The 65,914-nt window shown below is 52.3% G+C and overlaps 15 protein-coding genes across 15 annotated transcripts in view; 4 read left to right on the top strand and 11 right to left on the bottom strand.

The window, feature by feature from the left end:
• BDV17DRAFT_166021 (uncharacterized protein) overlaps window positions 1-2,090 on the bottom strand; it is a 2,388-nt gene extending 298 nt beyond the window's left edge. Inside the window, exons 1-3 of the mRNA XM_073754737.1 lie at window positions 1,823-2,090; window positions 196-1,757; window positions 1-147 (exon numbers count right to left, since the gene is read on the bottom strand). The exon at window positions 1-147 is cut by the window's left edge and continues 298 nt beyond it. Coding sequence (XP_073612750.1) covers window positions 1-147; window positions 196-1,757; window positions 1,823-1,997 — 1,884 coding nt within the window. The 5' untranslated portion in view covers window positions 1,998-2,090. The remainder of the gene's footprint in view (window positions 148-195; window positions 1,758-1,822) is intronic.
• Window positions 2,091-3,012: 922 nt separating this feature from the next.
• On the top strand, window positions 3,013-5,136 carry BDV17DRAFT_165990 (uncharacterized protein). The gene is made up of 4 exons (XM_073754736.1): window positions 3,013-3,043; window positions 3,099-3,584; window positions 3,659-4,164; window positions 4,225-5,136. The coding sequence occupies exons 2-4, from the start codon at window positions 3,189-3,191 to the stop codon at window positions 5,066-5,068; spliced, it is 1,746 nt and encodes a 581-aa protein (XP_073612749.1). The 5' UTR covers window positions 3,013-3,043; window positions 3,099-3,188; the 3' UTR covers window positions 5,069-5,136.
• Window positions 5,137-8,537: 3,401 nt separating this feature from the next.
• Window positions 8,538-9,312, bottom strand: BDV17DRAFT_165977 (uncharacterized protein). Its single transcript, XM_073754735.1, has one exon. It carries the CDS (start codon window positions 9,252-9,254, stop codon window positions 8,634-8,636), a length of 621 nt encoding a protein of 206 aa, XP_073612748.1. The 5' UTR covers window positions 9,255-9,312; the 3' UTR covers window positions 8,538-8,633.
• A 6,557-nt stretch (window positions 9,313-15,869) lies between these two features.
• Window positions 15,870-16,358, top strand: BDV17DRAFT_270869 (uncharacterized protein; the record flags this gene model as incomplete). The annotated part of the gene is made up of 1 exon (XM_073758723.1): window positions 15,870-16,358. A coding segment is annotated over one exon (436 nt), but the record flags the coding sequence as incomplete, so codon positions are not given.
• A 4,757-nt stretch (window positions 16,359-21,115) lies between these two features.
• Window positions 21,116-22,878, bottom strand: BDV17DRAFT_270867 (60S ribosomal protein eL19). The gene is made up of 3 exons (XM_073758722.1): window positions 22,653-22,878; window positions 22,034-22,454; window positions 21,116-21,931 (listed from the first exon to the last, which is right to left on the bottom strand). Coding segments are annotated over exons 1-3 (573 nt in total). The 5' UTR covers window positions 22,655-22,878; the 3' UTR covers window positions 21,116-21,781.
• Window positions 22,879-23,087: 209 nt separating this feature from the next.
• BDV17DRAFT_270864 (putative translational activator) lies at window positions 23,088-31,505 on the bottom strand. Its single transcript, XM_073758721.1, has 7 exons — window positions 31,380-31,505; window positions 28,560-31,310; window positions 28,317-28,511; window positions 24,441-28,265; window positions 23,961-24,390; window positions 23,766-23,907; window positions 23,088-23,711 (listed from the first exon to the last, which is right to left on the bottom strand). The coding sequence occupies exons 1-7, from the start codon at window positions 31,486-31,488 to the stop codon at window positions 23,157-23,159; spliced, it is 8,007 nt and encodes a 2,668-aa protein (XP_073612745.1). The 5' UTR covers window positions 31,489-31,505; the 3' UTR covers window positions 23,088-23,156.
• A 204-nt stretch (window positions 31,506-31,709) lies between these two features.
• BDV17DRAFT_294033 (putative ATP dependent RNA helicase) lies at window positions 31,710-36,360 on the top strand (the record flags this gene model as incomplete). Its single annotated transcript, XM_073762748.1, has 7 exons — window positions 31,710-32,451; window positions 32,502-33,120; window positions 33,170-34,828; window positions 34,877-35,018; window positions 35,068-35,452; window positions 35,511-35,724; window positions 35,820-36,360. 7 exons carry the CDS (start codon window positions 31,710-31,712, stop codon window positions 36,358-36,360), a joined length of 4,302 nt encoding a protein of 1,433 aa, XP_073612744.1.
• A 311-nt stretch (window positions 36,361-36,671) lies between these two features.
• On the bottom strand, window positions 36,672-38,890 carry BDV17DRAFT_299945 (NADPH cytochrome P450 oxidoreductase family protein). The gene has a single exon (XM_073763978.1). It carries the CDS (start codon window positions 38,842-38,844, stop codon window positions 36,700-36,702), a length of 2,145 nt encoding a protein of 714 aa, XP_073612743.1. The 5' UTR covers window positions 38,845-38,890; the 3' UTR covers window positions 36,672-36,699.
• A 680-nt stretch (window positions 38,891-39,570) lies between these two features.
• BDV17DRAFT_165763 (cytochrome P450) lies at window positions 39,571-41,793 on the bottom strand. The gene is made up of 2 exons (XM_073754734.1): window positions 41,613-41,793; window positions 39,571-41,553 (listed from the first exon to the last, which is right to left on the bottom strand). Exon 2 carries the CDS (start codon window positions 41,287-41,289, stop codon window positions 39,676-39,678), a length of 1,614 nt encoding a protein of 537 aa, XP_073612742.1. The 5' UTR covers window positions 41,290-41,553; window positions 41,613-41,793; the 3' UTR covers window positions 39,571-39,675.
• Window positions 41,794-42,239: 446 nt separating this feature from the next.
• BDV17DRAFT_283642 (KilA-N domain-containing protein) lies at window positions 42,240-44,292 on the bottom strand (the record flags this gene model as incomplete). The annotated part of the gene is made up of 4 exons (XM_073760394.1): window positions 42,240-43,545; window positions 43,591-43,723; window positions 43,773-43,967; window positions 44,019-44,292. The coding sequence occupies 4 exons, from the start codon at window positions 44,290-44,292 to the stop codon at window positions 42,240-42,242; spliced, it is 1,908 nt and encodes a 635-aa protein (XP_073612741.1).
• Window positions 44,293-49,796: 5,504 nt separating this feature from the next.
• Window positions 49,797-50,894, bottom strand: BDV17DRAFT_165593 (uncharacterized protein). Its single transcript, XM_073754733.1, has one exon. It carries the CDS (start codon window positions 50,561-50,563, stop codon window positions 49,859-49,861), a length of 705 nt encoding a protein of 234 aa, XP_073612740.1. The 5' UTR covers window positions 50,564-50,894; the 3' UTR covers window positions 49,797-49,858.
• A 1,938-nt stretch (window positions 50,895-52,832) lies between these two features.
• BDV17DRAFT_283641 (serine hydroxymethyltransferase-domain-containing protein) lies at window positions 52,833-58,588 on the bottom strand (the record flags this gene model as incomplete). Its single annotated transcript, XM_073760393.1, has 9 exons — window positions 52,833-54,619; window positions 54,953-54,996; window positions 55,104-56,353; window positions 56,532-56,601; window positions 56,853-57,990; window positions 58,036-58,173; window positions 58,220-58,313; window positions 58,362-58,418; window positions 58,469-58,588. 9 exons carry the CDS (start codon window positions 58,586-58,588, stop codon window positions 52,833-52,835), a joined length of 4,698 nt encoding a protein of 1,565 aa, XP_073612739.1.
• A 1,607-nt stretch (window positions 58,589-60,195) lies between these two features.
• Window positions 60,196-60,810, top strand: BDV17DRAFT_294027 (putative GPI anchored protein; the record flags this gene model as incomplete). Its single annotated transcript, XM_073762747.1, has 3 exons — window positions 60,196-60,375; window positions 60,448-60,530; window positions 60,594-60,810. The coding sequence occupies 3 exons, from the start codon at window positions 60,196-60,198 to the stop codon at window positions 60,808-60,810; spliced, it is 480 nt and encodes a 159-aa protein (XP_073612738.1).
• A 299-nt stretch (window positions 60,811-61,109) lies between these two features.
• On the bottom strand, window positions 61,110-63,833 carry BDV17DRAFT_165379 (putative acyl-CoA synthetase). The gene is made up of 3 exons (XM_073754731.1): window positions 63,054-63,833; window positions 62,609-63,004; window positions 61,110-62,556 (listed from the first exon to the last, which is right to left on the bottom strand). The coding sequence occupies exons 1-3, from the start codon at window positions 63,427-63,429 to the stop codon at window positions 61,211-61,213; spliced, it is 2,118 nt and encodes a 705-aa protein (XP_073612737.1). The 5' UTR covers window positions 63,430-63,833; the 3' UTR covers window positions 61,110-61,210.
• A 1,020-nt stretch (window positions 63,834-64,853) lies between these two features.
• rasB (Ras small monomeric GTPase RasB) lies at window positions 64,854-65,639 on the bottom strand (the record flags this gene model as incomplete). The annotated part of the gene is made up of 2 exons (XM_073762746.1): window positions 64,854-65,498; window positions 65,562-65,639. 2 exons carry the CDS (start codon window positions 65,637-65,639, stop codon window positions 64,854-64,856), a joined length of 723 nt encoding a protein of 240 aa, XP_073612736.1.
• Window positions 65,640-65,914: the final 275 nt, after the last annotated feature.

Below are 65,914 nucleotides of genomic sequence, written 5' to 3'. Positions count from 1 at the left end.
CTCCCAATGTAGACGGACAAGCCGGGAAATCAACAGCTCTGACCTCCCTCCGCCGGAGCGTGACTCGTGGAGAGCTTGATGAAGAAGCAACGCGTCGCGCATGGGGCGATTTATGGCACCGTTGAGGATATGTGCGAGCGTTTCGCCCTAGGAATATATATTAGTCAAGCATAGAAGGGCTGGTGGGGGACGTACGACAAGATTTTGAGATTTCTGGATCATCTCACGGGCAAAATTCCGGTTGTAGTTCTTCTCGTAAGCGCGCAATACCTCACGCAAGTGCGAGTCGCTTCGGCGAACAATAATATACATCATCCCTGTCTCGCCACCATTTCGTGATATAAGAGCGGCGTGTAGAGCTTGCACGTCACGGTGTACAAGCTCGGTATCGACAGTATCGCACTCACTCTGCCGGCCCTCCTCAAGAGCAAGCAAAACAGCCGTGCGGAACTTATCCGCCTTCAGCTCGGCCATCATACATTTCTCTAGGCTATCAGCGTACTGCGAGTCCTTGAAAGAATTTTTGATTTCGCGCATTTCGCCGTTGGAACGGCCAAATAGAGACTCTATGAGGAGCTCACGCCTAGAGGACCCTAATTGGTAGTAGCAGTTTGCCCAGAAGGCTTCGGACTCCCAACGGCCCAGGGCGGTTGCGTAGCAAACTTTCCCAATGGCACTGTTGCCGAGCTTGACACGGATGTGTTTAGCCAAGTTGACTCCTTTTCCGGAGATCTTGACATGTTTCTTGTATTCTTTGCGGAGGTCGAGCATTTCGTGGTTCGTCAAATGGGGAAGGATCTGGATCAAGGTCTTGGTGTCGATGTTGCGCGAGCGAGAGAGAGCGTCACGTAGCGCTAGGGCGTCTTCCGTTGGATTATAAGTTTCGTGGGGAGCAGGCACGTCCCTTTGATCAGTGTCAGCATTATTATTGCTCTGAGACAATGTATCTTCTTGTAGCGGCTCGTTTGTTTCGGTGTCCTTGCGCTCAAATTCGACTGGACTGCTAGGACGATCAGCAAGTCGACCATCAGGCTCAAGTCTGGCGTACGGCAGCTCCTGGTCCTGCTGGTGTGCAGGCGGGGCTATGTTCTGGGAGTGGGGGGTCCCGTCCGCTTGGCTGCCGCTGCTAGAAGGCATAGAGTTGTACCCATAGTCGCCTCCAGCATAGGCGTCGTAATCCAGCTCCATGTCAGAGTCATAGAAACTCTTATGATTGTTGTCCACAGTACTTGATTCGTCTTTTCCAGACAAGGGCTGTGATCCCTTGTCTAAGGTGCCTAGAAAGTTGTGCACATTCATCAGATTAGTTTCATTGCGAGGTATGAGCTGCTCGATATCCTTTAGCGATGACGAGGCAATATACTTGGGTTCACTCGCTAGTTGGTCATTTCCAGGTCCCTTCCCACTGTCATTGCTGAACGTGGCTCCTGGAAGCTTAGACTGCCGAGACCTCAACTCAGCTTCATCCGAGAGCCCACTCTCATCCCCGGTGTTATCATCGCCGGTATATCGCGGCAGTGCAAACGAGGCGATTCTGCGAAGGTGGGACGCGATGTGGAACGGGCTGACAGCGGACATCAGACAAAAAGGGCAAGCTCGTTGTGTCTGTGATTCGGAAGGCGTGACCTGCAGTCCTTCTTTGTTTGACGCTTGCACGCCGTGATTGAGAACCTCGTGATTAATCCAGTCTCCGATGCTATCGTACGGCTGATCGGGCGCTTTGCAGCGGCTGTATGTGCAGATGTACGGCCGAAGATCTCGCAGGATATGCGTCCTTCAGATGAGTTATTTCTAGAAGCCCCCAAGCAGGAACAACACTCACTCCCAGTGCTTCTTATTAAGCATTTTTCGTGGGCAAATGGTGAAACAATACGGGCATTCGAACTCTTTAGCGTCAGGACCAGGGTTGGGCGGAGCTGGCAACAAAATGGAATCCCCGTTCTCGTCATCATCAGTGGGTAGGAATGACACAGTCGAAATGACAGACATATCCTCATCCAGTTTTACTTTTCCCGTATCCAACCACGTTGCGGTCGATGGTTGGGAAGGTGCGACCACGATCGGCTCCAAACCAGGCACGAACAGATTCTGTGGTTCTTCTGGGATCTGCATCTCGCCTTTATCAGCACACTCGCCCACGAGATCAGCCATTGACAGACGCTCAACTGCCTCCCTTCGCTTCTTCCAGTATCGGAACTGCTGTCTTCGACGGGTATTTGCCTTCGCAAGCCGCGCTATCAGATAGTGATCTCCCTCCTGCAAAGGGCTATAACTGCGGAAAAGATCCTGGATGTAACGTTCGTCCTGAACAGCGAATTGCTGTATAAGATCAACTCCCGTCTGTTGGTCAACTTCACGATATCCGAGTGCCCTTGAACTTCCAAGTCGCATGGCAGGGTTCCGTATCTTGAAGGCGAGACGGTAAAGCTTATCAATTGTGGCCGCAGTACTATCGGTGAGAACCCCAAATAGCGGCCTTTCTTGATATGAAGATACGTCCTCTTCTTCAGAATCTTCAGAGACATCCCCCTCGTCCGGACTCACATCTCTCGTGGCGACCTTTAGCACTAATAACACGCCGATTACCACGCCTACTCTCCGCTGAGCTCGCACCAAGGGATGTACTCACACTGAGACAGTACCCTTGACAAGTCTCTTAGGAGACTGAGGGTGTGATCAAACAGTAGCTGCGCATCACGGAAGCGGTAATCGAGCGAGCTGTGTCCTCCCGTATACAGTCCAAGATTGCGAGCCCATAAGTCAAACCGCGCCATTTCGTTGTCCAACCTTGCCCATGCGGAGTTCCCAGTGGCATCTGAACCTTCAAGCTCTCTAGTAAGCTCCCTGATTTCGCGCCCGACAGCGGCAAGCGTCGCGTTTGTTGTGTCCATCTCTCAACAACGATGACTTAGCTTACTGCATTGCCTTTGTTAGACAAGACTGTTGTTTTTTTCGGAGCTGGAGGAGACAACAATGCTAAGACACCCTTGCCTTTGAGACACTGATGTGATTGACCTTTACGGCTCAAAGTCGAACATGCGCTGTAAGCATGCCACGTCAGCGACCAGGGTCCAGCCGCTGTCAGCTAACCCTGCTAGAATCTGACTGAGCCCCTCTCTTGAGATCTCGCACTGCTCGGGGCCTCACTTCCTTAGTTTATTCGACCCCAATGCTGCCAACTGTCACAGATGTCTGGCGTTGAGGTTGTCGGTATCCTGCTCGGAGCAATACCACTGGTAGTCTCCGCCCTCAAGGCATACAAGGAGAGTAAACAGCGGTACATCTGGTTCATGAGCAAGGAGCCTCATATCGACAGATTGATCCAGTCGCTGAACGAACAGATCTATTTCATCAGATCGGACGTTGACGTTGCATTACGATCGACAGATCTCGAGCAAGACAAGATCAAGACCTTCCTGTCCGACCCGGACCTCGATCTCTTGCGCGATCGGGAGGTGGCGGACGCAATCCAGGACTATCTAGGAGAAGGCTTCCAGCTCTACCTGAGTGCTCTTGCGCGTTGTCAGGGTACGATATGTCATATCGTACAGAACCTCAACGGCCTCGTGTCCAGCGGGAGAAGAGTATGTGAGCCAGGACTTCCACTTTCACACCCTGTGCGTTTTGCAACAGAGACACTAATCGAACCTGCTGCTAGATTGAATCTACTGACCTCACTGCCATTGTTCGAAGCACTCCAAAGACAAACGGCGACTTTGATTTCCACAAAAAGATCAAGTTCAGTCTGCAGAAGGAAGACATTGATGCCCAGATAGCAAGCCTCGAAGCGTCTGCGAAAATATTAGGCCGGATCAACAAACAGAGCACACGAAGAGAAGCCGTCACCGTACAATCAACGTCGCGAACAATCACGAAGTTTACCTCTGCCCTTGCTTCGGTACGTGGCTCGGCGCATCGTCTATATTCTGCTATCTCTCAGGGCTATCTACATACCTGTCACGACCAACATGAGGTGCAACTATTCCTACAGACGAGGTCCGCCCTATTAGAGGGAAAGAAACCAAGAATGCTTCGAAAACCGCCAGTTGTGTTTGAAGTGGCGCTCTGTGCGGGAAAAGACACGCTCTGGAACCAAGATGCGTGGAGTTATAAGACCGAGATTCAGGTCATTGAAGAAGACGACAATGACGACGAAGACGATGGGTAAGTCCTGCAGTTTGTACCTGGAGACATTGGAAGCTCACGTTTACCACTTACCTCTAGGCCGAACCCTGCTCTACCCAGTCCCCGACCTGTCGTGACGTTCAATCTCCCGAACCCAGTGACTACGACCGCCCCTGGCCTCGTCCACATTCATAACCTGTGTTCCCTAGTGTCCTCGAGGCATGGAAGGGGAGCCAGCGTGGATATATGTCTTTTAGGAAGTGGAAAACTTTGCTCCATTGCACGTCCACCAAGGACGAGGCCAACGTCTCTCCAGACTACAGATATCTCGGGCTCTTCCCCGTTAACCCTAACAGCTCTACTCACCGGCTCGCATGCAAATATACCACCAATACCCCTTAACCACCGCATAGCTCTATCGTACAACATTGCTTTAGCCGTCCTACAACTTCACTCAACTCCCTGGCTGCCCCTTCCGCTTACAAGTTCATCCATCTTCTTTATCCCCGAGACCTACACTAAAGAGAACAAGAGACCCACCCAAAGTCCTAAGTACCTCCCCTTCATCAAAGCCACCTTCCACAACTGCCGGCCAACATGCGCCATGCCCCACCACAACACTCGCGAGTCGATGCTCGAACTCGGTATCCTCCTCCTCGAACTCTGGCACGCCCAACCCATCGAGGAATTCGCAGAGAACCACGGCCTCAAGTTATTTCCATCCTTCGGATCCAGATACGAGGTCGCCCAGGAATGGGTTACGTATAGTGAAGATGAAGGTGACATGATGCCATTCTACCTCGAGGCAGCGACTAGGTGCATTGAATGCACTTTTACCACCTCGGCCGCGCGTCCTGATTGGAATGATTTCACCTTCCAGAAGTCCGTCTGCCAGTACTTGCTTAAGCCGTTATTGGATAATTGTCCAGCCCGATATAGGTGAGGAGAACGTAATGCATTGCGTTGGGGTGAACTGTATTAGAATGTGGCGCATTGCACTAGAGTAATAATAAACGCAGAACTGCACGAGGGTTCTAGTAGGCGATGCCATATATGGAGGACGAAATGGTGTATGGCATTCATACTGGCCTTGAAAGGTATAGATCGACTTGATACGCAAACCAAAATGACCCAGTGCCCAGTAGTCCAGCGTACAGTAAATTATTATTATTATTATTATTATTATTATTTAATCAAATTTAATGTCCATACCGAGCCTTGCGGCTATGATAGACCACATGATGTAAGATAGAGAAACAACCTTCTGGCTGAAGCCGGCTAGCTGTCTCGGTCTCCAAACAGTTCCTAGGCGTTGTGCCCACATCCATAGTTCTTCTAAGTCCTTTTCCTCACCCTAGACTGCTTGCTTGCGCAGGGCTTTCGACAATTTGAAGCTCTCCTCGTATTCTATCTATTCCAGGGTGCTCCCTAGGCCCATAAGCCCAGGCTACCCTGTTTGTCATCCTTCTCCTGATCGTTCTGCCTCCTCCAGGATCTCTAGTCCCCATTCGCCATCTCTCATAACCTGCTTCAGCGCTCTCCGGGCGTATTCTAGGTGCTGGGCCGCCTCTGTGGATACTAGAAACTGTAAGACAGCTTCCGTGGCTTTAAGCTCCCCAAGGATCAGATGGCGGACTGTCTCCCTTGGCTCTCCATATCCTTGACAGGCCAGACTTTGCCGGGCCTGAATCTTATGTAGATGAGCGCCGATCATCGCGTGTCTAGTTTTGAGCTGGTGGTACCGGCTGGCTAGCTCTTTCGAGGCTCGTGCTGCACGGGGATCCAACTCCCAACCCTTAGATGGCTTGTAAACCTGTCGGCTCTGACAGGGACACTTTGCTAGAGTCCGTGCAATCCATTCTTGCTTGGATGCTTTAGTTGCTTATGTGCAGACTCTTCTGGTGAATGCCAGAGAGAGTCCTTCAAGTGCGGACCCAGGTTTACCTGCTACTTATTTGGCTGCTTGATCTGCCATCTCATTTCCTTCTATTCCAGAATAACCTGGCACCCATGGGATGATGGGCTCCAGACCCCGAGTTTGGAGTTCTCGGGCGGCCACATGAACCTAAACAGCAAGAGCTTGACCTGGTCCAGCTGATGTATGTTATAATCTGGCGATCGCTGCTTGGGAGTCAAGCAGAATAACCACAGGGCCTCTTCCCATGATTTGCTTAGCCTTTTTCAGTGCCTGAAGGGATCCTAGAAGCTCGGCATCAAAGACTTCTTGGAATTTTTCCCCATCGGGAAGCCTTGCGTTTTGCATGCACCTTCCGGATTTCGCCATGCAATCCCTGCGCCTGCTCTGCCCTTTTTTATATTCTGGAGTCATCGGACCGCAGAGACCGTCTTGGGCAGACGTCTCGAGCAGCTATAATGGCCTCATCCATGCTTAGAACCTTAATTTATTCGGCGAATTGATTTTTCTCCGCTCTCTGCATGGTTTCAACACCTCCAGAAGGATCTGCTGGTAAAATCGCAGCCATTTGACGCGCTAGAAGGAATAGTGGCTTTAGCTCACCAACTTCAGCCCACCATCTGTTCCCAGGTGCCTGCTCCCCGGGTTGGATATGCTGGTCCCCTCCTCTGAAACTCACTGGGAGAATGTTCTTAGCTGGTTGGTCACCCGGTAGGCTAAGCAGGGGACATGTGTATCCTAGTTGTCGTTTCTCTAGGAGAGCCTCTGCCGGCGTAAGTCCTGCTTCTTTGACTAGTGGTCCGATTGTGGCGGACTCTAGCATGCCCGTAATCGCCCGTGCTTGACGGTTACTCATGTGTTGTATTCCAGCTTGCCCGTCTTTCTGGCCACGCCACCAGAGCTCAGCGCCATAGTATCCGCCGGACTAGCCCTGGAGCCAATCCATGGACCCTGCATAGGGATCGTACGCGCGCCTCCGCATTTCGTGCTTTCCGGGAGACACGTTCGATAGGTGCGTCTTCAATGTCAGGCCGGCTTCTAGCCAGATGCCCAACCATCGAGTGGCGTCTTGGTTAAATGAGACCCGATGGCCCCCACCTTGATACGGGCTCGCCGGATTTGGTTCCCAAGTTGTCGGCCGCGTTTTCGGGTGAACAGGATGGCCTCTGTTTTCTCCGAGTCAAACTGGACCATGTTTTCACGGCCCCATTGTACAGCAACCTCTGTCGCTCCCTGCAAGTTGCCGCATACTTCTTGTACTGAGCATCCCGGCGCTAGAAGACCAACATCATCTGCAACGGACAGAGGTTGCACTCCAGGGACAGCCTTCTCCACTGCGTCGAACAGTCCACAGATATAAAAAAGGAACAGGATAGGGGATACCGGGGATCCTTGAGGCACCCCTGAATCAATCTTCTAGGTGGGGCATTGTATGTTGTCAATAAACCAACCGGACTTGCCGGTCTGTCAGAAATGACCTCACCCACCGGATCAAATCCCCATCGAATCCTCTTTTTCGAGCATCACGATTATCAGCTTTGCCGAGTTGACATGGTCGAACGCCCCTTTTATATCCATGAATAGGGTTCGCATGAGCTATTGTTGCCTCTAGGCCTCATGAGTAGACTGGATAAGACATGTAACTGCATCGATTGAGCTTCGTTGTTTGCGGCCGCCCATTGTTCCTGGGTGTAGACTATTCCTAGCCTCACAGTGATCAGCAATAGCATCAGCCGCCATCTTCTCCGCCACCTTTCCCAGGCAGTTTAGAAGACCGATCACCCGGTACGCTTTGACCAGGCTGTAGTCAGGTTTATTCGACTTCCTAAGCAGGATTCCTCTGGTCACTTTCCATTTTCGAACTAAGGCCTCCTTATCCTCAATAGATGTGACTAGCTCACCCTGTGATCCTTTAAGGGTCAGTGTAGTGGCTGTGCTCCTGGACATGGTGAATTTAAGAGCAAGCCAGCACCGATCCTTGTCATCAAGACCAGATTCCGGTGATCCTTGTAGGAACGTCTCCCAGCGCTCTCTCTTTGGGCGCCGGACTATCCGATAGTAGTTGTTTCGGATTTCCTTATCCTCGTCGGCCGAGATAGATTGTGATTACCATCCTCGCCTAGCACGGCTGTAGGCTGCCAGAGCCGCTTTGACCCAGTCATACAGGACATTCCTCAGTTCTTCCAGGTCGTCAAGCCTTGCATTAGCCAGCCCAATGAAATGCAGATGGGCGCTCCATCTGGAGATACTGGTATATACCCAAGTACACATTGTCAATGTATAAATCCGAGGTGAACCATAGTAGTCCCAGGGTCAGTAGTGTCGGCGACCACCGGCCGCTCGGGTCCAGGCTCGATCTGATTGCTAGTAGTGCTGGGAACAGAAGGAACTGGCGAGTCATAGTTGCGAAAGATCATGTCAAGCGCCGTGCTCAGTATTTCAGCTGGTGAATAATCTCCTGCGTCTGCAGTAATAAGCATGAAATTGGGGGTTCAACTGGAATAGTTACAGGACCCAGGCCGTGAGAAATACTAACTATAGGCTCACTGTCATGAATTAGAGTTATCCCAGGGGCCAGTTTCTGGGTCAACTTCTAACTCGTCTGGTTGGTAGAGTTGAGCAGCAACAACCTCAGTGTCCGTGTCTCGCCCTCCATCAGAACCCTACTTGCATTCGTAGATATATGAATTTTCCTAAAAATAGCGGGCAGATCCCCGACAACGGCTTGTCGATCTGGGTCAATGCTAGTCACGCGAACAATGGTGTACAGTATCTCCTGACTAACGTGGACGGGTCTAATAAGTACCCTCATTGACTGGGGGCTTTGTGTAATGGAAACGGGTTCAAATCTGTCAGGAGACTCGACGCTTACGCGGATTTCAGGAGATTCAATAGTCATGGATCTCCCATCTTCGTGACAGTCTTTTTTCTTTTGGTTTCCGGTTGGTCGGGCGGGCACTTTCATCGTGGCCCCCCTGCCGTACTCTACCTCTGTTACCCCATTGACGGGGATCCCGTGGGGTTTGGTAGTCTTCTTTCGAGCTTTTCTTTCTGTCGATTCTGAAAATTTGACCACCTGAAAAGGGCCACCTGGGTATGCTGTCTCGTTGTTCGCCCCAGCCGTAGAGGCTGGCTTGCTATCGCCACCAGGATTTGTAAGGTTTACAGTGTTTTTAGGGTTGACTAACGCGGTGCCCTTGGTATAAGTGCCCATATTGCCACTTGCCCCTACTGTAGAGTCTGGGCTGCCACCAGGGCCAGGGTTGGTGAGGCTCTTGCTTTTGTCGGGGTTAACCGAAGCAGTTTCCCTGGTATGAGCGTCTATATCGTCTTGGTAGTGGCCATGCGGCCAGATTCTTAAAAGCAAAGGCCTCATTCGTGTAGCCAAGCGAATAGCTAATGAAGCTCAGTGTGGGCAGACCGCGGTACTTGATTTTGCCGCCCTTCGCGATCTACCGGCATCGCAGAAACGAGGAGAGCTTCGTGGTGGGCTTTCTGCAAGAAGGATAGACTAGGTTGTTTCGTGAGTCTGTGCTGCAACGCTGAGTCGAAATGCTAATCCGCCCACTCCCCCGGTATGAGGCGAAGGCAGCTAGGGCAATCAAGTTATCAGGCGGACCATATTTCACCTCAGCCTAGATATCCGAGTGCACCGATTCGACAATTTCGGTGTGACACGCCGGGATATCGTATGCAGCGACAGCGTTCTGCATGATATCAGGAAAATCCTGCAGCCACTTACTGTAACGTCCACATCAACATAGGGCTTGCTGAAGAAACCATCAGGCAGGTCGGAGGGGGTGCGCTTAAACACCTCCAGGAGCAAGCCACACACCTGCCTTCCAAACTGTCTCAATCTGCAGCAGCTGGATGTCTTTCTTTTTTTCCACGAAACCAAAGGCGTGCAAGCTAGTTGGCCTCGAAATCTCGGTCGCTCTTGGACATCCCCAAGCTTGGCCGTTCGAGAATGTAAAATCCGGGGCACCCGTTTTGGTCTAGGAAGACTCTTTAGGGTTAATTGCCAGGGTTAGCCAGCCACGATTCAACTTCGCGCATCTAATCAGTGCTCGTCGCAAAGCGTTATGGGGCGAGGGGTAAATTGAGCTAACTGCTAAGCTGAATAGCTCAGTAAAGAGACAAAGCCACACAGGATGTTGGGTATCTGCTCAATATTCGAATCTCCCGCCAACACAAACATACCCAATGTAACCCGATACCCTCGCCAGCCCCCAAGCGGTTCGCCAGCCCCAATTCCAGGCGCTGTCCAGGTTCTGGTCTCTCTATAATTTTCCCAATCACGTCACCGCCCATGCCGAAGCCATGCCCCCAGTCCGGCCATTGCTCGCCCCCGGCGTCCTTTATGGTTTCAGTACTGCTTGCTCAAAGTGCCATCTTTGAGCTCTGTCGCTCACGCGTCGCCAATTGGGCCCCTCGTTCCGAGCGAACTTCTGCGAGAGGCAAGGTAGAATGACCCAGCACAGCGCGGGGATTATCAACGTATCAGGATCCCCGTTGTAACCTATCTAACCAAACGCTCCTCGTCGCCTCCCTCTGACAGAAGAACACGCCTGGAACACGAGCGCCAACCAGGTCATAGCTATGACTATATCAAGGCACCTGGTAGTAGCAGCCGCGACATTCACTGGAATTCCTGGTTCAGACAAGGGTATATTCAGCCCTCCACTTCGATCATAGACTGGTTGGTGCTGGATGGATACATTCACTGCCAGTTCTGGGGCCACGGTCTGGCGCTGAGGGGGGCCGCTCGCCTGGCCTTGCGTCGTCGACGCTTAGCAATGCGTACACTGCGGCTGAGAGGTGAGGCCAAGGCATTTGCCTCTACCCATTTGGTGAGGAAGGCACCAATACCAGAGCTGCGGCGAAGTTGCTAGAAAGTGCCATATTTGAGGATTTGATACAGGTTTGGAAGACTTTGTAGACTGGAATCCCATATACTGCGTCGTTGAAATCGCTAGCTGCAAAGAGGGGCAGTCTAAGACCCTCTTGTACTTGTGCACGGGACTTGTTGGATCCCTTGTGGGCCGACAACCGGCCAACCGATGTAGTTGTGTCCTTGAGGGACACCCCAAAGGGCCAAGGCTATCTTCGTCGTGCGCGTGATGCAAATCAGCGGTTTTAGGAAAAAAACTCTTTCCTTGAACAGATGTCTCTTTGCCTGCAGTATTTCCATGGCATCTTTCTGATTTGAGTGTTCGTGATATTCTAAAGCAAGCTAAACTATTAAATGACCTGTTACTAAGGATTGCAGCCATCATTTATAGTAGGAGCCATTTTGGTTAGACTTAGAAGAAAGTCAAGTTATTCGTGTACTTGGTGTAGTTAGGGCATCATAGCTGCACATGATGGCAACTAAAGGCTGGCTGCGAGATTCCGATTCAGTAAATGCATCACGGATCGTGAGAGTGAGATGGAAAGGCTGCCACGACCTGATTAGACTGCTCCCGATGACATCGCCTGCAGACTTGAACTGGTCCTCAAGGTTTGCTACCCTCTTCGCGAGGTCTACGGGTCTGGACGCGGATTGCTTAGCGACGTCAAGTTCGGCTTGAAGTTCACCGGCTTTCTTTCTTGAGTTCAGTTCGCTCTTGTCTAGAACATCCCGTTTCTATCCACTTCAAGAAACACGACGTCCGCCAACAAGAGCTTCAATGAAGGCGTGTCTGCAGCCCAATAAAAAAACTTTTTCAGCACCATGAATGGCAACCAGCAACCAAGGTGAGAGACTTCCCAGTTCCTGGGAGGCCCTGAATCATGAGTAACCTGTAGGCAATCGGCGAACATCGTGGCAGACATGGTACACTTTATCTGGGATTTAGGCCATCCGAACGCCGCCAAAGCATCAGAACGGGCCTTTTGATCGCAGTTGGATCATGTGCTTCAAGAGAAGGTCAGCTTTGAAGTCACGGTAGTCTTCGGGTTCCAGGGAAACAGTCTTATACCAGGTCATTTGGTCAAGGTCAACGAACGAATTATCAAGCATCCCAACTTCAGTTGTGGCATCAATGAACTGCAGTGTGGTGTTGATTATAGCAGAGGTTATTGGACTTGTTGAGAGCATCGGAAACATTCCGCCTGGGAGGGCCAACCCGAGCATTTGAGATGTGGCCCAAGCCCTGCATTGATGCTTTAGTGGTAGCGTTGACCCTACTTTTATAGTCGGCCATCACCAGGGGGTAACCTGATTGATCATCGAGCGAAACAGTAAGCCAGGATGACTGCATGTTAAAGCGAAAGATATATGAAAGGCTTCAAGAAGCAAGACAGTCAAAGACAACCACCAATCGAGAAAAGAAAACAGTGCCGTATTCACGTTCAACTGGCAATTGAGAGAGGCAAATTCGAAGTTTGTCCCGGCGCCAGACATCAAGGGCGCAGCTGCTGCGAGTCGAAAAACTTGATTATCCTGCTTTCGCTTCCGGGGTACCTCCCAAAGAGTATATCATAATGCCTCTCCCTAAAATATCCCTTTTGTGTGAAGGGCAGGGTGTCCCATTTCCAGAACGTCGGCGGCTGATACAGGGCCTGGGTAATTTGACCCTTGATAGTTTGTATATCTTTTAACCATCTCCTTTAGGCCCGCGGCTCTGTGAGGCTTCGAAGACACCTGGCTTGAACTCTGGCCTGGGCGAAGTATCGTTGTGGGTACCATTCGGCAGACGAAGTCATCCCGGGCAGACGCAATTGAGATGAGCATTGCCCGTTTGAAGCTTCAGATACATGGGCAGAACCAAACTCCGGGGTTTATTGAGCCGCAGCTCCCAAGGTAGTCTGGTGAAGATCGACAAGCAACATATACATTGCAACCAGCACACGCACGATGCCCAATTCGTGAATAATCACAGAGCAGAAACGATTTTCCTCTAGGTGAGCTCGACTGTGATGTCCCCGGCTGCAATCCCGTTCTCAACAAGTTGATCCACGATGAGAAAGACATCCGCGCGGTTGGCAGCATTGGAGGCTGATTTACCGCGAGCATCCTTGGTACCCGCCGAGTTGTCAGAATTGATAAAACTCAGCGGATGGGCCATATTGAACGTATTCTTTTGTCAGGTGAGAGCTTGCACGCGCCCTACCAGATTGACCACTGCCTAGTCGAGCGCGCCGTTGTAGAGTATTTGGCTCACCGAAGAACACTGTAGTCCTCGTAACTCGAGTCTGCGGTCATATATTCCAAATCCGTAGGGACGCTGCCCTTGGCAAAGGCTCCATAGTCAGGGTAAGTTGTGATACACCTATCCTTGGAGTCTTACTTCAAGGTTTTCTATCAGGGACAGCGCTGCTTATTATAAGAAGCTAATTTATAGGATAGTACGTAATAGGGGGTAGTAATAAAAAAATTTAGTTCAAGAGCTTTATAATAGAGGGAAAAGAGAAAAAAAAAAGGAAAGGAAAGGAATTAAAAAAGGTAGTATCTCAATTACATCAAGAATAGTTCTAGTTGAGTTTACAGCTGCTAGTAGCTCTATTATATCTTTAGATCAAGTTCTTAAAAATTTAAATCAGTAATGAAATGCTTGTTATAAAGGATTTGAAAGGAAACAAGGGGTTTGCGGTAGTAAGTGTTGAGAAAGGTAGGTTGGTGGAGGGGGAAAGTTTGAAGAAGTTGAGGATCGCGAAGATGTGTGATTGGCATGCGGGGCAGGTATGAATTTGATAACGAAATCTTTTGGCCAGCAATAGGTGCCTGGAGTACCAGTCAGTCCCTGACCCATCTAACAGTAAGCAAACTGTCCGAAGACTGTAGAGAATGCTGCCTTTAAAGTATCTTCCCGCTACAGTATAGCCTAGTATGTATTAGCTGCATCTGCTAAGTAAACCTTGAGCTGAGGATGGCTCAGTCGATTCATAACTGGCTCCGTCTGCCGCATTGGATAACTTTCCTTTACACAGCCCAGGAAGTATTCTCCGCTGCTCATCAAACATGGTCGATGGGTGTCCGTGGAGAATTCAAGTTCCCTATGCCTGTTCTGGTGCTTGTTTTGCGACTGTCTCTCCAGGATAGACCAAGAGCTCCAGGGATGTCGAGGTCAAGCTCGTCTGACATGTTTCGCGGGAGACAGACCCTAGCCCAGACCGCGCTGCTTTCATATAACCACAAGTATCAGACCAGGCATCTATAATTGCGATGTCGAAGAGACATCACGTCCCTGATGAGGTCCATGTCAATGGATTTGCTATAGCTTGCTATGTAGCAGCTTCAACTAGGCCAGTCACTTCCTTGTTGCAGTCGAACAGCTGAATGGACTTGATGTTTGCTGGGGGATCGACGGCTCAAATACCCTCGAGTCAGGCTCGGCTGCACGCAAAGGGAAAATAGCCTCTAAGATGCTAGGCTCAATGCCGTCGGGGGTTTGAAGATAGGGTCCAGCCGTCAGGGATCCGGTTATGGCCTCGCGTGCTGTATCCGCGTTGGATTTCGCCCTGTTCCTTCTTTAGTGCTCCAACGCATCTGGATTCGTTGACATAAAACGCGGCACTTTCGTCGTCCTTGTTAAACAAGCAACGCCTCTACTCGTTCAAATCTTGATTAGCCCATGATATCGGGTACCGTTGGCTTTGCAGTCATGGTAGGCAAAGAGACTTCGTAGCGTTTCGCAAGAGGAAATGTATAATGGACTGATTTCAAGGTCTTCTCTTGTTCAGACAGCAGTCCTAATAATTCATTGTCTTTGAATTGCACGAGTGGGCGCTGCTCATCGCCTACACATGTAATACAACAACAAGAACAAAAGAAACATGAAAAAAAAAGCCAACTAAGTCCAAGACCTTTCGGTTCCTCATATTGCTTTCAACAGAAGCAAAGAGAAAAGAAAGAATCAAGATCCTCAAAGCACAATTTATCCATCCACACCGTTTGGAACCCAGAGGGCAAAACGTGAGCCTGAGGTCTCGGTGTCCGAGTTCTAAGCAGAGATGTATTCCTCTATACCCCCGTCGTAGTATGCACCCCGTCATAATAAATGCTAGATACATTCCTGTCGTAATTGATGCCGGGATCCTGGCAAACTATCTGCTGAGCAACACTGTTATACGCATCCTCCAAATCTACTCGGCCAGATTGATTGACGTAGGTGTGGGAGACGGCTGGGGGTGCTGGGGACGAGGGGTGGGTTCTCGCACAACTTGGTGAGCTGATGGTAGAGCGGAATCTGTTCTTCACGTTTCCGATCCAACGTGGTATTCTCGTCATACTTGGCTCATCGAGCGTTGAACCGCAGACGTAAACTCTTCCTTCTCCTTCTCGAGTTCTCGCCGGAGAGGTTGCAAGACATTTAACACCCCAGGTTTGGGAGATTAGAAGGCGGGCGAATTGCTGGTTCGGAGCGTCCTTGAGGGTGCTAGGAGTGGTAGCAGGAGTTTCTCTCTGGGAGTGTATCCAGGCTGCCATTTGTTCCATCTCCTGCATTCGCTCGGGGGTGTTTGGTGCGGGAGACGGGCTGCACTGCGGTCCAGCGAGGTGGGGGGCCCTTGCCATACGACATACTCTCCTTGGCCTGGGTCCGGATCGAGCAATAAATATCGCCATCGGGTGAGTGCGGCGATGTTGTAGACTGGACGCCGGGCTGCGGTCTAGCATATTCTACTCTACAATCCGCAGGCCTAGGGAAAACAGCAGGAGCGCGTGAAGGAGGTTTTGGAGTGAGAAGATGCGAGTCGGAGTAGCGCTTGTCAACTCTTGCCCCGACTCGGACATCAGCTGGACTGAGTGGGAAAGCTCTCTGGCGGGGCTGGGCAGTATTGCACTAGCTCAGGCGTCACCTGGGCAAAAGGGGGGCGTCTCCTTGTTGGGTGCTCGGTGGAAAGCCTCCATGAGGTACCGGCTGGCGTGGTCCTGCCAGTGTCGACCTTCAAATATCCCCCGTCCTATCCTAGGAAACACTAACTACAAGACCGAAAACTTCTCCGCTTGTGCTCTAACCGTGTCTTTCAAAGAACTGTCTCGCGAAGGTATCGGGTCTAACATGATTTGTGGAAGGCTTGTGCTTCGTGGCATACTCGTACAGCTTGTGTACCATCTCCTCGTCCTTTTTCGGGTGCTCCATAGAGCAAGGCCGGCACTGCAAATGCTGCGACCAAACACCGATAGGGTTCTAGGAAGACGTGGTAGAAGCAACAGTAATCAGAATGTAGGGATGTCTACCAATTACCCATCGCTTCAAGGACAGAATACCCGGTCAGCTGAGCTTTGTCGGTGTCAAGAGCCATGTTCCAGTGGTGCTGGAGCTCAGAATGGTCGTTCTTGAGTAAAGAGGTTGTGATTGTGGCGAGTCAATCTGCTTGCCGGACGGCACAAACGACGAGATCTATCGCGCCACCGGCCAGCAGTAGGGCATCGAATACCTAAATCAGTCTATTAGACCCCTGTGATTAGTGACCTCATAGCCCGGCTCTTGGTCAACGCAAGCATAGTCGCTGGTGTCGGCTGTCAATTCAATAGAGTCGGCAAAGGCAATGGCGACAGTGGACTCGGTGGTAGGCTTGGTAGCAGGCTGAGTGGTATGAGGATAGCAAGCAGGAACTTGACGATAGATATCTCAAGCGCCGAGATTGGGACATTATAATTATCGCGCTCTTCAGCCCAAACACCGCGCATGTGTTCCATATCTTCGTACATGGTCTCGAGAATGGTGTCTGTCATCTCCTTGGGCTCGCCGTTTTAGGGAAGAATGTGTCTGAGGATGCCAAGAAGCATTTCTTGGGGGGGAGGCATGATGGTGAACTGGTAGAGTTCTGTTGCTATCAAGTGTAGTCGCAGTTACTTCTTGGGTGTATTCGAGAACTTTGCAGATTGAATCGTGCATTTTATCGAGATTGTTCTTCGACGTCCGCCCCGGCTCGCGCGAGCATGTGCTGGTATCTGCTGAGACTAACTGGTCAGCGCTGTAGTCTGGCAAGTATAGAGGTAGACATACGCTTTGCCCTTGGTTGGTATCCTATATTCACGGGCAACAGCCTGAAAGTTAGTCTAGTACAGTTAGGGTTAGTTAAGAGTTCAGGACCAGGTCACCCGCCTTGTTGTTGGTGGTGTTGATTATTTCCTCAACCGCAGTGGCTCCCTTTGATCCTCCATTCTTGCATGCGTTCAACTATCATGTCATCTTCTCTGTTCACCTTCTTTTGGTCTTGTCATTGCTCCGTTTGTCCGTCTGCCGCGGGGTGGTAGGCGGCGGTTCTTCAAGCAGACCCGAGCGCTCTTGAAGAGGTATGTCCAGAATTCAGACGTGAACATTGCGAGGTCGTTCGTAGAGAATTAATAGCTCAATACCCAGTGTATTCGTACAGTGCTGCGTCCAAGTTGGCAGCCTCGCGGTTAGTGTGTTCTAGATGTAATCCGGATCCTATGACAAAGTTCGATGGCTTCGGCCATGATGAAGGCAACCTGTATCACGAACGCCCCAATCTCAATCCCTATCTTCCCATCGCCCAGCGTTTGCTTTTTGGGGTTCAGAGCCAGCAATATACCTCCTGTCTCCAGGGGCAAGAGTAGCAGTCTTCCCCGCTCATCCTGGGGAAACAAACGACCAGCCAGTGGCGTGGACAAAGTCCTTAACTAGAAGCTTGGTGTGATATCCTGATATCCGCTGTTTGATAGAGAGAATCTCGGCGACAAAGCGCTTGCACGTTGTCTTGACGAGCTAAAGGGCTTGCTTCTCGCCGCCATATTCTGTCTCGTATCCCGGGAATAGGTAGCAGTCTTCACCGTCCAGCGTTTGTAAGCGCGTAGTACGGCTTCCGGGTCGAAGCCCTGACGAATAGCGCTAAACATCAGGCTGACGTCGGCGTGGACGGTTATTCTCATTGGTTCAACGGCAGGCAATAGCAAGAGGGGCAGCTGGAGTAGGCGGCGACAAGTCGGATTGAGAGAAGAGGAAGTCATCCATACGACCATCGAGTATGAGCTTGGCGTATTATCCCATTTGCTTGACAGATACTATAGTTTTACGGTCTATGTGTCTCATCCAGTCTCCAACTAGTGAACTATGAAGTCGGCAGGATCCATCTTTACCGCAGAGGTTATTGTATGCTCGATGAGGTGGTTCAACCCATCCTTGAATGCAGCGTCAAGGTAGACTGGGCATAAGGACAAAGAAATTAGTACAGTTCATCTCAGATAGAGTAGAAGTAGGCAATGTACTTACTTTACAGGGTCCGCGTAAGAAAGGAATCGAGTTACGGCTTCGCGTGCTGTATTCGCGTTGGATCTCGCCTTGTTTCTTCTTTACTGCTGCAGTGCTCCAATGCGTTTATATTTCTCGACATAATAAGCAGCAGCTTTGGTCGTCTTCGTGCTGGTTTATACCACTAAGAATGTCGAGGATATGGCTCACAGCTATGACTGTAAATGAACGAGATAACTAATTAAATATTGAAATTTTAGTCTTAATCCGTGTCACTATCTTAGCAAATAACCACTTGAATATGTCTTCATTAGTCGTTAAGGCGTCGAAACTGCACGTAATAACAACCAAAGGGAGGCCACGAGTTTCTAATCTTAGTAAATGCAGCACGGAAATCCTCCGCAAAATCTGATTGTAAGACTAAGATAGAGAGAGATACCTCAAAGGCATGGTATTAGATAAATGTAATGCGAGTCTGGAAGACTCTACGAACAGGAATGCCATAAGTTGTATCATTTCCAATGGCCTTGACATAATGGAACCCTATCTCGCAACATCGGGATCGTCAGGCTGCCGGAGAAAGAATACATCACTATAGAACTAGACCATGCGGATTGTCGTCTCGGACCTTAACTGCATGGCGCAGAAGTTTCGGTACGCCTTCGTCTGGTCTTGGTTAACCAGCTTAGGGCTTCCGCGGGTATGTCCGTACCCAGAGCGTGCGGTCGTGTGACGTGTGACCATTCGATAGCGTAGCCGGGGTTGCACTGATTCGGGAAGACAGCCCATTGAAATTCATGCGGATGGTCGGAGAACTTGCATCAAAAGGGCAGCTAGGGTATGGGGTCAACTATGCAGTGGAACGCCAATCGCGGTCTGGCAACGTCGGCGATATCGAAGGTTATCTACCCACAAGCCAATGCCAGTGAAAATACAGGACAGAGGATCCGAACAGACGGCTTCTTGGTGTCGAGCTCTCCTTTTCCAAATAGGTCCAGAACTCCAACAATTGAACCGATGGAACGGCCGACTTCGAGTCCGCCATAGACATTAGTGCCATCCACCAACTCGATGATTTGCGCAACAACCTGGGCCTGCACTCTCCAGAAACTCGATTGCGTCTTGTCTTTTCACATTGATCTCGAATTCCGCATCCTTCCTGTCGTGGCCGCGTCGAAGTACTGTAGGAGAGTCGGAAATGCCGACTTCCTTCGCGAGAACATAGATACCGCATGTACAACGCTGGATCCCGTCATATTAGGTACCTTTCTGGACACATGTGCCTTCTGCACCTTAGATATTACTCGTCAGATAGGGTAGCATTATCTTGTAGAATGTTTGGGCTTAATTCATACCTCGTGCAATCTCGCCCAGTCAAGTTTACGGTATACGGTATATATATATATATATATCACTCGCTGTCTCTTTAGATCTCGGGAGACACCGAGTTCCGTGGACGACAACCCCGGGTAAGGATTTGACGATTGTCGGCTCGTCGGTGTACTCGGTGGGGTTGGTGGTGGGATTTGTGGTGATTTCGACCGCGAGTTCTGCAGCAGTTTCCTGATTAGGCCGGTAGTTGTAGGGGCGAGATGTTTAGGCTCGTCAATAGCAAGATCTTCTGGATAGCCAGCGGCTAATCCAATCAAGAAACGGTGATTGTAAAATAGGGCTTTAGATTTGTGCTTTTTTGTCTTATTGGGTATCTACAATAACCAGCAGCGTATATCTGTATACTTGGAACCATACAAGATATAATACCCTCTGTATATAGGCATGCAAATCTTTCCATGGGCAGATATTCCAACTATAGGGCCAGTAGGAACGCGCCCAAGCCGAATATGGCCGTCTGAATCAAAGTCATGCAGGTATAGGCTTGCACGTTGGGCCATTTTTAGGGATCGTACTGCATTGTACACTCCAAAGTCTAAGAGCTTTGTGCTCTTGCGGAGGAAGTTAAATGTGTCTATGTTTGGGACTGGGTCATATAAATCCTCGGTTGATAAAGCAACAGGATAGCTATCATAGGAGTCCGGTTTAACAGAACTTTGAGGATAGAATTATGTGTCTTTTGCATGTCATGGTTATTTAACGTTTTCACTGTCAGCCTCGACCTCAACAAAGACTCGGAGGTATCTGTTGCGACTGAACTGGTCAGCAAGACCCAATAACACTATGGGACGCCCGTGGCCTTTGCTCGGTAGTTCATTCGACAGCGGGCTGGAAGTCATGTTCGCGGCGTGCTCGGATTAATGTTGCATATACTATGCATCTGGTTCTTATGTCGTATATAGGTCAACGACAACGGGGGTTGGGTAATATATAGAAGTCGTTCAGCAGGGCAAAGGGGTCTTGCATTCGCCGATGCCGATACGGAGAATTCGCCATGCATCCGAGCGACGAATTTCCTCGTAGAAGCAGACGCGTTCGTTTCTTCGCCTTCTTCATTGTCGCCATTGAGGAGGCACAAAGCATGTGTCACAATCCTCGTGGAATCTGCGCTCTTCATCAACATAGACTCTCACGTTTACCTCCGCTGAGGCAACAGGGGTATTTCTGGTCCAAGCGGCGTTCGTCGAGGTACGTAAGGGCTTGCTGGATAATTGTGAAGTAGCAGTCGGCGATACTCAAGGGGCCCGGTGTCGCCTGGGCGCCGGATGGGATGTTCCTGTCTGTAGGGGGAAGTGGGACTGGAAGACTGCCGAAGGAGTTATATATATTTTAATATCAAGGACATAGTGATAAATAGACTGTACTTGGATGGTATAGTATAAACATTGCATAAATATATAAACGTTTTGCGCAATCCGAGCCGCGAAGTAGGGAAATATATAACCACGACGACCCGACCACTCGAGAGATGAGAGAGGATGAGGAGACGAGGGAGGACGGCGGGCGAGGACGGGGTTTATATAGTCAGAGGCAAGGCAGGCCGGTGACCGCAGCTTGAATGAGCGTGGTTACCGCTGCATGGAAGGAATCCGTTGTTCACTGTATACGTAGGTGGTTTTGCTACTGATTTGGGGGGTTAGTTGCGGTGTTCGTCAAGGGAATGGTTACCTGCGTTGAGCTTGGATGTGGTCGATGAATGTGAGGGTGTCGTCAATGCTTTCCCCGGGCATCAGGCATACGTAGTGCAGTCCAGTCTAATGAGCGTGTACGAACTACGAAGGACGGGGTGGGAATTGCCTCAGAAACTAGATCTACCAGTGCTTGAACGTTACGACATTATATTTTAAGCGGCGGTTGGCGGGCAGAAGAAGACAGTAGAATGCAATCAAATCCAAGTTCTCATATCACACACAAAGCGCCATGCCATTGATTTGGTTGAAGAAATCCTTGTTCATATTTTTTCATTCCTTTTTTCTCGTTTCCATATCCCTTCTCTTTTCCACAAGAGAAGTACGAAAAGAGTCCTTTTCCCTGTTCCCCAACCTTGTCCCAGGGTATCCCGGATGAATCAATCCCACCGAGTCGAACCAGGAATGTGAAAACATGCGAAGTGGTCGACCTGAAATGATATCTCTTGGGCTGATCGATTCCCTTGTTCAAACCGCCGCGCCGCCAACTTCCGTCAACGAAGGAAAATAAATCAATGCATTTACTCCTGCTCCTCGCCGACGAGAGCGTTGCGCTTGGCCTCGAGACGCTCCTGTCGTCGCTCACGGAGAGCCTTGTTCTTGGCACGCTTAGCGTCCATCTCCTCCTTGAGGACACGCTCACGGTGCCTCTCAGCCTTGGCCTTTTGGATCTGTAGTCGGAAACCAGTCAGCTCGAATTCCATACTTGACGGTCGACCCATATATGTAGATAAAGATATAACCAGCCGCCATATTCAAGTGACGCTACTCACGTGTTCGATCAGGGCACGCTTGTGCTTGAAGGTGTTACCCTTGGAGAGATGGTAGAGCTCGTGGTAGAGGTGCTTGTCGATCTTGCCAGCGGCACGGTAGCGGACCAGGAGACGACGGAGAACACGCATGCGGCGCATCCAGAGGAGGGAGCTGGGCTGACGGGCCTCCTTGGTACCCTTGCGCTTACCCAGACCGCGGTGGCGACCGATGCGGCGGGCGAGGTTGAGCTCACGGGCACGAGAACGGGAGTGCATGGTCACGGGCTTGCGGATGATGAGGCCATCCTTGACGAGCTTGCGGACGGTCTGGCGGGAGTTGGCGTTGGAGATTTCGCTCATCTCATTGGGGTCGAGCCAAATCTTGCGCTTGCCGCAGCCCACCACGGAGGCGGCGAGGCGCTTCTGGGTGCGAAGGTTGACCCTGTTGTGCGGGAAAAACACGCAGTCAGCATGAGGTCTCGAAAGAAATCTCTATCCTGCCACCAGGGGATGAACACAATCAAGCAACGTCGGTTCCAGCTGGGACGGCCCACGGTGGGCAAATCATAATGATAACGCCCATCAGGAAACAGTATTTCCTCCGTAGCTTCAAGGTATCGGTGTCGGGAGATGGACTCACATCTTGAAGTCGGCGTATCGACGGTCGTTGGCGGATGATGTTCGATGCACTCGACAACGGTTTGAATTCCCAAAGTGAGGAGTTTGAGATCGGGGCGGGTGATTAGCTAAGCCACTGTGTTCTAAGCGAGGGCCTCCACCCTAGGGCTCATACCCCACGCTAGTCCCGCCTTGACTTCACGAGTCATCATGAGTCGTTGGCGCGTCACTATCTGGGTGACTCTGGGAACGATGATTTGGGGTGACTTTCAATATCCTTGAATTATGGAATCCCATTCTTCTCATTGAAAGTTCTTTGCATTGCCACATTGTTCGATCCTGGAGTCGTCACTCGGCTTGCTACCCGAACCTCTACCGAGTCACGTGAACACTTATCGGGTTATCGGTTTTATCAGCTTATCGACAAGATAAGAAAATAAACGACTTTGAATTTTGAATAGATTCCCCGGAACACAAGGGTATACTCTATCTATAACTCATACAATCGTAGGCTTGAGAAAAATCATCACTCGTCGCCAAATCCACCCTCCTCGAACTCAACCTTTCCAATACTCCACAGCTCCTTCTCATCATCCACCTCGTCGTTGGAAAGACCCAGACCGCCCTGTCCGCCTTCAGCCTCTCTACGTTCACGGGTCTGTGTCGCGAGACGGAGCGCAACTCGCTTGAAGTAATCCGACATGCTCCGCTTGGGCCCGGGTGGCAGCTCTGAGCCAGGTCCAGCCATATACTTGTCGAAGACTGCAGAGTCCGAGTCTACAACGGAGAATATAGACAAGAACGCTGCTTCGGCTGCCAGTTTGACAGGGATAACCACATCTCGGACACCGGCAAAAATTGGTGGTGCAAGGAGGGCGAGGTGAGGTCGTGCTAGCTCTGGGTGAAGGCGACCGACTGTTCGGATCACTACCAGCGCCAGTCGTCGAGTGTCGGATGGTGTGCCTGGCTGGATGCAGGGTGCCAACGCCTCGAAGATAGCCTTGTTGCTTTCGAAGCTGTGTTGCTCCTCCAGTAGCAAGTACTTTCCAGCAGCGAGTACACTGTTGTCGGAGATGAAGGGCTGTTTTTTTGTTAGTGTGGATCTTTGGTAGATAATATCGTAGACGTTACTTACATCCTTGTGCGTGACACCCTGGCAAATCAGGCTCTGGGTCTCCGCCGCATATTGCTCCGTCAAGGAAGATGGAGAGTCAACAAGTAGAGCATTGAGCCCCAGAATGGATGCATGCGAGAAGTTTGCCGTGAGAACGTGGCTCCTAGATCGCTGATTAGTCGCGGTCGCATGAAATGGGATGGGCTCCGAACATACTTGATCAGCGGGCCAGCGGTAGCTGAGGGAAGAACCTTGACCAGTGCTCCGAGCAGCTTGGCATTCGTGATGGCCACAGCATCGGTCTGATCGCTGGCGTCGTCGTCAATCAAAGCAAGGAGGGAGTTCTTCGAAGCCTCGCTCATATTCGCGCCAGCCTTGCCAACGACCTCCTGTAGGGCCTTCATCATAGCATTCCGCACGCCAACATCAGCGGTCTTGGTACCCGTGATAAGTTCTGCAATTAGTGGATCAACTCGGGGAGTCAGAGTGATCAAAATTCCAAGACCCTTGGCGGCCCTGTTGCGCAACGTTTCACTAGTCTGGTCAGCCAGACCACGAGCAAATGTTCTCTGGAGCTGCGGCAGGAAGGGCTTGACGGCCAGAGGAATCTTTTGCAGAAGCTTGTTAAGCGTGAAGAAAATAGCACCTGGAATAATTAGCTTCAGGCAGAGAAAATCAGATGGACAAGATGCTTACATTTGAGATCCACTGAGCGCTCGGACACGACACGAATGAGCGGACCAGTAATTTGAGTGACAAACGGCTTCAATGAATCGGCAGCCGTACGGTCGATGAGGTCTCCAATCGCGAGAGCAGCCTGAGTACGCTGGTCGACACTGCCGTTGAGAAGACCCTGCAGGAAGATGGGCAGAATGGCAGTGATACCCTTCGGCAAGCTGAATCCGGGAAGGTCGGCACCGGGAACTCCGACGCCTCTGAGGATCTGCCTAGTCGAAACAGCCAGAACTTCCATTTCCTCCTTACGCAGGTGAGAAGTTAGTCCACTGAGGGCGGCCCAGGCAGCCTTGACAACCTCCTTGTCAGAATCATCGAAGGAGATCAACAAGACGCGAATGAGATCCTGGTAGTATCTAGAGAAGTCGATATCCGCATCGGCGAAGAACTTCTTGAGGTGGTCAGCTGCACGTTTACGACGTCGCTCATCATCGTGCTTGATCAGGGCGAGCATAACGCTCATCATAACGTTCAGGCCGTCGAACTCATCCACGGAGACCAAGATGGTGTTAAAGGCGCTCTCAAGCTCTTCTCGCTGCTCGTCATCCTTGCACGAGATGATATTGTCCATGAGTGTATTCAGAATAGTAGGCAGGCGGCGGGCCATTGCAGAGCCGGCGACCTCTGCGAGGGATGCCAGAGCCTTGGCATTGAAGGTGGAGACGGGAGAAGTGAGTAGAGTCGGAATGAGGTTGGGTAGGATGATGTTGGCGCGCGTTTGTTCCGTGAGCAGAGTCAACAATGCCGACAATGCTTGCTCCGCATCTTCGTCGTTTCTCAGCAAGAGCAGAAGATGAGGCAGGACCTGGTCCACAGCCCTCTTGCCCAAGATTTGCTGCAGGGAGTCAAAGGCTTCAGCGGCCGCTTCCCGGACGTCTTCATCGTGATCGACCAATGCCACCCGGACTGTGGAAATGAGAATCTTCTCGTAATCCTCAAGAGCATCGGGGGAAGAAGATGTGATGATTTCCTTGAGGGCGATACAGATACCTTGCTTGACGTCCACATCCGGCGAGGTTTGCAAGCCATCCTCGAGAGAAGGCAACAAAGTGGCGAGAACAGACTCTCCAGCCTTCTTGATAAGATCTCCAAGAGCGTTGCTGGCAATGACCTTTTGCTCCATGTTGGAAGATCCAAGGCGTCGGATGATGAGCTGTGACAAAGTAGGAACCATTTCCTTGAGGGTTCTGGGAGAGGCAACAAGCGACTTCCAAACACCCATGGCTGCGGTCTTGACAAGACCAGAGGTATCGCAGCGGCAAATGAACAGTGAAGACAGAACTCTGTCTCTCCTCTCTTCTCCAAGAACTTCGAGCAGCGACTGTCCAGCCTGGGCAGCTTCTTCTTCCTCTTCTTCGGCTTCGGTCTTGGCGGTGATACCTGTGATGCTGAAGAGCAGATCTCCAACCAGCTCGACGGAACTGAGCCTGATGCGGTAGCTGTCGTCCGCAAGACCACGCTCAAGTTCAGGAAGAAGGAGATCGATGGCCTTGGAAGAGAAGTTCTTGACCAGCAAGCGACCTGCGCGGAGCGAAGTCTCACGGATTGAATCGACATCATCAGCCAGACCAGCCAAAATAGGCGGAATGATCTTGCTGAGATAAGGTGCGAAGCTGTTTCCGAAGCAGGCAGGCAAAAAGATGAAGAGGGTCATGAAGCCTTCACGAATAGTGGCCTTGGAGCTGCTGACGTTCTGCAGAATGGTGGGCAGAGTTTCCTCGAGTCTGGTTGTGCCCAATCCTGCCAGAACCTCCGATAGAGCTTGAGCAGATCCCAACCGGTCGCCAGCTCCAGAGTCTGACTTGAGCGTGGACATGAGGTTGGGGATAAGGTCGGGAAGAGCATCTTCGCCGAGCTTCTCGATGAGCGAACCAAGGGCCTTGGAAGCAGTAGCACGAGTCGTAGGTACCGGGTCGACAATAGCCAAGTTAAGACCAGAAATGATGATAGGCAGGTGTGTAATTAGGTCTTTACGCTCCGTAAGGTGAGCCAAGCTGCCGATGATCTGGGCCGACTTTCGCTTCGTCGCCGATCTGTCGCCAAGACCACGCTCAAGGATGCGAACAACAAGGGCCAGAGAAGGAGCGTCCAGGTAGTGGACAAAGGAGACCTTGATAAGGGAGTCAAGGGCCTCATCGGTAAACTTGGTGGGATCGCTCAGAGCCTTGAGAAGGACACCAACCAATGATTTCACTTCAGGGTTGCTGATGACTTCACCGAACCGCTGAAGACTGCGGTTGGCAGCATTACGCACCTCCTTGTGGGTGTCGTTCAACACAACGGTAAGGGGGGGAATGATCTCAGGCAGGCTGACAGAGAGCTGTTGCGGGTCAAGGTAGGCCATGGCTCCGAGCAGGTCACAAGCCCCCTTTTGACTACGCCACTGGGTATCATCGAGACCGTCGAGGAGGGTAGGGAGGATTTGCTTCACACCGTACGAACTGAGGTTTGAGAAACAAGCCCTAGCTGTGTAAAGACAAGCATCGCGGACATCTGGGCTCGGGTCTCCAAAACTAGCCAGGAGTTGCGGGACGACCTGGATAACGTACGGTTCAAAAGTTCGGCCAAGGATTGTCGCAAACAACTCATATGCCAGAAGAGCACCCTGTCTCTTGTGTGATTCTTTCTTGTTCTCGGCAGCATCCTGAAGATGGGCCATAACCCGGAACTCACGCAGGGTGTAAACTCCCCGCCCTTTGACAATACCAGCTAACCCATAAGCAGCTCCACGCTGGGTGGCGTAGCTCTTCGTCTGCAGCAGTTCATCGAGCATCTGTTGGGCGTACTGTCCGCTCTCGCGACCGGCAAGGCGAATCAAAGGTGGAAGACACTCGGAAACAGCAGATTGAACGGATTCAGACGGTGTAGGAAGAGTGGCGAGGAGCCTCTTGATGACTGTTTGCAAACGAGGATCATCCGACTTAAGGTGTCGGGCTAAAGATCCATAAAGAACCACGACCGCCTCGTTGAGGAGATCAGATGTCTCACTTCCCTTGTCTGAAGTCTCTAGAGTCGTCTGGAGAAGCTTCATCAATTCTTCTACCTTCTCCTGACCGTGCGCCGCGATTACGGCTTTACCACTATCGGCCATCTGAGCCCTCACGACACCGCTCCGGTCAATGAGAGGCCCTCTCTCGATCAAGAATTGGAGGAATGAAACAATTTGGTCTCCCTCAAATAGGCTTTGCATGGCCTTAAAGGCAAGTGCAATACCGCTCCGTGACTCCCAAACGTCTGTTGTGTCGACTTTCTTGGGCATCCCGTATTTGTCCTTCTCGGGCTCCTTGGGTCGGATTTCAAACTCATACTTCGACTTGAGTTGAGAGATGATGTCTCCAAATACTGACAAATTAGACTGGATTGCGTGGGCCAATGCACGAGCCGCAGCTCCTCGGAGATTCGAGTCTTTGGAGTCGAGGTAGGGAATGAGCTTGCCGTATGCGTTCTCATCAACTTCAAGAGCATTCTCCTCCCAGATGCTCTCGGCAACCTCAGCGTTCTCTTCAACATGATCATGACATCCGAGCCAGATGTGTTCGGAGAAGTCCATGTCAGTAAGGTCAATTTCTGCGTCAATGGCTTGCAAAACCGACGATCGCACTGACGATTCTGGGACGATGGTGCCCTTAAGAAGTACATCCAGCTCGGCCTCACTGATGTTCGGTGCAATGCACCTGCTGACATCGAACAAGGTGTCTTTAATTAATTTGTAATGCTGAGTATACTTCTGCATCGACGCGATCAGCTGGTCGAGAACTTCCACTCGCGGAAGACGGTTATCGGTGACTAAATGTCAAGTTAGAATATGGTTCACCATTTGACAAGGAAATGACTAACGTGAGCCAGAGTGGAAGGACAAGATCTCAAGCGCAAGCAGAACCTGTTCGCCCTCCTCGTCACCCTTCTCCTCATCAATGCCGTTCTTGCTGAGGATTGTGAAGAGTAGGGGCAGAGCATAGGCCAAAGAGGAGTTGTCAAGAGGACGCTGTTCGGATGCAAAACGCAGGCGGTAAAGGATTCTCGTTACCAGCTCTACAATCATGTTAGCGCAGGTATCGAATTTGAATTAGCCAAACTTACTCCCTAAAGGTTCTACTTCCATCTCAGCCGGTAAAGCGCCCTTGCCGATGGCCCTAAGGGTAGCAACACCCACAAATGGTCGTAGAGGGCCAAGGCGCGACGACAGCTTGTCTGCGATCTTGATGTACGCTTTTGAAACGACGTCGCCTGAAAACAAGCCTGCTCCAGCTTTGAAGAGGGCCAGCAGGGAAGAGATCGCGGGGTTGATCCAGCCATCCGCGTCAATAGCAGGCCCAGCAGCGAGGCCTTGGATGATCCCGCAGCCGCGCTCGATTCTCTGCACCTCCCGCAATACATCTTCGCGGATCTTTGCTTCCTTTGCAAGCTGAGCTTTGACCTTGGCCTGCTCGTCTGCAGTGAGCTTCTTCGGTTTCTCGCCCTTCTTTTGAGCCAAGTGCGCCCGCATTTCCTCCTCCCACTTGAGGATATCGTAGTCTTTGGTGTTCTTGTCGAATGTTTGTCTTGACTTGGTGTTGAGCACGTCTACGAACATGGTACCTTCGGGTGTCCTGGCAATACCAGCATCGGTGGGAGTGATCTGAGATGCACGCGAGGCATTCAAATCCTCCTTTATCTGGTTGACGAGCTGGGGTACCATGACATCAGGTGCCACGAAGGCCAAATCTCCAGCTGCAGCCCATATGGCGGCATCAACCTGCGGTACTCTAGACTGAACGGGATCATCCTGCACCCCAATCAATTGTTTCAAGCAGCCATCTGGAAGCTGGCGAACGAGCTCACCGGGATCAGTGCCGGTCCTGAGACAGACACCAATCCAAGACACATTTGCGATCAGTTCAGGACGAGCAAGGAGCAGAAGATTAACAAGCTGTTCCTTTATGTCGGTACCAGTCTGGTCCAACGGCTCTGAACTGGAGGGCGCAGGGCAGATCGCCTTTGCTACCAAGTGAAGAAACTCTTGGCTCTCAGAGCCTGCGGAGACAGGAGCGGACTCCTTTTCGCCTGACCGGAAAGCAAGAATCCAAGACCAAAGGGCGTCGGTAATAATCCGTCCAACACCGGCAATGTTCTTCTCATGCACGCTAGACAAAGCACGAGCAGATTCACTGCGGAAACCGGAGTGTACTCCGGGACCTGTGATGGCGTAAATGAACGCCTCGCCCCACGCAACCTTGGCTTGTGCGTCGGCACTTTCAAACTTCGCCGTAGAAGCAACAGCAGCCAGGGTTCTGACGGCCCATTGTACCTCCGCTTGTGAGGCTAGCTTAGAGTAAGCCTTGGGGTTTAAAAGGAAAGAAGGCTTGGGCTGAAGCACCATAGAGTGGCCGACTACATCTTCCCAGGCTGCCTTGTCGGCACCCTCGAGCACAGATAAACGTCCGGAGAGCGCAAGGTAAACGTAGGCCGTGAAAAGAGCTCCATTCTGGGCCGATGGCAATGGGTTTGATGAGACTTCTTTGAAGATGTCCTTCAATTTTGCCAGGAATTTCGTCACGAATGGCTCGATTTCAGGGCTAGATAAGGTTGTAGGTTCGGCTTGCCATATTGCTTGCCCGATATTGAGCTGCCATAGTTTTCGGAACGGAACTTTTTTGTCAGACGATCCTTTAACGATCGCATTGACAGCGTCGTCGCTAATCTTCACCTTCGCTTGGATGAGATGTGCAAGGTGTTTAGAGAATGCCTTGATTTCTTGTTCGAGAGCAGCCTCGTTGGATTCGCGGTTGAAGACGGGCACAAATCCTTGCACAACATCCTTAGATATATCAGAAGTAGGAGACACTGCCAACAAAGCTTGAGCGTAGATGGCACGTTGCTCAGGACTTGTGATCTTCTGTGTCTTCAACGGACCGATAACCTCACCAACAACCTTGGATAGCAGGCTTTCAGTCTTGGACTTGGAAATTGACGTCTCGAACGATTGCAGAGCACCTTGGCGAATTGCAGGGTTGTTTGATTTCATGCTAGAGAGCAGATGCTTCAGGAGCCGAGAATGCAGTACTTCAGAAAGGTCAATGTCTCCCGGGAGGTTTGAGAAAAGCGACGGCACCAGCCCGCTGAAAACAACTTCTGGGGACCGCAGAATTGCCTTTTCAAGGGGAGGGAGAATCTCTGTTGTTAGATCCGCCTCGGCGACAAACGACTCGAAGAAGTCGGACATGCCATTGGCAATGTGTGCGGGCGGCGCAGCCTTAGATCCAACCAGTTCCTTGACATAGTATGCAATGATGGGCTTTTTCTCCTCCTCAAGGACAACTTTCTTGCTGGGTAAGCGGGCGCAAACCCCTGAGATGACGCCAATGAACGGCGCATTCTTCTGTCCGCTGGTCGTATTGCTAGTCAAACGCTGAACGGATTGCTTGATAGCATCGTCACCCCAGCTATCGGAGAACACTGAGCGCAGAGCACGCCTTGTCACTGTCAGAGCAGCCTTGCTCACTCCTGGTTTGGGATGGGCGGCCAGACATGTCTCCAGAGCGCGTGCATCTAGCGTAATGATATCCAGCACGAGGGAAAGCGAGGTTTCGGTGTTGCTCTTGAGAATCTGCAGTAAGATTGAGCACCATTCGAGGACAACCAAGGCCGATCCTGCATCCCGGCTGAATTTCGAAGCCTCCGTCTGCAATTCCGATACCAAGTATTTGAGATCGTCGGTCGGGATGGGCGCCTTGAGGAGAGAACGGAGACACTGTTGGGCAGCCCGGCGAGACGGACGGTCAATGTATCGCGGGATAGTCTGTAAAAGAAGTCCTAGGAGAGGTTGACGGGCATTTTCCGGTAGATCGGACCCTATTCAGACGAGGAACCAAGCACGCGGTCAGAATTGGGCTGCAGTCGCGGATGAGGGGCGGGCAATACCGATTTCACTGAGCGCTCGAGTTCTGCGCGACGTCGAACTCGAGAAGAGCACGACGCGCAGGCTCTCGAGTTCTCCGGCTTTCACCTGGTCCCATGGAATGTCGTCCATGTTAGGTGGTCGGGAGCATGTCGTTTCTGGCTCAGCGTGTGCTCGTGGTGATGTTGTCATAAGAGTTTTCGACGGTGGGGAAGAGGCCGAGAGCTTCGCCGCCTTCCGTCTGCCTGGCACCTTGCAGGTTTGCTGCAAAGTGAGTCTTTCTGATTCATTCTTTCTTCAGTTGTGACCTTACTGAAGTGCTGAAGCTCGACAAGGCGCTGTAGCGCTGCATTATGCCGCCAAACAGCAAGAAAAAGAAGAAGCCCGCCGCGAACCCTGCCCGCGGATTCGCAACGGTCTCCGTCCCATCCAAGGTCAAGTCTACAGAGTCGTCAGAGCCTTCATCGACAATTGAATCCAAGTCGGTATCGGAGAGCGACCGTCAGACTCCTGCTGAGCCGACTCAGCCTACTCCCAGCGCAAACGATGCCCCGTCTTTAACAAACTATACCCCGGAGGAACTAGAGCGGCACTTGGAGGATGCCGAATTACAGATACTGGTAAAAAAGCATGCGGCAAAGTGCAAGAGTGACGCCGTTCGCCAAGCTGCGAAGCTCGATACTGAGCGAAGGGTTCTCCGGCAGCAGGCCGTCCCGGTGAATCTCCTCGAATGGCTTCCGTCCGACGTCGTGAGTTCTATACTTGCTCTAGCCGAGGCAGAGGAGCAGGGATTGAGCCCTCAATCGGTACGCGATAAACGGCCTGTACCGGAAGACGAGCTGTGCACGAAAGTCTGGGTTTTGAGGGATACTCTTCTGAAGTTGGGCTTCCCTGAGAACAGGGTCGAAGAGGCGTTGAAGCATGTTCTGGTCTACTTTGCTGGAAACTTTACCATCAGTAACCGGGAAGTCGTGTGCAACCTGGACGAGGCCCTCGAATGGCTTGCGATGCATTGCGAGTCGGAGGAGCTGCCTTCGTATACCCAGACTCTCGGCCAGCGCAAAGACACGGACAAGAACATTTCTTGGATTTCTGGTAACCCTAGGTGTCGGTATCGCTTGAAGCGGAACGCTAATATTCCTCAGATCAGTCGTCAGGACAATCCACACCTAAGAGTACTGCAGGCAAAAAACCGCCAAAGGGAAAGCCTGTCGTCAAAGAAACAATTCCGCAGCCCGACCCTTACGATTCCGATAGCTCGCTTGATCCGGACACTTTGGTGCCAACGTATCTGGACCTGCAAACCCGGCTGTACAACCTTCAACCGGAGATCTATGAGAAGCCTAAGAAAGGCAAGAAGGGTCAGGCTGCGGCAGCTACAGATGACCCTCAAGCATTGAAACTCCAGCGCAAAATCTCGAGTATCGAAAACGACGTCCTATTCGACCGCAAGGAGGCAGAATATCTCTGGAAGGAGAAGCTAGATGAACTGAGAAAGGAAGCAGCCATCTTTCGACGCGTCGAAGCCAATACACAAAAGGAGCAGGCGGAGGCCGACAAGAAGGAATCAGAACCAGAACCTCTTCCAATGTCGGAGGACGACGGTGCCGACCTGCTAGGAGACATGTTCCACGATGAGGAACCAACACTGGAACTGGGCGTGATCACTGAGGAGCTGAACAAGGCTTCCATTACGGTTCGGGACTTTGGCAAGTGGACAGGCCTTAGCCCGCGCCGCATCCTAGAGGAAGCGTGCAAGGCACGGTATGCGACGATGTCCACATTTTCATCTTGCCGTGCTAATTACTTCCAGCGACTCTGGGTGTAAAGTCATTTACAAAGACATCTCATCATCGTCACATTCAAATCGGATGGCGCTTGAGGCGAGATGGTCGAAGCCACAGGAAACGCCGGTCCCCTTTTTTCAAGAGGCAATCACGCACAAGTCTAGCTCTTATGCCACGTTTGTCTCTATGGATAAGATAGCCACGCCGACGTCACAACAAGCCGAGGCATATGCGTCCACCTTTGCTCTTTTCCTCCTCTTCCCTCAGAACTCGAAGGAAGGCAAGACGTACTTACGTCTTCCAGCCGCCTGGAGAGACCTCTGGACCGAGTTCGCGACGGCAAAGAAAGAACAGGAAGATGAAGCGGACAAACAAACCGTCAAGAATTTGCGGAAATTGATTCAAGAGAACCATGGCACGTTTGAGGACGATGTTGTACTCTCAGATAATTTCCGGAGAAGAAACGGGACCCCGAGGAGCCGATCCCCGGTGAAAGCAGGAGCAAAGGACGTCTCAGGGACAAACGAACAGTTGACGCGAATTTGGATGGAGAAATCGTCCACGCCCGCTTTCCAGCACATGGTCCACGAACGAATGAACCTGCCGATCTGGGAGTTCAAGAACGAGATCCTAAACACGCTTGACACTCACCGCGCACTCATTATCTGCAGTGAGACCGGAAGCGGTAAGAGTACGCAGATTCCCTCGTTTATCCTGGAGCATGAAATGCAGTCCGGACGACCGTGCAAGATCTACGTTACCGAGCCTCGACGTATCTCGGCCATCTCTCTCGCGCGCAGAGTCAGCGAAGAACTAGGCGAGAGCAAGAACGACATTGGGACTTCGCGCTCTCTACTTGGTTTTGCCGTCAGACTGGAGAGCAAAGTCAGCCATACAACAAGGCTAGTGTTCGCGACGACTGGTGTTGTGGTCCGGATGCTGGAACGCCCAGATGACTTTCAGGACGTTACCCACGTTGTTCTTGATGAGGTTCACGAGCGTTCAATTGACAGCGACTTCCTCCTTATTGTTCTCCGGCGATTGATGGCTAAGCGCCCAGACCTGAAGCTAATTCTCATGTCCGCTACGCTGGAAGCCAACCGTTTTTCCACGTATCTGGGCGGAGTTCCCGTGCTGAATATCCCAGGGCGGACGTTCCCCGTGGAAACAAAGTTCCTCGAGGATGCAGTCGAGCTAACGCAGTACCGGCTTACTGAGAACGAGTCGAACGTTGCCGACGATGAAGATGAGGATGATGTCGAAGCTGCCCAGGGCGAGGGTACTGGCGTATCGGCGACGCTGGAGAACTACTCTAAGCAGACGCGTGAGACGATTCTTAATTTTGATGAATACCGACTTGACTACCAGCTCATCAAAAGGATGTTGACGAAGATTGCGACAGCACCGGAAATGGAATACTACAGCAAAGCTATCTTGGTGTTCTTACCCGGTATGGCGGAAATCCGTCGGCTGAATGACGAGCTGTTAGCAGAACCGACCTTCCAGCGCGGGTGGATCATGCACGCCCTTCACTCGTCAATCGCCAGTGAAGAGCAGGAGAAGGCGTTTGTTGTGCCTCCTGAGGGTATGCGAAAGATAGTGATTGCCACCAACATTGCAGAGACGGGTATCACGATTCCCGATATCACAGCTGTTATTGATGCGGGCAAGGAGAAGACCATGCGGTGCGTATGACCGACGCCTAAACATTCTATACACACTGACTCCAGTAGATTCGACGAGCGCCGCCAGCTATCCCGGTTAGTAGAGGCGTTCATCTCACGAGCCAACGCAAAGCAGCGCCGCGGTCGAGCCGGTCGAGTGCAACGTGGTATCTGCTTTCACCTATTCACCAAACACCGACACGACAACCTCGTACGTCGCTCCACCTCCAACGATAGAAAACCCCCACTAACAAAAGCAGCTGGCGGAGCAACAAACCCCGGAGATGCTCAGGCTCTCCCTCCAAGATCTCGTCCTCCGAGTCAAGATCTGCAAACTCGGCGAAGTCGAGCCCACCCTCCTCGAAGCCGTCGACCCGCCCTCCTCCAAGAACATCCGGCGCGCGATCGACGCCCTAAAGGAAGTCAAGGCCCTGACGAGCGCGGAAAACCTTACCCCGCTGGGCCAGCAGCTGGCCAAGCTCCCGCTGGATGTCTTTCTCGGGAAACTCATCATTCACGGGGCGATCTTCAAGTGTCTCGATGCGGCGATTAGCATTGCGGCGATTTTGTCCTGCAAGTCGCCGTTTGTTAATACTATGGGGTCGAATTCGCAGAAGGAGACTGTTCGGTTTGGGTTTCGGAGAGGTACCTACCTACCTTCACTCACTCCACTCAAACCAAAGAGGGATGCTAATGAGGGCAGGCGACTCGGACTTACTGACAGTCTACAACGCATACTGCGCATGGAAACGCACACGGAGCAGCCCCGGCTCCAACGAATACGCCTTTTGCAGGAAGAACTTCCTCTCCTCGCAGACGCTGCTCAACATCGAAGACGTCAAGCTGCAACTCATGGTCTCCATTGCCGACGCAGGCCTCGTCACGCTCGACGCGGATCAGAAGCAGTCGTTGAACCGGTACGTACCCGTAATCACCCTCCCTCTGCCCCTCCATGCATGATTCCACCTTTCCAAGGTAAATGTGTGTGTAAGGCTAATGAAATCGGAAAAAGCGCCCGCTCCACCCGCCAACGGCACTTCTTCACAACCCCACCAAGTCACGACATCCACAACGACAACGACACCCTAATCAACTCCGTAATCGCCTGGTCGTTCTACCCAAAACTCCTCACCCGCGAGGGCAAAGGGTGGCGGAACATAGCCAACAACCAAGCCGTGACACTGCACCCTTCCTCCGTGAATCGATTCTCCGACCCCAATCTCGTCAAGTACGTTTCTTACTACCATATCATGCAGGGTAGAAACAGGAACTATAATGCCTTTGAGACGAGTAGTGTCGAGGATTGGGCGGTTGCGGTGCTTTGTGGGGAGAGTGATTTTAGGCTTTTTTCGGGGATGCTTAGTATAGATGGCAATCGGATTAGGTTCTCTGTGAGGGATTGGAAGTCTATGCTTGCGGTTAAGGTGCTCTCTACGAGGATTAGGGAGATTTTGGCGGGGTTGGTTAGAGAGCCCCAGGTGCCGCTTTCTTATAAGCAAAGGCAGTGGATGGAGATTTGGGAGGGGATTTTTAGGAATAGGGATGCGAGATGATCCATGTACCTGGCCTAACCTGACCAGTCTGTCCTGCTGGTTTGCTGGTTGACTCTCTGTCTCTCTGGACATGATTTGTTTGTGGGTTGGGTTGGCTGGGATAGGGTAGATCATGGGTACAGTATAAGACAGTTCTAGATCTAGACTAGACTTACTGGTTGGTGCTTATTCAGTCTGATGTGGAATGAATAACATTAACGTGATATGGCATGATATAACATGACGGGCATCAAAAACAACCAGAAAGGAATCTATCTAGATCTACCTTGACCACCAACCAACATCCTATCCCTATACCAAAACCCAGACACAAAAGTCAGAAAGCGGAAGCGAACAGAATCACCCCCAAACATCCTCCTGCCACTTATTCCTTCTCTTCAACCCCCTCACCCACTCCTCACTCTCCTTCTCACTCCACCCCTTAAACTGCCCTAAAATCCCCGCCGTAACGCGCCTCTCAACCTCCCTCGCCATCCCGGCGCGTCCACAAATATACAGATTCCCCCGCTGCTCAACAAGCATATCCACAACCTCACTCGCATACTCAGACACTTTATCCTGGACATACCCACGCTTCGCATTGCTACTCGGATCGCGCGAGAACGCAGTGACGATTTTCAGTTTATCCCCGAATGCACTCTGCATATCGGCTAGTTCGTCCCTGTAGATGAAGTCCTCGTCCGGACGGCGGCAGCCGAAGAAGAGGATCATGTTTCCGACTTCGCGTCCGATTTTGAGGAGTTGGCGACGCTCGCTGAGGAAGGCGCGGAAGGGGGCGAGGCCTGTGCCCGCTGCGATGAGGATTAGGGGGGCTGTGTTTAGCCGGGGGAGTTTGAATGTTGAGCGGCGGAGGTGGGCGAGGATTTTCTTTCCGGATTTTTGGCCTGCACTTTCAGGGGATGAGGGTGGTGGGTTTGTCACGGGGAGGAGGGTATTCGTGTACGTTGGCAGCACGGCGTTCTTGTTCTCGGATGTTGGGGTATCAGATAGAGACAGGAGGTAGGTTGATGTGAGACCGGGGATTGAGACGGCGGCGTTTTCGGCCAGGGGCGTGGAGAGGACGAGGACGGTTAGGGAGATTTTGCGTGGCGTGACGACACTGCTGCTTGAGATGGAGTAGTAGCGCGGTTGGAGCGGAGGTAGGGTTTCGAGGATGTAGGAGAGCGGGAGGGAGGTCCATGTTTGCGTCCCTGATGAGGTGGCCAGGACTCGAGCGAGTGTGAGGTGGTTGCGGCGCGTGAAGTCGGCGTAGGCTTCTTTGTTGGTTGCCAGGGAGGTTAAGAAGGACTTTGCCTCGGGGGTTGGGGCGAAGGGGGCGAGGGTTGCGAGGATGTCTCGGGGGAGTTGGGCGGTGATTTCGAGGTAGTGCCGGAGTAGGACGAGGAGCGTTGTTGGGGAGGGCACTTTCTTTGCCGTGTCTTCGCCGTCTGCGCCTTCGATGGCAGCGATGGAGAGTGGTATCTCGGCTTCATGGCTGCGGCCGAGCATCTGTAGAAGAAGGTTGACTTCTTCGTCTGGGTTTGACGGCCAGACGGCGAGGTGGTCTCCGGTCTTGTAGACGATGTCTGGGGTCGAGGAGATATCAAGGTCAATATGCAGACAGTGTCTGTCAGAGGTAGGCTTAAAGAGCTGCCTGATGCTCGAGATGGGAATAGCAACGGGGTTCGACGAGTGCTGCGGGTCGCCGCGGTGCAATGCAGAAGCCTCAATCGTCTCATCAGGGTTGATGGTAAGCGTAGGCTGGTAGACGAGCTCCGACTGCGTGAAGCCAAGAGACTCCCGGAAAAAAGTAAACAACTCTTCCTTCCACGAGATAAAGTCCTCCTGCGTCGAGCCCGTGGCATCATTCGCCCTCGAGACAGGAAGAAGAGCATTGGCACCATGTGCATCAAGCACCTCAACAACACGATCGATAACGCGGTTATAAAACTTATAATTCGAGTTGCCCAGCCCAAACGCAAAGTACCGCAAGTCAGAAAACAGCTTCTGCTTCTTCTCCTGGTTCCGGTCATTGCTGTTCAGCCAGTCCCAGAAGTCGACTGTGTTATCGGCCGGGTCACCCTCGCCATACGTAGAGAGGATAAAGATCGCCAGCTTGGACGACGGAATCTCAGCTATCGACGACGGATCATAGTCGCTGAGATCAGCAGTCAGGGTATTCTGCCCAAACCGCAGGGTAATCTCTCGAGCGAGTCTGTGAGCAAAGGACTCGGCCGTTCCAGACTGCGAACCCCAGAAGACGACAAATGGGGAGTTTGTCTCCTCGAGCCGGCGGGCTATGTTGCGGGTCTGCTGGTCTTCGTTTGCGGCGGTGCCGCCGTGCTTGAGCTGGGGTCGCTCGAAGAGAAGGTGTCTGTAGGGGTCTGGCTGGTCCCAGAGGATGCCGCGGGATAAGAACGTGGCTCCCACAAGGGAGAGGAAGGTCAGGGCGACGTAGTCGGCCGTGCCCGTCGGCTGGGTCTGGAGGGTAAGGAGGGAGGCCATTTCGGCTGAGAGAGTTGGGCTGATGTGTTCATCTCCATGTTGCTGCGAGAGGACATATTTATATGTCTATGTCCATCGGCGATTGATTCTGATATCAGAAAGGTGGGGAGGAATCAAAGACTGGAGGCAGGGGAATACTTCCCAAACAGAACGCGGGGGGATGCGGGGAACAGGGAAATTCTCTCCGCTCGCCACATGAACACATTGAAACGGGGTCTCCTACTCCATGCTCCAGCATGACACGAGCTGCAGCAGGCTGTCTTAGACTTGGAGTCTTGGACCCTGCGACATCTGGTGGGCACTACCGTCTCGATCTGTGACGTCGGCCGTTGCATCGGGTTGCCACAAAGACGGGGTATGCCATACATCTTGATATCACATCGGGCTCAATAACCCCCTAAAGTCAATTGACCCTAATAAGTACTTTGATACTAAGTGGAACCGAAAGCAAACTGGTACCGATTATGTTCACTGAACCAATTTCAAGATGCTAGTCTGGGAGGAAACGGCATAGTTGGCCACGATAATGAGGATGATATTACAGAAGCCGAAGGATTCCAGTATTGTAAAGCAGAAATTGGGCGACCCTGGTCCCTTGAAAATACGAGAGAGTATATTCATGTCCTGAGGGCGTCCAAGTCTGTCCTCAACCTATACAGTAATTGCTTACAGATAAAGAAAGAGCGCTTGTAAAAAGCGCTAATGATCATGTCTCATTCAATTCATCTCATAACCACAACCAAGAAAAAAAAATTGAAGGGAAAAATAGAAAAGTAAAGAAAGGGCATCAAAAGTCTAACCTAAGAAAGCAAACCCACAATCTAACCCAACCTAAGCCCCAGTCTCAGCCTCCAAATCCCTCCTCCAAACCTTAACAGGCATACCCCCCAAAATCAAATTCATCGTCTCCTCCCTCTGCAACTCCCAGTCCGGATCCGGCAACGCAAAGTGATACCTCCGCACCAGCGTCGCAAGGATAACAGTCTGCTCAAGGTACGATATATTTCGACCAATGCAAGACCTTGCACCGGCGCTAAACGCCACGAAATATGGCTGCAGCGCTTTGCCCTCCTCGCCGAGCCATCGCTCAGGCTTGTAAAGGTGGGCTTGAGGGAAAGCGGACTCGTCGCGGTGCGCGACATACGCGGACATGCTTACTGATGTATTGCCGGCCACCCACTGGCCGAGGATCTCCATGCCCTCGGGTGGTGTTTCTCTCGGGAGGCCGTGCGAGGTAGGCGGGAAGATGCGGAGGGATTCGTCGAGGCAGGCGCGGAGGTAGGGGAGGTGTTTAACCTTATCGTAGGCGGCGACGACTTCATCTTCAGAGTCGTAGACGGAGTCGATTTCCTCGCGGAGCTGGGCGAGGGTGTGTGGGTTTTTCAGGAGCTGGTACATGACGTTTGTGATTGCGATGGCGGTCGTGACAGAGCCGGCATTCATCATGATGTTGATTTCGGCGCAGACCTCGCCCCATTCGAGGCCGTGGATCTTGCCGGCTTTGTCTTCCATCATGGCGGAGAAGAAGTCGTCTAGTTTTTCGCCGGCTTCGTAGCGCCTGCGTCGCTGCATTGCGTTGTGCCAGACGATGTCTTCCCATGTGTCGCCGGATTTTTGCATCTTGTTGAAGTAGGGGAAAATGTTGACCCATTTATTGATGGTCGGGTACCACTCGTAGTTCCAGATGATGAGGGATTGTTTGCGAGCGTTGGGGTAGAGGGCTTCGCGGAGGGAGGTGCGGTATGTGGTGCCGTCTTTGCGTTCGGCGGTGCACTCGTCTGTGCCTTGGTCTAGGAAGCCGAGTTTGTTGCTGAGGCCGATGTCGACAATCGCGTCGAGACTGAAGAAGTTGGTCCATGCCCGGAAGTCGACGGTCAAATCGGCGGAGTCGGGCTTCTCCTGGCCGGCAGGAAGAGGCGCGGTGCAGACACTGTCAAAGTGCTTGACCAATCGAGCGATCTTATCACTGACTTTGTGCTCCCATACTTCAAGATTCTTGAGTGCGTACGCGGCCGAGAGGACCTTGCGCTTGCGCGAGTGGTCGGGTCGGTCGATAACGTCTGCGAGGTGGTAGTGGGAACCCGCCGAGACGATATATGACGGGTCCTTGATACAGCGTGTGTTGTGGCCGTAGATGTCCTTTATAGCGCGAACATCGCCGTATGACAGGGTGTTCGGGCCCGTGCGAAGAACAGGGTGCTTCTGGTGCAGTTCCTGGAGCTCTTTTGATCGGAACTTGCGCGAGGCCATCAACATGAAGGGGATAGCCGACATGCCAGAGAAAAGGGACATGTTAGGGTACCGGCGGAGACCTATCAACATCATCGTCAGCACTTTGCCATCATCAACCAGGCTGGGAAAGCATACCCTTAGGGTCCCTGAAATACTCAAAGACAGGCCATATGACAAAGTAGACCAGGACCAAGAGGCCGGTGATGGCAGCATAAGTGACAGTAATCATCTTGACCACGTACTCAAGTCTGTCAGACTCTGAGATTATTTATTTCTGATCCAAAGGACGAAATGTTGCCCTCGTTACCCCTCTTATATCTGGATATGTCTTGTCCAGCGGGACAAATTACCCCCGTGGGAGAGGGTTGGAGGGCGGGCACAATTTCCCTTTGCAGGTGTATCCAACCTTCCCCGGCTTTTGATCATCGGAATCCAAATTCAGTCCGTGCCACCTGTGGAGGTTTCCCCACGCGTTTTCTTTGCTCGTTCCAAGGGTCAGCTGTCTTATCTTGTTTGATCAGTGCGGAGTTGCTAACCTTTTTGTTCTGGGGGGGAAGTTGGTCCCCGGTCCTCATGCATGTCACCCCAACGGGACGTCGACTTCAGCAAGTCAGTACAAACAGAAGTACTAGTACAATCTACGAATCAAGCATGAATCAAGACCTCGAATGCAAGTGAAGTGAAACATATCAATAGCTCTTAAGGAAATTCGTCTCATCATGGTCATAATATAGCCGGTCGCAAACATCACAGGCCGTCTCTCGTTTCCAAGAAACAGCCAAAAAGCAGAGGGCGACTTCAGAACGCTGCACCAGAAACAAACCCAGAATACAAAATCCTTTTGCAAGTCATTCGCGCGCAACTTTATGGCCACTGATCCCCATGATAAACGTCAACCATGCCGAGACTAGAGACACCTTATCACAGGCGTCCCAGTCATGTCTAACATTCATTCGGCGCAAGAATAAGCAGAGTAAACCGAGTCATCAGGTTCGACACCGACATCTGATAACGCAGAACAGTGCAAAAGTGTTCTATTAGAAAGCAAAGAATCATAATGCACCCCGAGAAGAGATTCAATCCATAATCAACAATCCTTTTTGTCTTGCTCCTGTCCCAGACTTTTTTTCGTCGTTTTGTTCTTTTTCTTTTGCAATGCATGACTAACGACGACCAGCCATAAAACTGCCGCCCGCCTTCATCGGCTGAAGTCCGATAGGGACACCGCCCACTGGACCACCGACGGTCGCTTCGGTCAAGGTCTTGCGGCGCTTGCCGTCGTAGTCACCCCGGCTGTCTGGCCGAACAATGCGGTCGTCATCATCGTCGCGCATACGCTTGTTGGAGCTGAGAGAGCCGTTCAACCCAGTCGAGTATCCCGAGTTGGAAGCCACAGAGTAGTTGTCAGAGGTGGTCCCATTCACGGCAGTGCCTCGCGTATCGCTGACGATATTGTACAAACTGCTGGCAGCGGGCCGGGGCGGCGTGCTGTATCCCGGTGCCCATTGAGGAGCGGCACCGCTGGTACGGGGAGTCATACGTCCGGAGCCATTTTGTTGAGGCGAGCCCGTCATATCCGCCGTGAGCTGGGGATGCTCACCGGCAAGACCACCAACCGAGGGATTCGTGGTGTAGTACGAGCCGCGACCGGTACTGTATCCACTGTCATGCTGGACGTACTCTGGCTCTTGTTCCGTTTCCGATGCTGCGCCACCAACATGCGCGCTACTCTGTGCGTAACGGTCCGTCTTTACATCGAGCTCGGGCTCAGCGTGACTAATAGACCCGCGTTGGGACGGGGGCGCCATGTCGCGATTGAGATACGAGTTTGTTTGCATTGACTGGCCGTACGGTGCCATGGGCTGCTGTGTCAAAGGTTGTTGCGGGGCGTAGTGAGGGTGAGCAGAAGGAGCTGCGGAGTAGTAGGGCTTGGTTTCGTAACCGGACTGGGGCTGGTAGGATTGCATTCCCTGCATGTTGTTTCCCGGGGGCGTCGTCGCTGGAGTCGTAGGCATTGATCGTGCGTTGGTCAGACTAGTGTCAATAGATAGCGGCTGAGAGTTTGGAACGCCCGAGTTCATGCCCTGATTCCACTCGTATGAGTTGCCTTGGTTGGTGATGCCCATGAGGCTTGAAGCACTCGCTGGCGGGGTAGGGAACGTGTGAGCGCGGTCAAGGCTAGGCCTGCCTCCGGGCTGCGAGCCCATCGTATGAGGCTGAGGCATGTGGGTAGAAACGGGTGTCTGCAGCGAATGGTGGTGGTGTAGGCTAGGTGGGTGACTTTGGGGAGTGCGAGCGGGTTGGGGGCCTTCAAGACGTCGCTGCTGCGATTCTTGCACTACCATGTTCGTTCGAGTCTGGTTGGTGGGGTGGTACAGCAGGTTGCTGATGCTGTTCACGAACAAGGGGTATAGCAGGTCTGTGATCTTTTCCTTGTTGGCGAACTCCAATGCGCGATCGAACGGAATCCTGCTAAATTAGCTATTGAATACGAAATCTCGACAACAAACTTACCAGACACCCTTTAGATGCATAGGCCCAATCTTCACCACGTTTCGAACCTTTTCGCTCTTTAGAATGCCATCTCTACGGCCTCGAGTCATGCCTGCAACGTTAAGCAGCTTGGTGCCGTTGATCATGCCATTGTCTAATAACTTAGCAAACGTTTTCAACTCAGACGAACGAGCGAAACTCACCTTCTCGTCGAGCAACGCAAACACCCTTGGCTTCCACTTGATAGCAAAGACTACCCTCGTCTTCCCACAATGTCGCGGTGACCCGAGGTTTGGCGCCGGGAGGTGCGACTTGTCCGGTGGGATCGTACACAAACCCTTGCATCGGTGCTCCGGTGCTATTCCCATAACCCGGACCAGCTACAGGATGGTTTGACACTACAAAATCAGCATCACGATCCTTTTGACTTACAGCTTCTGCTAACTTACCAGGTAGAGGCAATAATTGAGCGGGAACTTGGCCGCTCATGGAGGTTGTCGGGGGCTGCGGAGCAGACTGGGAGGACGCCACACCGTTAGGGTAAGGGTACTGCGAGTAAGAGCTGGCCGGTCCATATGTAGAAGTAGGTTGTAGCACAGGGGGTTGTTGCGGGTACTGATAATGGCTCAATGCTCCGGCGGTTGCATGATGAGAGGCATAAGGCTGTCCCGACGATAGATGATGCACATCCATGTACGGTTGGGACTGGTTCATGCTAGCCATCTGCGTCTGGTTGGGATAGTAGCTCTCGGTGACTGGGTTCTGGGGAATACCGTATTCCTGAGAGGCGGAAGAGTCCAGAGAAAGTCGGGGCTGCTGAGTACCAGCGGGCAGGTCTGCAGACGACGGCGGCGGGCTTCTGGCCTCGTATACAGGAGCGGTTCCGGATAGGCTGGTCCTGGCGCTGGTCAGGGTGGAAGCCGAGGGGTCTTCGTAGCTAGCCCGATAGGACTGGCCGCCCGAGATCGGCGGCTGCGAGGCCGTCGGTAAGCTCAGAGCCGGAAGTCTGTCACCAGACAGCAAAGGTCTCTCGGCGGCGTGGTGGTTATACCACGGGATATCAACAGGACCTCTGGTGTGGACCTGGGAAATCGACGGTAGCTCCAGCTTTTCGGTTTGCGAAAGATAACGGGTCTAAGAAAATGGCAAGGAAAGTCGAAGCGGTTGAACGTCGGACTTGGAAATGGTCCAACGTTTGATAGATGAGAAAGTCTTTTTGCGAGGGTGGGTTTTTGTTATCAGAATATCATGAGATAGGAAAGAGGTTGTTGTAGTCGAGAGAAGACAGCGAGAGCTTCGCAAGAAAATATGCAAAACAAGTCAAGTCGATGAAAGAGCAAAGACCAATAGCGAAGAAAATAGGCTCCAATAGGCAATGCGAAAATGCAAGGAAGAGCAATCGTGGGCAAGCTTCGTGAAACGTCGTGACCGTAAACAGCGCTTTAGATTGCAGACAAGCGGGTCGGGGACTGGGCTGCAGGTGAAGAAAATCTACTCTTACATCCGAAAGCGATCGAATCTGGAGCAGCCAGACCACAGCAAGCAAAGCAAAGACCAAGAAGGGGCTCTCGCGGGTACGTCAACAGCGGAAGCACGGAATCATAAGTCTCGTTTCAAGTCGTAAGAACTGGAGCGGGGGGCGAGTGCGACGCGAGGAGCATCCGCTGAAGATAGATGATGGAGCAAAGCGAGCAGAAACAAGTGGCAAAGACAGATAATATGTATGCGTGCTGCAGCAAATTTTAAATCAGGCTCGTACAAGAGTCGTAACAGGTCGTAGCAGGTCGTTGAAGTGGCAAGGAACAACTCCTCCAGAGAGGGCGCGCGGAGAGTCTAAAAAGCGAGCAAAGCAAGAGTGAGTCGAGAGGTCATTACTCGTAGCACATTGGAAAAAAGATGAACGTGGCGGGAGGAGACGAGGATAACGCGGATAACGAGGACGAGGACAAGGACGAGGAAGCGACGGAATGGAGAGAAGAAGTATAAAAAGGCATCAAACGGAAGGGATGAGGGACTGGGAGAGGAGGTCGGTGGAGACTGGGACCGCGACTGGAAGGGAAGGGAAGGGAAAAATAGAAGTCCGAGGGAAAAGCAGAAAGGGAAAAGGCCAAGGATGGATGGGGATGGGATGGGGAACTAGCAAAAGGAAAAAGAAAAAATAGAGCACCAGAGTCTCAGACGATCATGGTCAGGAAACAGGAAGCAGGCGGTGGGAAGACAAAGGGTGAAGATTGAATGATTGCAGAGCTGCAGCTGCGGCAAGCAGATCATCCAGGTGGAGAGAGAGGCAGAGGAGGCTGGGTGCAAACGCTGAGAATACAGACAGTGAGGGGAATGAATCAAAGATCCCGTTTGCGTCTGCCGCGTTCTAGCGGGAGGCTGGAAAGGATGAGACTGAGGGTATAGAATGCTAGAAAGGGATGTAGTCCAGATCCCTTGAGTCCTTGACAGACACAAGACAGAGAATGCACGTGTACTTACTTGCTCTTGCTATGCTCAACACCTGAAGGTCTGCTGCAGATGCACAATTGCCAAAGGTCAACTCTTCACCTTTCCTTTAAGACCGAAGAGGGCGCGAAGGGGGAAAAAGAAAGAAAGACGAGCTGTGCTATAACAACACGCCCGTCTTCTTAAGAGGGTAAAAAGGAATCTAATAGTCGTTAAGGTGTCAGCAATAATTCAACGCCCAGGAATGGCCTCTGTAACTAAAAATTGCAATTACCGGTGGATCGTGCACGGTGACTGAAGATGGAGATGGAGACTCTGCCACTGGGACTGGAGATCCTCACTAACACTAACTAACAGTCTGTCGAACGCCACGAAGCAAGGACGCCCCACGATGTTGTCAATGCAAACAAATCAGCCTTCTGCTAAGCTATTCTAGAGCAGAGCTAGGTGATCGAATATTAATGACTGACAGCTCGATCGCTCTGGACGATGCTAGTATGGACTGAATAACTATCACGGAGTAACTCTGTAAATAATCCATAATGCTGCCATGGATCAAGATTCACGATTCCACGGTCCGATAGCCGGGCCCACTGAATACCAGAGCCAGCGACCATGTCACGGACCACATGTACTCAATCAGTCTTTTGAACACTTTAACTTTGAAGGGATATACTACGAGAAGTCTAGAAAGGAGAGGGAGCACTCTGAAACTGCCCCGAGAAAAGGGTCAAATGGCGGTGACCGGGGCAGGGGACCAATTGTGTAGATAGTGGTACTGACAAGGATGAAGAACAGTCCCGTAATAATAGGAAGAAAATGATACACCTCACTAAGCGCGTCTTGATTCCTCAGCCAGGATCAAATCGAGTCAGGTCGATATGATTTGATTTGGATTTGATTTGCTTTCAATTTGGAATCGGAGTTTAGTGGGTGCTTTTTCTTCTTCCTATCCTCTCTTCTAGACTACCATCAATTCATCTCTCTTCTCTTCAAAGTACAAGAAGTCTTCGTAGAGAAAGTCAGTTATTCCATAGCCAACCAACCAATGCAAGCACGCGAGAGCCACTACCAGGGAAAATCAACTGTTACACGAGGCAGAAGCGCGACAGGGATGGGCCAGCAGCAAAGAAAACGAGTGGTCCAGAAGCCACCACGAAATAAAGTGGCGGCGATCTGACATTCCATTCCTCCACCTCCATCTAGCCAGCTGTCACTGCTCGCTCAGTCACGATTTATTGGGAGTGGGAGTGGGTGAGCCGGTTCCGGTGATTCTCCTGTATCGAATTTGTTTCTTCAGAGGGTCAGGGTTGGTCTGGTCTGGTTGGTTTGATCTCCCTTGACGAGTTTGAGCGGTTAGCCAGCCGCCAGCCAGCCTTGTCGGGACATCCCTACCGCTACTCCCTACCATAGGGCAGCGTTACTCCCTGGGTAGTTTATCAACAACGTCTCTAGTTCGAGGTCCTAGACTAACGAGTGAGTGCAGGGTTGTAGGCAACGGCTAGCGGCTAGCGACTATCTACTAGGACAATACCAGCTCGAAATGACCTGTCAATATTCTAGAATTAACAGCAATGTCGGTGTCGGTCAAATCCCAACCCCAATTCCAACAACTACAAACCATGGACTTTCTAGTTCAAGGCCAGCAGTCAAGTCAGATCAGTCTCCAGAGGATCTAGTGCCGTAGATAGATACGTACAGTATCCCGATCAAGCTTAATTCTCCGGTATCCATGTACAGAAGCCATCATCAGCCATCAGCAAACAGCATCAATCTCACTCTCAGCCATTGGAAGGAGCACATTGCCATGAGCCATGAGCCCTCGTACCAGACAGACTAACGATTGACCTGCTGCGTTCCACGAGACCAGTAGGTACGGACTATGGAGACACCATCAGCTGGAGGACATCTCGGTAGTCAAGATACCTAGTAACCTAGTTAGTTACTTGCTCAGGCGCGGGTGTCAGATCCTTCAGCACTAGTCGAAGTTCTTGAACAATAAAATGATGTACGTACAATGTACGTGCGTCCAGAGTACAGTAGACTCTCGTCTCGAACGACTGACTTGCGTGCGTTGCGTGCATGCGCGCGTCGCATGTATGTATGAAGATGTACAGTAGTCTGTATGTACGGCTGCTACTAGTACTTCTGCGAACGGTGTCGGGCTGCTTTGCTTTGCTTTGCCTTGCGTTGCTTCTCATAATCTCATCTGCCTAGCCCAGCCTGCGAGTGCAGATGGTAATAGATTAAGGTTGGTTTGAAACCGCTTCGACGAGATTGATATATTCATTAGAGGCTCCTCGCAGTGCAGTCGCAGGCTCAGCCGCCGGGATCGCATAGAACTAGAATTTGAATCTGGAGTGCTATTAATAATATCGATCAATATGGGAATATGTACATCATGTTGGTCCCATGTCTCGCTTCTGCTCCGGTCCGTTGTTAGTCTTGGGCTAAAGAGCAACGGTGCTGACTGCGCTGGCCTCGTCTGGGTCCACGATAGCACCCTCCCTCATCCTCTGGTCGGGTATTTTCAATTCACAGCAGCGTATTTTACCGTCCGACTCTGTCGCCAGCACTCGGCGAGTCTGTCGCGAGTCTGGATCGCTTGATCTCTCATGCTCGCATGATAGAGAGGCGCTGGAGGTAAACGCGACGAAGAGAGCAGGCCTCACCGCTGTTTCACACTGATACCTTGGACCTCTGACTTTTTCGCAGGCTGTATGAATTGTCAGTTGCTCAAGCTGGCTGGAGATGATAGGTCCGGAACCTTCTTCTGCATCCTACCCCTTGCGTTTGCTCGCCCTAGTCTGGGTAGTGTCGGTCTGTGCAGGCTGAGCGAGTGGGCGAGTGTGAGTGCCACTCTGCTTATTCTCATGCTAATATGACGATGCTAGCCACGGACCATGACCCAGAGGCTAGACCCCACCATCCCCACCTGCACTTTCTGCCCTCTTCTTGTTCCCAGTCGGAGTATTCTGGACAGTCTGTAAGTGAGTAAGTGGGTGACAAGTCGGCCAGAGCTTCACCTCAATCAATGCGCTCTGTCTGATAGGAGGTGGCATGTTTGCTGCTTCTTGCTTTTTCGCATCGTCTGTTCTTGGCTGGGGGAAGGACAATGCCTTGTCTGACACCTCGCCTGACGCCTCCTCCGTAGACCGAGGGTCCGAGCATAACTAGCGAGCCATCCTGTGCTGTCCTGTGCTGTCCTGTCCTGCTGGGCTCTGCTCTGCTATGCCATGCGAGTGCCAGATTATCTCACGTAGGCAGAATCTCGTGTCCTCCAACGAACTCCTGTCAGCACCCATGATCCTGATCCAAGCTATGACATACAGTAGTCCGGACTGTTAGTCAAACTGCCTACCTGCCTATGCCTACCTGCCGTCCCGCGCCGTTATGCAGGCAGGGAGCAAGCACAGACTGAAGAATGGACAAAGCAAGCCAACGCCAGCCAAAGCCAGCGCCATCCCTGGCTGGCTAAATGGCTGGCTCCAGCCTGCTGCAAATCACTTCGTCATAACCGATACCAGGCTTACCGAATTACCAGCCAGCCAGGGTAAGCACAAGCGCCAGCCCCAGAACGTACTGCACGGAGCGGGCCGTTCTTACCTACGCAAGTGTGTCTTCGAGTTATTTCCTTCACCAGGTCCACTCTCTCGTCGAGAAGACCGAGTCGGGCAGTCGATTGGAGGAGGGCTTCTCGAACATGGCTGTCGCTGAGAACAAAGGAGTAAATTTGTGAATAGCGACCAGGATGCGAATCCGAATCACGGCGCTACCGACGGGCCGACACCCGCAGCCGTCGTACATACAGCAGATCTTGCGGGGCGGCCACTGCATCATGTCATGATTCACTGCAGATTGTCCAAGAAGATTTGAATTCAAATCCATCATTTGTATTTTCGCAACAAGCCAGGGAATCCCCGATACTGGGTCGCATGAAGGACGAAGGGCTAACTGGAAGCAGACAACGCAGATGACCAGGCAGCCGTTTAGCGAGCGCCGGACCTAAGGCCGCGAACAAAGCCGAAAAAGCAAGCATGAAGCAATCTCGGAAGGACCAGGAAGACGAGGGAGACGAGGGGCGAAATTGCAAAACGAAAGACTTCTTACCCTTGGTTGCCTCTGTTAGCGCTGGACTGGAGTCGCTGGAGGAATCACAGTGACTAGCGGATTGACAGCGCATACTAGGCTGAGCGCTGAGGAGATCATTGGACGTGGGTGGCTCGTCGCGAGGCGGCACAATTTGCAAACGAGGGTGAGCAGCCAGTTCGCGCCGGCTTGGTGGGGCGGTTGCCCTGTCTTGAAGTCTTCTTGACTCCTGAGAAACTGAAATCTGTTTGTTCTGTCGCCGGAGTAGTCGCGCCCGAGCTGGGCTCCTTCTCAATTCAGCATGACGGTGTTGCTTCTTCATTCTCGAATTCTTCAATGAGTCGGCGACAACCCCGGCAAGTTCCCATCGTCTGACTCGTACTCTCTGGCCAGGGTCTGTGAATAATGCGCATCGGCTGTACCTGGCAGACTGGCGGTGGGATGCTGCAGCCCTCATGCAGAGCCTCAGTCCCTACAGCGCCTTATACTCTGTCTGTCCAGACATACATGAGCGCACATAAGCATCGCGATTAAGATTCGAACCTACTAGCAGCGCTCAAGCTTGTGCGCCGCACAGTAGCTCGTCGTCAAGGTTATGACCTGAAACATAGCACCCGAGGATGATCTGCTCACTTATGCGGCTGCTTATCCTAGCCAAGTGTGTCTCTCTGCTGACTCCGGGAAAGTTTCGGGGTCTTGAACTACCCTGTCATTTTGCTGACAGTCTGTCAATTGTCAAGTGCCAACCCTGTCAACCCCTGCGCAGCACCCTTGTCTGTGCAACAGTGGCCGTACTTTGTCTTTCGATGGCATTATCCTTTCCACCTCCCAGTTCGAAGGTCTCATTTTTGTGCGACCCTCCTATCTTCCTCATCTTTCTTCATTCATTTTCGTGGAATTGTTATTACAATAATCGCGCTCTCCGAATCAGACCCCCTCTCCGGGCTCCAGCTGTGACGGGCTCGAAGGCAGGCTAAGGATTCAGTAAGCGCCGACTCCAGACAAGCGACCAATCGTCCTCCCACTCTGCACTCCCTCCGACAGCGACATCCCACTTTCATACCCACTGCCACTCCGGACTAGCGTCCAAGACGGGATATCTGCAAGCAGTAAATAACCTCACATTGCAGGTCGATGGAATTGCCCGTGCACGATCCTGATCGGAGCTGGCTGTCTTACTCTTGCCGTCTCACAGGTTGCCTTGCCAAAGTCATCCCGAGGCTGATTCTGGTTCAGTAGATGCCGAACGAATTGTCTGTTGCACTGCGTGGTACCAGGTACTACACACACAGGCGATAATGAAGAAAGTCTCCGTATTGCATTGCATACCATGCTGACATTCTGTCGCTCGGAGATTACCTTGGTGTTGTGTAGCCAGGGGTCCAAGTGGTGGTGGTCAATTGATGATAGAGAATGTTTGCTCAATAATCGCCCAGAGGATCCAGATGGACTCCATGACGAGATACCCTCCTCAGTATCCGTGCACGGATCACTCAGACTGAGAGTCCGTGATTGAACATCTCTTCCACACACAGACCACCATGGGCGATCCATCGAGTGGTCGGGAGAGCGACCACGTCGGCACGCTAGCCAAGCTTCTCCACACAATCACGATAACACTCTCACTCTCAAAGGATTCATTATTGATTGACCATAATAATAATAATATGGCTAATTAATGTTCAATGAAGGATCAAGGAGAGAATCAGCTGCTCTTCCCCCTCACGAAAAGAAACCCAGACTCTCAAGGTCTTTCAGGGGATTCCTGATTGCTTTCGGTGAATCCATGAGAAATCCAGACTCTATAGACTACTTCTCGTGAGTGCGTTGGCGCCTTCTCGGCCTATCATCCTCCCCTCCTTCCCATCCACAGCCCTTGTCCATGTCAATCATTCCATTTTCCATTCTGAGTTCTCGTCCTCAATTGTCGCCCCGTCCTTGTCCATGTTCCAATTGCTGAGATTGAGAATTACTGTACCGTACTCCTGGGTACAATCTTACAATTCGATTCAATTCACTCGACCCGGGATACCCTGCTAGTAATGTCGCGACTACTATTATTCAGTTAAATCTCGTAATGAGCTCTTGACCCAGTAGGTCGCTCGTAACTACTGATCTGAATCCTGAGTAATGGGATGGATCCAAATCGGAATTTTCAGCGGTGCGGTGCGGTTTCAGCTGCAACGAGCCGGTGGTGCATATGCATGGGGATCTTTCGAGCTCTCTAGCTTCTGCGTTGCAAAAGTCTGGTTCTCGATGGATCTATGCTAGAGTATGCTAGTCATGTAGACATGATGTAAGTTTTGAAGTCTTATTTTCTGAGTTAATTTGGATTGAAGAGTTCCCTATCCTTTTTTTTTCTTGGCTTTCTATGGGTATGAGGGCTGTTGTTTTGCTCTGTGGGTGTGGTGGTGATTGAGCTGCCGATGCGGATATATATTTTTTCGCTTACTGTGCGATTTCAGTCCTCAGCCCAACCGTTATAGCATGCTTTCTGTAGGATACATATCTACCGCTCATCTACAGCATACCACCTACTATGTATATATATACACGGGATCTTATTAGAAAGATGAATGAAAATTTTTATATGTAAGAAAAAACCTCTCATCCAGAACAGTAGGGTATATGATGCACACTCAATCATCTCTCATTACCATGCAAAGTGCAAAGCGCGCACGGAAAAAAAAAATCAAAGTAAAATCCACTTTCCCAACCCAACTCGCCTAAGCAGAATAATCACGCACTTGATAACTCGGTTTCCGCAACTTATTCACAATCGGCGGCGGCTCGTCAACAGGGTACGGCGGGCGCGCACTCGCATTCCCCCTCGCATTCGCAGTCACATGCGCAGGATGCAAACCCGGACTAGGCATGGCCATTGGAATCCCACCTAGCTCAGCTGGATACGGGTATGGAATCGGTGTCTTTGGCGGAACGGGCGGGGGACCGTGGACGTGTTCGAAGCTCATGCGGGGCGGGGAGTAAGCTTGCGAGCCGGGACGACTGACGTCGCTTCCTGAGGCGCGGCCGGAGGGTGGGCGGACGGCGTCTTGTGGCGTTGGGTGCATGGGGAGTTTATCGTCGTTGGGCGGTTGGAGTTGGATGAAGTCACCCGGGAGCTCGGCGGGGAGTTCGATGGCGTCCGGAGGCGGGGGAGGGGCGGCTGCTGTTGGGGATAGTGCGGATTGTGGTGGAGCTTGTTGCGTCGGAGAGGTAACGGAGAGACGGGGACTAGGCGCGAGGGAGGAGTGGTCGTCTTCGACTAAAGTGCTCGGGTCGTGGCCGGCTGCTGTGTGTGCGTTGAGTCGGCGGTGCATGCGCTCGATTTTGGCAAACTTGACGCTCGCGTCGAGGATCATCTTCTTGACGTCGGGCCGTGAGAGGTATCGTCGCGTGTTGGTGCTGATGTCTGCGAGGCGGTGCCATTCGTTCATGCCGAACTCGCCGACGCCGACCTCGACGTTGAGACGGTAGTAGTTGTCTTTGCTCACGTTGCGCTTCGGGAGATGCTCGCGGAGCATGTCGTGGTGGATGTCTTCGCAGCCCTCGATTTTCGAAATCAGCCGTCGCCGCGCCTCGGCGAATGTGCCCAGGGCGTCACCGAAAAAGTCCTCCCACCACTCATGCTGACGGTTATTGGTGTCTGGAGGGCGCTTTCCTGTGCCAACACTAATAAACACCCCAACTTCACGCCCCGGCCACTCATTAACAGCCGCTTCGTCCAAAACCTGCGGCGACGGGTTATACGTGCCCGCGCCCTCATCGATGAAATAATGCTGTCCAATCTGAATCGGCTTAAAGGCCAGCCCAGTCGCCGACGTTGCGCGACCAGCCTGCCAGATCGTGCAGTTGTAATCGGGCGCAGGCTCCTTGCGCGAGTCGTACGACCTCAAAAGTACCGCATTGTCGTTCTTACGCGTACCCCTATACAGCGCCGTAACAGCAGTCTTTGTCCGGTTCTCGCGGTTATCATACAGCAGCGCATCCGGATTCCCCCATCTCAGCCCGTTAATGAACGCAGAACTCCGGTTGTTGACGGACGAGTGCGTCGTGCTCTGGCTCGCCCGACTGCCGGAGCGCTGCGGAATCGACGTCGTCGAGAAGTTCGGGCTGAACGGGGCGTATGCAGGGGATGTAGGCGAGTTCGCATCATTTCCCTCCGCTTCGTAGATTGTATGTTCCCTCACACATTCTCGAATCGCTTCCTCGAGTTTCGACGCCTTGAATAGTGTCGAGCGGAATGGGATGCCCGCGAATGTCTTGTCGGTCTCAAAGACCCGGCGGGTCATGCGCACGTATACGTCTTTGCAGGTTTCCAGGTCGAGGCGTAAGCGCCCTAGCATGAGCGCGATAAGCCCGCCTGTGCCTGTGCCGGCGATGAGGTCGAAGTATTCGCATGGTTTGGGGATTTGTTCGCGTCGCGGCGGCTTTCCTTCGGCTTCGACGTAGATGCGATGCATCAGTTCCTGAAGCAGGATGAGCATGGAGTATCCTCGCACGCCACCGCCGTCTGGTTCACTAGGTTAGTTTCGTCATGATGAAGTGTGGGGGAGGAGAGGTGCGACACATACCGAGGGACAGGATCCTCAAGGGCGGGCCTTTGGTTGTGTCTTTACGACGAACGTGATCCATGATGGCCGAGACTCGAATGAATGTACACTAAGATCGGAGTCTGAGGTTTGAAGGAAAGAAAGAACGAAGAGGGGAGAAGTCGTAGTGGTGCAGCCAAGAATTGTTTGCACAGCCGCAGGTTCAGGCGAGAGTGTCTCAGCTGGTGGCTAATTTTATGCCTTATGGAGATAGTAGACTACTAAACACTAAGATTAATATAGTTATCGCCTACTCGGACTCGATCTTGTCAATAACGTCACCAGGCAGCCATATTCACTCTAAATCTCACCAATCTACAAAGGTTAAGCCAATCCAGGCCAATCTAATTCACCAACAGTCAGTCACCCCGGATTCTGCATTCTTCGCGACCGGAATCAGCTGACTCACCGTAGATTGCCCGCTCTCTCATGCCTCTCGCCACGGTCACTTCGTCCCCAACGCGAACTGTCTTCATGCCCGACTGCCCCTCCAGGAACCCATACCGGCCAAACACAGGGCTGTACTTGGCTCCGCTGTCCACTCTGCGATCCGCCATGAGCTTCTTCAGCACCTTGCCGGACTCGCCGGTTCCCATCTTGCCAGTCGAATAATCCACGTCCAGACTACGGCACCGCACACAGTTGGCCGTCAGCAGCAGCCGCACCTGAGCATCGCCAATAACCAACTCCGCCCAAAAGTCCTCTTCAAAGGCCGTCTTTGCGCCCTCGACGACAACGTTCGCCCGGAACTTCCTCACATCCATCTCCTCGTCCTCCAACCGCCCCGTGACGTTCGCCACCGACGTCTCAGAAACAACCATGTACGGCGCCGCATCGGCAAACGTGATGCGTTCGTCCTTGGAAGACCGAGATCCGGTCTTCGTAGCCAAAAGATATACCAGAAGCCCACCAACAGCGATCGTCGCGCCTACACCCACACCCCGCTGCCACGGTTCACGTTCAGCCGCCAACCCAAAATGAAACCTAGACCCAAATCTAGAGAGAGTCGTAGCCGTAAACCCAATATACAGAACCCCAAGGATCCCAAGGAGCACCGCCGCAACCAAACTCAAATCCAAGCCTTGTCTGCCTCTATGCGCGACGTGCTTCCCCGGCGCAAATGTGCCCAGGACAGGCCTCCAGTCGCCATCGCCCAGGTAAGCGAGCACGACGTCGTATCCAAACCGCTCACTAAACCACTTATTATACTTCGGACCCATGTTGTAGCCTTTTGTGGGAGAACTGTGCATCACGACCGCTAATTCCTCGAGGCCACGCGTGTCGGGCGTGAGGGGGATTTCCAGACTCTCGCTCTCCTTCCCTCCCTTCACATGTCCATTTCCATTAACCCGACCACCCTCAGAACCACCAGGAGGATAATACGTAACCATAATCCTCCCCTTCTCACCTCCATCCCCAAGGCTAGGCACAAACAACTCCGTCCCAAAAAGCGCCATCTCCGGGAAATGCGGAACGTGCATGTTCTTCAGCGTGGATTCGGCAGCCTTCCCGGCTTTAACTTCGGCTTCGGCTTGGCCTTCCGAGGGTAGAACCTTGAGGAGCATGAAGCGGCGGTCATATTTGAAGCCTGTTCGTGTGGCCGTGGCGGAGGGGAGAGAGACGCCGCGGAGGGATTTTATGGGGTAGATGTAGATCTGTTGGTTGTTAAGTTTTGTTCTTTTGAATCATTGAAGGGTAGGTGGCTGGCTGGCTGATAGGAAGTGTATCTACCTGGCTGATTTTCATCTTGAGATGTAGGGATGGCTAAGTTGTCGGTGGTAAAGAGTGTCAAGGACGATGAAGACCCGAAGAGGGTGGATTAGCAGGTGAAACAAGGGATGGGGGAATGGAGCCGGGGAACAATGGGGAGCGTTCGAAATCCCAGTGCAAATGGCGGGACCGGCTTACTTGAAACAGAGATTCGATGCGGAGAAGGACGAAAGTTGGAGTCTAGCCTTTGTCTACTTTTAACCCATCATCTTGGCAATGTTTCTTTCCAGCCTTATCTATCTAGTCCATTGGGGCAATATACTTCAATGAGTTGCTAGGTTGAGATGGAATCTTGCTATAGTCGTGTTGAACATAATACATAACCAAACCCTGATCTTGGGCTTCGCTGCGCAATAAAGGTACTCTGTAACGGAATTACTCTACTCTTTCTTCCATGGAAGACTAAAGGTACCGGCCCAATCCTCCACTTCCTGTCGCAGCTGCACAATCTCCGAGATCTCCTCGCCATTGCCTACATACTCCAAGAACGCCTTGACCGTGTTGGGGTTCTTGACGCCTTTGGCTGTGGCGCTCTCCTTGGCGGACTTGTCCAGCTTCTGCGTGATGGTAACCGCGCGGTCGACAATGTCTGCAACGCGGCGGAAGTCCTCCGGCTGGAACCCGCGGGTAGTCATCGCGGGTGTGCCGAGGCGCAAACCACCGGGCTTCAGCGCAGACTTGTCTCCTGGGACTGTGTTCTTGTTGCTGGCGACACCGCAGAGCTCGAGCACGCGCTCAACCCGCGCCCCGTCAACACCACGGTTCTTCAAATCCACCAGCACCAGGTGGTTGTCTGTGCCACCAGACACAATGTTGTAACCCAGGCCGCCGTTGCTGGTCGGGCCCCCGAGGCGCTCAGCTAGAGATTTGGCGTTGGCCAGGACGGTCTCTTGGTAGGTCTTGAATTCAGTCGACTGCGCTTGCTGGAGCGCCACGGCCAGCGCGGTGATGGTGTGGTTGTGGGGGCCGCCCTGATGGCCAGGGAAGACGGAGGCATTGATGGGGCTCTCGAGATCGTACAGTATCTGGTTGCCCTTCTTGTCCGTCCCGCGGACACCCTTGCGGTAGAATATCATGGCTCCACGAGGACCACGGAGTGACTTGTGCGTCGTCGTTGTCACGACATCGGAGTGTGCAAAGGGAGAAGGGATGACACCGGCCGCGACCAGACCGGAGATGTGCGCCATGTCACTCAAGAGGTATGCACCAGTAGTCTTGGCAATTTGACGCATGCGGGGGTAATCAATCAAGCGGCTGTAAGCCGAAGTACCGGCAATGATGAGCTTCGGACGGTAAAGGAGGGCTTGCTTCTCGAGGGCGTCGTAGTCGATGAGACCCGTCGACTCGTCTAGACGGTAGGGGAGGGTCTCGAAGTATTTGGAGATGAAGGAGATCTTCTTCGTCGGGGTCTGATAGCCGTGGGACAAGTGACCGCCATGCGGCAGATCCAGACCCATCAATCGATCGTGCGTGTTGAGGAGAGCGGAGATGGCGTAGAGGTTCGCGGGGGATCCAGAGAGCGCTGCATTGTCAGCGGAAGCCTGTCAGTAGCAAAGAAGGCACTTACGCTGGACGTTGACACCCCATTCTTCCGGACTGAGTCGGAAAGTTTCTAAAGCGCGTTGCTGACAGAGCCTCTCGGACTCGTCGATGTGCTCGTTTCCACCATAATATCTGGCTCCGGGATATCCCTCGGAGTATTTGTCTACCCGAATCAGTACCGCTAGCGAGGGCGATAACGGCATACGTACTCTGCATTACACTGCCCAGCGCATCGAGCACAGCCTGGGATGTGAAGTTCTCTGAGGGAATGAGGTTGATGAAGTGCTGTTGGCGGTTTTTCTCCTGCAATGGGTGAGCATGGGCGGAGGTTGCTGTGAGGGAAGCTCCCACCTTCTGGAGGATGTTATACACCGACGGGTCAGCTTGTTCGAGATGTGCCGATAGTAGCTATGCATTGTCAGCAGACTGCTTCTTGATCCCTTGAGCTGCTGGCGTACCGATTGCTGGCCTTCTCTTGATGATGACACCATACGATGCCATTGCAGTGGAGGCGGTCGGATGGCGGAGGTAGGGCGCGGGAGAAGGCGCGAAGCCGGACGACCACAGCGACCTAACATTGCGATTGCTGTCTCAGAGGGGCTTCTCTGGGGGAATTGGAGGAAAAGAAAGCAGAGGAGAAGTATAAGTAGACCAGTGCGATAGGAAGAGCTCCGCCGTATCGTCGGACAAGGTGACGTCTGGCCGTTGCCCGCGGGAAGCTCGAGAAGCCTTTCCCGACTGGGCCTAGCATCTCCGGCTGGTCGGTGCGGCGGAACAATGATGATCCTACCCGGCACACACAAAATTCCGCCTTCGGCTCTTCCGCTTCGACTCTTTTCTTTCTTCATCACACAACTAAATCCAAAATGAAGAAGGGCGTTTTCTGGTCAGCTCTCGTGGAAGTCCAGCTTGCTGGATAACCCGGGCGATGCGGCTATGTCCCCGCCTATCACCATCCTTTAGGGGCAATGAACCATCAGATTGGAAGTGTGTGATAGCCGGCTGTAGGCCTGGCAGAACAGTGGTCACCTAGTGAGAATCACGGCTATAGATAGGAGAATTGAGACAATGATCTATTATTTTGTTGTTTTTCAAGTGCCATAAATCACCTAGAGGAATCCATGCAAGCAGCCGGAGGGGTGCGATGATGAAGACTTTGCCTCTGATCGTCTGTGTGCTGGTCTAGAAGCATTTCTAGACTCGCTGATCGAAGGAAATCCCGATCATTCTCGTTGGTCGATGAGTGCAATCTCCAACCCGACAGAGTATAAGGTCACGCAGTCGAGTGCCCGATGACCTGGCACTGCAGGTACGGAGTACATCCATCCCTTGTCGTTACAGTTCATCCCTACAGGACCGTCAAGTGTGCAATCGCCACATCGTGACGGTGTCACTCTGACACGCAGTCGCCCTTGAGTCATGACAAGGCACATGCAAGGGACGAGATTCGCGACGATCGGTTGAGAGAACTTCGAAGAATTGAAGTCAATCCTGCACTGTCAGCACAGACATCGGCAGTTCCGACTTTATCAGGGACTAGTGAGACCAAAAATGGTTCTTGAATTGCGAACTGTCAGGGAACTATGGGGTTGTCCATGTCCTGAATCCTGAGTCCCTGTTTTCCTGTTCCTGAACCACTGAATCGATCTTTGTTTAGAATCTTGCCTCGGCCCAGGAGAAGTCTGCAGTCCACGAGGGCTCCAGGCGCGTCTGCGGTTCTCCAACAATATCCTTCAACTGCATCTGCACATCCGGTCCAGACTCGCAGATGGATCTCGTCCAGCAGGGCACGACAACGGGAACGTGGAGAGAGAGCCCCTATAAAATTAGAAAAGGGAAATTGAGATCAGAGGCAGAGTCAAAAGGAAATTAGCGCCTCCACAGTATTCCCCTGAAGCCGACACGATTCGGCGGCCCAGACAGCGCTAGTCCCTTAGTGCGCTGTTCCTGGCTTGGACTGCTGGTTTTGCTGTTTATATGAATCTGCCCATCCCTGGTCCCCGTTCCCCTTCTCTTCTTTCTCTCTCCAGCCCGTTCCTGCCTCATCTGCCAAACGCACTCGCACCCCCGGTTTTCGCACCGATTACATTCTTTTCGAACCTCGTTGTTTATCAAACGCCCACACTCTTTAATTTTACATCTATTCATTCTTTTCGCTTTCCGCGACACTCCTTATCCAGTCAAAATGAAGTTCTCCTTCGCTGCCGCTGCCCTCTTCGCTGGTGCTGCTTTCGCCTCCGTCCACGGTGGTGAGGCTGAGACTCCCCAGCAGCAGTACACCACTGTCGAGGTCACCGAGTACACCACCTACTGCCCCAAGTCGACCACCCTGACTGCCGGCACTGAGACCATCCCCGTTGAGACTGTACGCCGGCCCCTATATCCTATATGCAAACTATGCTCGAAAAAACAGTGCAACTAACAACTTTGTCTACAGCCCGGAACCGTCACCCTCTCCAACGGCCCTTACACCGTTACCCGCCCTCTAATCACCTCAACCATCACCCACTGCAAGGCCTGGTACGTCCACGTCCGCACACATCCTAATATTTCTATCACAAGAACCCAACTAACACCTTCCAGCTCCAGCTCTGCCACCCCCACCTGGGCTCCTTCTAGCTCTGTCCCCGTCATCCCTACCGGCACGAGCCCCGTGATCCCAACCGACGTTGCCCCCACTGGCGGTGCTTCCTCCAGCACCACTCCGGCTCCTCCCACTTTCACCGGTGGCGCTAGCCGCGCTGCTGCCGGTGCCGGTGCCGTCGCTGGTCTCTTCGGTGTTGTTGCTGCCCTTCTCTAAGCGGCTCTATTGAGTCTTGTTTGAGTGAGGAGTAGTGGGGATGGGGATAAGTGAGTGAATGACGTTGATCAGATGGCTCGTGTCTGACAACATGCGTGTGTGCGCGCGTGCAGTTGATTGATTGAGTTTGAGTGTTGTGGAGCTGAGTTGATTGATTGATTGATTTTGGTCGATGAATACGACAGATACCACATACCATGTTGACCTACTTTATTTTCGAATCGCTTATACCTTACATACCTATACTTTGTACTTCACGACTGAACCCGCCTGGCCTGTTTATTTCTTTGTCTATAAGTTAATTGGGTACATTAATGCTGTTATGCTCACTTTCCTTGCTCTATGCCCTAATAATCGTAGATGTAGATAGATGGCTGTACCTTGTACCTGTACTTGTCTATCATAGCTTACTCTTAGGGCTAAGACCATGTCCACAACCCAAGAAATACTCCCTCACCCGTCCCCTCGCAACATCCACCACAGCCCTATCCTCCACAGTCGGCGGCATATTAACCTCCCCGTCAAACTTCCCCCTCACCCCATTCTCCACCAACTCCCTCAACACCCTCCGCAGCGTCTTCCCACTCCTCGTCTTAGGAATCATCCCCTGCCCCTGAATCATTCCGCCCAGGGATGCAATTGGCCCGATCTGTTCGCGGACAAGGGCGTTTACACCGTTGAAGAGGGAGGACGGTGGACGAGCTGGAATATCACCACTAGCTGCCTTAAGCGTAACAAACGCAAACGGCAAATGCCCCTTCAGTGCATCCGGTATACCGACTACACTCGCTTCACCAATCTCAGGATGCGAAAGGATCGCCTGCTCAATTGACCCTGTGGAAAACCGATGCGCCGCAACATTAATAATATCGTCGCTGCGCGACATAACATGGATGTAGCCGTCCTGATCGATCATCCCTGCGTCCCCAGTGTCCAGCCACAGTCCATTGAAGCGTTTCAGGTACCCCCTGTAGAAGCGCTCGTCGTCGTTGAAGAGCCGCGTAAATGCCGTGGGGGCGAGAGGGGTGGCGAGGACGATGTTCCCCATTGTTCCGCGAGGAACTTCGGCGCCGCTGTCGTTGACGATTCGGACGTCGAAGCCTGGCATCGGGAGGCCGGCTGAGCCGGGGCGGATGGGGAGGGGGGCGGTATTGTATAAGTCCTCTTTCTCTTTCCCGGGCTTGGACTGTGGTGTTGGCTGTGGCCGTGGCCGGCCGACGGCGCTTCGCAGCGCCAGGCCTGATATTGGTGATCCGGATTCAGACGACCACCAATTGTCGACAACCATGGCCCCAGGGGCAGCGTGCTTGGTTAGGAGGTCTTGATAGGCGCGCACGATGCTAGGCTCGCTGCGTTCCCCTGCTAGGAAGAGAGCGCGCAGGTGTCGGAGATTGTTGGCCCCCGCTACCTTCTCGAAATGTGCGTTGTCTGGGTCTTCTTTCCTGATTGCGCGGAGCGCTGTAGGTGCCGTGAAGAGGACGTTCGCCTTGTGCTCTGCGACGACGCGCCAGAATGTGCCTGCGTCGGGCGTGCCGACGGGCTTGCCCTCGAAGAGGATGGTTGTTGCGCCGACAAGGAGTGGCGCGTATATGATGTATGAGTGGCCTACTACCCAGCCTATGTCTGAGGCGCAGAACATGGTGTCTCCTGGGCCGTGGATGTCGAAGAGGTATTTGATTGAGAGGCTGAGCCCGACGGCGTGTCCGCCTGCGTCTCGGACGACGCCTTTCGGTAGGCCGGTTGTGCCTTGTCTGCGTTAGCGCATTGCATTGACATTTTTGTCGATTCGAGGACATACCACTGGTGTAGATGATATACAACCCATCTGTACCCTTCACCGGCACCGGACCTGCACGAACACCGCGCATCCGCGCACTCTTCACAAGCCGATTCCAATTCCGCTGCCCGTCCAGCTTGTGCGGGTTATTCCACCGCAGCTGGTCCCGCTGCCATATGAGGACCTTATCCGGCTTGAAGCTGCTCGCTTCAATAGCGCCCTCCACCAGCGGCCGATACGGAACGGGGCCCTTGGCCCCTTCGATCCCGCACGAGGCCGTCAGGATAGCCCGTGGCCGCGCTGCCTCGATGCGCTGCGCTAGCGACTTTGCTGCGAATCCGCCGAACACGGCGGCGTGGATCGCGCCTATTCGGACGATGGCTAGAGCCCCGATTAAGGCTGCGGGGATCATGGGCACTGGTCTAATGTCAGTATCGAATCGACCAAAGACAGAAAAGGTACGTACTATAAATAATAACAACATCCCCCTCCCGAACCCCCTCCTCCCTCAAGACCCCAGCGAGAACCTCCACCTCCTCCAGTAACTGCCGGTAGGTATACCTCTCTTTGGCCCCCGTTACAGCCGAGTCCCAAATAATGGCGACATTGTCGCCATTGCCATTGTGCACGTGACGGTCAACACAGTTATACGTTGTGGAGATCTCGCCGTCGGCAAACCAAGCCCAGGAATCGTGCGAGTTGCCACTGGCGAGAGTCCTTGTTGAGCGAGTCAGCGCACGTGATGGGGCCTTGTGCCAGTGGAGTTGCTGGGCGTGGTAGGACCAGAACGACTCTGGGTCGCGGAGGGAGGAGGCTTGGATGGCGCGCTGGGGGTGTTCCATTTTAGCCAATGGCTATTCGAGCTGAAGTTCTAGACGAGGCTTTCCAAGTGCGAGTAAGGAAGGATTTAAACAACGCTTGGTAGCTGGAACGAACAGGAGGAACTGAATCAGGTGCAGCCTGCGCTGTGCTATGTACGTGGTATGTCCGCGCTACTCCGCTCCGTACCTAGGTTAGACGGTACGGAGGAAGTAGGGAGGGAGAGTTGCAAGGTTGATATCCGGTTGGAGGATCGGCAAAATGACCCTGGTCTTGGGCCGAGTTCTCTACGAGTAGGAGCGCAGAGATCAGATCAGAAATAAGAATACGTCCGTTTCAGCAGCCCGGATCCAGCCGTGGGAAAGGTGAAAGAGGCCGACGGTCGGGCGGGGGAATCGGAGACGTCGAGCAGGAAGGGACTACTACTAGTCTACACTGCTAGTTAATAGTTACAGTGAGGCCAGAGCACAGGCACTCTAGTCTTGAGCAGCTTTCCCCGCACTGAGGCGTGGGGAACCTGGCGATGGAGTCTCTACTGTCGAAACGCCGGCTCCCGTACCTACTTTTGGGTCGCGTTCCACTTGTGCTGCTCATTATTACATTAGAATATTGTGACTCTTGAGTTACTGTTATTTCCTACGAGGTCTGTATCGTTGAGTGTACCCTATGTAACGTTCTAGCTGTATCATCGTACCATTGATGCGTAAGCTTCTATCGGCAATGCTGTACTCATCAATATTTTAAGTGCAAATGCAGAAAAGCACAACTCAAAGCTCAGCCGTAGGGTATCATATCGCCATGCCTGCTAGTAATCGGTCGACTATCCTTCTCTTGCGCCCATGTCCGTGTCCACCCCCGCTACTGGCCCTCTGGCTGCACATTCTCGGCGAAAATAGGATCGCCGAGCGAGTGAGACAGGTGACGATGAAATCATGGGAACATCGGATAAATAAAGATATAAAGGTGGGGGAGTGAAGTATTCGGGGGGTGGGTAAGGGAAGTTTGAGAAATGGTGCGCCGGAAGAAAATGTGAACAATACCGCCCCTGGTCCCTAACCAAATGACACTGATGGTAAGGATTTCTCATACGTCCAGACACCTGCGATAGATGCGCGAAAAATCGGCCTCCCGAGAAAATAATGATAATATCCATGGCCCTTGCATCAAGCATATTCACATATCCATCTCCGCAGCCGCGGGCCATGGACCGAAGGAGTAAAACGAGAAGAAATGGACCGGGCTTCTGGCAGCCAATATAGACAAGAGAAGAATATCGTCCATGGAGCAAGCTCGCACTGATTGTCTAAAAGCGTGTCGTAAGAAGAAGATAAAGGGTGTGATGTCTAGCAGCCTGGCGCCGATCGCAGAAAGTGAGGAAATGGCGTAGTTATTGCGCGTATGATAATTAGGACATGGCCGATCGGCCGGGGCGACTATGCGAAACAGCTCACAGGATTGTACACTTGAGCCTGTTACGGTGTTGAGAGCGGTCGGGACGGAATGACTTGGGGTATTCAGGCCCTGAGTCACGCATCTGACCTAGGCCGGTCGTTCGGCGGTGATCCTGCGGTCTTTGTTGCTGCATGCGCTGGTTGCGCAGCATCCTCACGACGTCGTAGAATGCCTTTTCAACGTTGATGCAATTCTTCGCGGACGCTTCGACAAATTCGCATCCCAGGTCTTTGGCGAGCGCCTGACCCTCCTGGGCCGAGACCGCCCGCTCGACAGCTTTGTCGCTTTTGTTGCCAACGAGCATGACGGGAACAGGAAGTGGCGGTCCGGAGGGTGAGCTCATCGGAGAGCCGAGGTAGCTTGCGCCAGATGGCGAGCCTGAATTCGCCGATTCCTTGACCATCTTGATTTGGTTGTAGAACTTTGTTATCCGTGAAAATGAGGCACGCGACGTGATACTGTAGACGAGAACGAACCCTTCGCCGTCGCGGATCCATTGGTCGCGTAATGCAGTATACTCCTCCTGACCGGCAGTATCGAGAACTTCCAACATGCATGATTGCTGATCAATGACCACCTGTTTGCGGTACGAATCTTCGATGGTTGGATCGTATGTCTCGACGAAGTGGTTTAAACATAACTAAATGCAAGATAAGCACTTAGTCACTGGGACTTAATTGCGGGCGGAAAGTCAATGGCTCACCTGAATTGTGAGCGCCGTCTTGCCGACACCACCATCTCCCAGCACCACCAATTTATACAGTGTCATTTTCCCAGCCATAGCGACCAGCAATTGGGGTACCTCTCGAAGGCACCTCCTGCGTCTGTGAAATAAAGAAAAGTAAATTAAGTAATAAAAAAAAGGGCAGAGCGCAGAAGTAAGAGAAAAGAGGGCCGAAGATAAAATGAAGATCGAAAATGGAGGGGAGAGAGGGAGAAAATTAGAGAGATCTATCAGGACTCCGCGAGGAGCACGGAGCACGGACTCGTGGTCGTGGTCGTGGAAGCGGAGAGGAGCGAAAAGCTGGGCTGGAAAGGAACGGGCTATTTTGGTAG

This window comes from Aspergillus undulatus (genome assembly GCF_047715775.1).
Source record: "Aspergillus undulatus strain CBS 261.88 unplaced genomic scaffold BDV17scaffold_48, whole genome shotgun sequence".
Lineage (NCBI taxonomy): Eukaryota > Fungi > Ascomycota > Eurotiomycetes > Eurotiales > Aspergillaceae > Aspergillus > Aspergillus undulatus.
Note: the sequence above shows the minus strand (reverse complement) of the source record. Positions and strands in the feature narration are given on the sequence as shown.

What these genes read in the sequence shown, in the direction of transcription:
- BDV17DRAFT_165990 (XM_073754736.1), top strand. Translation starts at nt 3,189, where the DNA reads ATGTCTGGCGTTGAGGTTGTCGGTATCCTGCTCGGAGCAATACCACTG. An exon ending in TCGTGTCCAGCGGGAGAAGA is followed by an intron (nt 3,585 to 3,658) that starts GTATGTGAGCCA and finishes ACCTGCTGCTAG; the next exon opens with ATTGAATCTACTGACCTCAC. An exon ending in AATGACGACGAAGACGATGG is followed by an intron (nt 4,165 to 4,224) that starts GTAAGTCCTGCA and finishes ACTTACCTCTAG; the next exon opens with GCCGAACCCTGCTCTACCCA.
- BDV17DRAFT_165977 (XM_073754735.1), bottom strand. Translation starts at nt 9,254, where the DNA reads ATGGGCACTTATACCAAGGGCACCGCGTTAGTCAACCCTAAAAACACT.
- BDV17DRAFT_270867 (XM_073758722.1), bottom strand. An exon ending in AGCGTGCCCTGATCGAACAC is followed by an intron (nt 21,932 to 22,033) that starts GTGAGTAGCGTC and finishes TTCCGACTACAG; the next exon opens with ATCCAAAAGGCCAAGGCTGA.
- BDV17DRAFT_270864 (XM_073758721.1), bottom strand. Translation starts at nt 31,488, where the DNA reads ATGGACGACATTCCATGGGACCAGGTGAAAGCCGGAGAACTCGAGAGC. An exon ending in ACCGCTGGCCCGCTGATCAA is followed by an intron (nt 23,908 to 23,960) that starts GTATGTTCGGAG and finishes TCAGCGATCTAG; the next exon opens with GAGCCACGTTCTCACGGCAA. An exon ending in AGGGTGTCACGCACAAGGAT is followed by an intron (nt 23,712 to 23,765) that starts GTAAGTAACGTC and finishes ACAAAAAAACAG; the next exon opens with CCCTTCATCTCCGACAACAG.
- BDV17DRAFT_299945 (XM_073763978.1), bottom strand. Translation starts at nt 38,844, where the DNA reads ATGGCCTCCCTCCTTACCCTCCAGACCCAGCCGACGGGCACGGCCGAC.
- BDV17DRAFT_165763 (XM_073754734.1), bottom strand. Translation starts at nt 41,289, where the DNA reads ATGCTGCCATCACCGGCCTCTTGGTCCTGGTCTACTTTGTCATATGGC.
- BDV17DRAFT_165593 (XM_073754733.1), bottom strand. Translation starts at nt 50,563, where the DNA reads ATGAGGGCTGCAGCATCCCACCGCCAGTCTGCCAGGTACAGCCGATGC.
- BDV17DRAFT_165379 (XM_073754731.1), bottom strand. Translation starts at nt 63,429, where the DNA reads ATGGAACACCCCCAGCGCGCCATCCAAGCCTCCTCCCTCCGCGACCCA. An exon ending in GGATGTTGTTATTATTTATA is followed by an intron (nt 63,005 to 63,053) that starts GTACGTACCTTT and finishes ACATTAGACCAG; the next exon opens with TGCCCATGATCCCCGCAGCC. An exon ending in GTATATCATCTACACCAGTG is followed by an intron (nt 62,557 to 62,608) that starts GTATGTCCTCGA and finishes AACGCAGACAAG; the next exon opens with GCACAACCGGCCTACCGAAA.